Here is a 72,089-nt window from a genome sequence, read left to right on the forward strand (position 1 = left end):
TAGAATAGATAAAGAAGTAGGAAAATAATGTATTGTCTTTTTAACTTGTTCTTTATGGTGATTATTTTTTATTTTTTTAGGAAATAGTTTTAAACAGTCATATATTGCAATATTTCACTTTAAGAACATTCGTTGGCAGACTCCGTATAGCTAAACCAAACTCCAGAGATAGAGAAATGTACCTTCTGGCGCAGACGACGTCGACCAAAGGGAAATTCCGTATAATGCCAGTCACCAACACAAAATAATATTAAGTACCAGTAACTAACACAAAATAATATGAAATGATATATAAAGGCCGTTTCACATTACAGAAATATATTGAATCCAATATATTGGAAATTATTGATAACTATTGAAAAATATTGCCTCAATTAATTGACACAATGTGAAACCAACTTTTGAGACACGTTCGAAAAAACATTACGCAATCGTTTTCAATACTTGTCAAGACTTTTTAATTCAAACACGGTTTGAATTAAAAAATATTGCAAGGGAAATTCTTTTGTTGTGAGAAGACTCAATTGTTCTCCGAACAATAGAAAAATCGAATCAGCAAAGTATTCGAAATTTGTCTGTCTGAAATAAACAGTAAATGAAACATACGATCGAAGATAAAAGATGGAGCAAAATAACATTTATTATTTTGAAAGTCAGCCACACGATTTTGCTACGAATGATCAAATACTATTTCCTCAAGCTACGACGCAACAGCAACATGACGCACATGTCTTCACTCAGAGCTCACCAAAACCAACCTCGTCAATCTTGAGCCAAAACACACAAATATTCGGTCAGAGCGTGCCACAGCAACTTCAACCTTCACTCAGCCCCGTATTTCAAAATCCAGAAGATGAAACTTCTGCGAAACCTCAGAAGCGAGGAAGAAAAGGCTTGAAACATGAGAAAGTTTGGAGTAGTGGTAAAACTGAACATTTGATAAATTTGTGGTCACAACACGAAGTTCTATACAAAGTTAGTTGCCCAGGATATATGGACAAAAACAAAAAACAACTGGCACTTGTAGCGATTGCAGCCGAGCTAAATTGTAGCGAGAGTGAAGTACAAAAGAAGATGCACAGCATGAAGACTTATTATGGGACATTACGTCAGAATTATGAGGAATCGAAGAGGAAAAGTGGAAGCGGGAGAGCTGATTTGAAGAAGCCTAATTGGCCTTGGTATGCACTTATGGAATTTTTGAACGATAACTTGACTTCCAAGCGCACATATAGTTGTAGCAATAATAATCGCAGCAACCGCTTTTCTCTGTTCCTCAGATATTTTGAATTACAACAAAATTTAAATGGACATTTAAAGAGACATTTAAAGAGACAATTTGCAATAATTCGAAATATTTTCCAATAAAATGAATTCAATAATTTTCAATTGATATCATTATTCATAAATATATTGCTGTCAATATTTTTCTATATATTGCTGTAATGTGAAACGGCCTTAATAGCATATACTCATATATACAGAATATGAGTAAAGGGAAATTCCCTTACTCAAAAAATATGACCGCGCCAGAAAAATTGTTGATTGAGATTAAAAAATATATATAATAAAGAATATGAATTTGAATTCAAATGTTGTAAAACAATTACATGTAATTGCGAAAACCCGTGGGATTAAGGGTTATTCAAAATTACGCAAAGCAGACCTTATTGCTTTATTAGATACACAGCCTACCCCATTTTCACCACAAGCCATGGACATATTTGAAAAACAAGAGATGGCTAGATCACGTCCTATTAAGAAGAACATCGAGCCTTACGTTCCCACGTTCGAGGAAATGAGTGAGTTTGAACGCCAGGAGCTGAAGAGAACTCATCCAGTAGTTAATAGTAAACTGCAGGAGTGGTCAGAGTGGCTACTATCACATGTACCGGAGAGTATTAAAAGACCTGTGCAGGAAACATTTAAATCGATAAAAACACGAATACTTTCACTATGCTGGCGCCAAGAAGACACTGGTTGGTGAAGTTGAGGGAGAAGCAAAGGAGGATCATGCTTCAGAGCAACCGAGGCAAGTAACTAACATCATCATCATGTATTTTGGTTCCATTATTTACAAATGGTTCTTCTCCATAAAAAAAAAAAAAAAGAGAAAAGGTTAAAAGTTATTTACAAATAAGTTATGATAAATTTATACATATAATACAATTAATAAAATACTATAAAATCCTACACTTAAGATAAGTCAAGACACATGGTAATGGTAATTCTCAGCAAGTCGTTAAAGATGAAAATAAAATAGTTATACGTAAGAAAAAGTATCACAATGACAGAAGCCTCGCTAGACCTTTGTCTTTGAAATACTCTTTCGCATCTGTTTTAAACCTGTAAAAAATTTTCACAAACTCTTATTTTACGTGGTAGGTCATTATATATGTTAGCTTGTTCAGAAAACGTTTTTGCTTCACCATGTTGTAATGTCATTTCATTACCCAAACGTGGATTAAATGTGTTCATATGTAATGGAAGATAGTCTGGCCATGTATCAGTGTGTAAAGCTTTATGTACCAGTTTAACAGTCGCGAAATCAATGTTTTCTCTAACTGGCAACCACCCAAGATCGATAACGTCTGTTGTTTTCACATATCTTCCAAGAACATAAGATGCTGCTGTGTTCTGCACTCTCTGAAGTCTATTTAATAGGTACTTTGGTAATTGGCCAAATACTACATTACTATAATTAAGTTTGGATAGAATGAGTGTTTCAGCGAGGTTCTTTCTCACATGATACGGAGTAAATCGTTTCCATTGTTTAAGTGCTCGAATTACTGCATAGGAAGATTGTGTAACTTTGGTAATATGATTTTTCCAATTCAGATTTTCGTCAAAATGTATTCCCAGTATTTTTGAGATTGAGTTACGTTCGATTGAGCAACCATTGTGAATAATGTTACAGTCGTTAGTTGTTTCAAGATGATGATAGGAACTCATTTTGTTTGTTGAGAATAACATTTGTTTCGTTTTGCCATCATTAAATAGAAGGTTCTGATTGGTTGACCAACCAGATAAACTATTCAGATCGTCCTCAAGTGTTTTTGCACATGTTTTCAAATTTTTCATTTTGCAGTGTTGGTATAATACAGTGTCATCAGCATACTGTGTTGTGTTAGATGACACATTCTGAGACAGATCCATGACATACAAGTTAAATAATACTGGGCCCAGAATGCTTCCTTGAGGTACCCCAAAATGGATAGGTTGCGTGTTTGATGTTTTATCATCCACTTGAACAAACTGCTTTCGTTCGGAAAGATAGTCATGGATTATCAATAAGCTTTCTTTTGTGAAATTCATTTGGTGTAATTTGAGAAGTAAAGTTTCATAATGTACAGTGTCAAATGCTTTTGAGTAGTCAATTAAAACAGCCAGGGTTACCTCGCTTTTATTCATAGCTTTTTGAATATCATCTCTTAGTTTCAATAATATCGTTGTTGTCGAGTGTCCCTTCCGGTAACCTGATTGTGTTTCATTCATTAAAGACTGTTTATCTATATAGTCACAAAGCTGTTGTAATATGACACGTTCGTATACCTTAGACAAAACTGGTAACACGGAAATTGGTCTATAATCTGCAATTTGAGTAGGGTTTTCGATTTTTGGAACAGGACAAATTCTCGCCACTTTCCACGCACCTGGAAAAACTGTTTTATCAATACTTGTGTTAATTATATGTACAAGTGGCGAAGTGACGAAATCAACAACTGGTTTCAGATATTTTACTGGAATACTATCAAAACCAGTAGAGCAATCATTCTTTAAACTCAGTAAAATATTTCTAACTTCGTTGTAATTAGTGTGTTGTATTTTGAAAGAGTTTTCACTGTTATTGATTGGTAGGTTTTCTATGAATTCGGCATTAACAGTGTTAGTGTTTTCTTTGTTGGTCAGTTCACTCGCCAAAGTACAAAAGTACTGGTTGATATCAGTTGGGCTGTGTCTAATTCGTTTGTGTTGTTGTTTAAGAATTTGATTAACTGTCCTCCACACTTCCTTTGGTTGCTTTAAAGAAAGTGCTTTTCTTAGAAACGTCTGTCTTGTTTCTTTGATGGTTCGTTTCAACTTTGACTTTGATTTATTGTAGCTTTTTCGATCGCTTACTAGTTGACTCAATTTGGATTTCATTCGTAATATCTCTGTGTGATTTTGTAACGAGCTTATTTTCGGGTCATTCATCCAAGGTGATGGAGGACGCGTCAATTTAATTTTTCTAAGCGGGGCATGATCATTGATACAGTCACACACTAGCTTATTCAAAACATGGGCGAGTGAATGTTACCATAGCCCCGGGTTAACCCAAGCCATGTGAGGGAAATTGGGGAGATGGCACACTGTGTGGGCCGTTGGATGTTGCCGGGAGTTGTCTAGTAGAGCGTGGGCCCTACTAATTGGGTCTGCGTAGCTCAAAAGGAGCATTAAATACTCTAGGACTCTCCATCTAAGCCATGGCCCCTCCTGGAAATAATAGACAGGGTATATCCCTCGATATTTGTGAGGCTAGCCATGTAAAATATGCACATCTATCTATCTATCTACCACTCAATTTTTACATTTTATAAGTTATTTGGAACAGAATGGTATGAAATAGACCAAAATACCTGATCTTAGTTGTTTTTAATTTACAGGCTGTGTCTGTGAAACTTTAAGGGGAACATTTGGTGGAAGACAATGGCATTACATTACTGATAGAACTGATTTTTGTTGTGTTAGATGTTATATCTGAACCTTTTTGACATTTTATGTTAATTTTGCGAGGAAGGACCATATATATATACACAGAAGAAGAATTCAATTTTACACCTTGCAAGCTTTGTTTTTCTATATTTTGTATAAATTCTTACTGGGGAGGACTCCTACAATATATCGAAATGACTGATCCTTCTCAATTTAAATTTGATGTGTTCTAAATCGTATATAGTTTTGGAAATTTTGTGTAAGATTTAATGGGTAAGGGCTAGATGCAATATGTCAAAAAAACCTTTTTTGTTGAATCAGAAGCACTCCCTACAACCATTATTTTTTTTACAGTTTGTGAAGCTTTTGTGAGGAAAGAGTGTATGTAATATTATCGAAATAACTGATTTTTGTTGCAAACTGTTTTTCTTTGGCATTTTGGATTAAAATATTGTTTTAGAGGGCATATGCAGTAGATATATGTACTGAAATAGTTAAATTTTGCAAACTTTGATTTTGTCGTTACCTCTCATTTTTTACATTTTGATTAAACTTTTGTGGGAGACCGTCGGTATGCGAAGGACCAAAATAAGAGATTTTAGTATTATTTAGAATTTGTATTTTGTGTTGCAAAATTGGTGCAAAAATTGACATAAAATGAACTTATATACAGATTGATTGCTGTTGTTTAACATGACTCATTATGACTTATATATATATATATTATGAAAATTTGTGACAGAATACTATGTGAGATTTGAAATTTTGTTTACTTTATTGATGGTAAAACAGCATGCAAATTGCTAAAAGGACTTTATTAATTTTAGATTTAAACACCGTTATTTTGTTGGCATTTTGTGTAAAGTTTGGTGAGGAAGGACTGTATGCAATATATCAAATAATGTTTTATTGCATTATAATTTGTCCTTGCAAATCCCTTTTTTTACACCTTAGATAAAAAATTCTGTCAGAGGCACAATTTATTGTTTATTTTTCACATTGTGTGTCAACCTTTGGCAGGGTTTGCAATAAACTAACTGATTTTAACATATATAACATAGAGATTTGTGTTTGACATTGATCAGCTTTTTTGTATATATGTGGCGTTTTGAGTGATTTAAATTTTATGGGTGAGATGTATGTTAAAATGCTTTTGGAAACTTCTTTCCGAATAATTTTCGCATTTGTCAGATGGTCAGAGCAAGTAATTTTAGTAGATTTAGATTTTAGATGTCACATAAATACTGCAGTTGTTGAAAACCTTTAATTTTTTTTCATTAATATACCCCGTCCAACCCATGCTAGCATGGAAAACGGACGTTAAGCCGAGAATGATGATGAATGATGATTTATATAATAATGCAGATGTAAGATGCGCACTGCTGTATTGTTTGTTTTTTGATGGACATATATCTGCTACATAAATTAAATGGAATACAGTGGATTCTTCCACGGGAAACAGCTATTTAATATTATTACGTATTAATATTTAGGGAATTTCTCTTTACTCGTATTCTGTATAATATGGGTATATACTATTATATATGATTTAATATGAGTTTGTGTTAGTTATTGGCATTTATATATCATTTCATATTATTTTGTGTTGGTGACTGGCATTATAGGGAATTTCCCTTTGGTCGACGTCGTCTGCGCCAGAACGTAAATTTCTCTATCTCTACTCCATATGGCAGCTATACGGAGTATTACTCCGTATAGAAACCACACTCCGTACGTCAAATATTTTCCCGCTTTTTCCGCCCTCTTATTTCCTTGGTCACGTGACAAAGCAAAGTGGACATTGACTGTATCTTACATACCCAGTTATAAGCCTTTAATAAATTCATTTATCCACAACATGCTGTCAATGCTCGACAGAAAAAGAAAATGTATGACAGAGACATTGCACTCTCATCAGGATTTTCTGGCTCTTCTATGGCAATTGGGAACTTGCACAAACTCATATTTCACAGACGAACGATCCTACTTGGTGCGGAAGTCGTATCCGTTCATGCACACGGTGTAGTATTTACAACTGGTTTTTCGCAGAACTTCAACAATTATTAACTACCTGCAATTATGGACAAAATTTAATGAAACAGAGCCATTGTTTCTATATTAGGGTGGCACATTTTGGACTTATAAAAGTTCACTAGTTTAATTGTTGCTGACGTGAACAAAGAACATTTTCCCTGAATTTCGTACTTGGTTTTTTTCTTGTACATTGACAGGCCTTTACTGCCGTCATCAAAATCCTTAAATCAGGCCAGGTGGTAAAAGTCCCATTGCCACTACCCGCCCACCGAAAGTGACAAAGAAGAGAACATCCTATTGGCAAAAATATTTGTTGGTATGTTAGAAGAGAATTGAAATGCAAATTGTGTATGACGTCATTACGTCCGAGATGACGTCATCTTATATTCCAAATCCTTGAAAATGGCTAAAACGGTTGCAAAAGTTGTAGATGTGCACAATTACTAGGATATTTGAAGAAGAAACATTTTTTTCTGATTACTTTTCTGACCACCTTGTTAACCGTTAGGGTTATACCAAAAATGGTTTGACTATTTTAAAGCTAAGCAAAACTGATGCAAGTCACCAAAGAAGGAGTCCTATAATTGTGTGCTGTAGAAGTTATGACCTGTCTACCCCCGTCCAAAATTTTATTAACTCTAATATATCCTTAACTGTTTAACACAACCACACAATCCTATATATATTTATCTGATTAGTATTTCAAACTATCCTTTATAGTGAGAATGGTTATGACATATTTCTAAAAAGTCTTTATATACAGAAGGAATATCTGTGATGGAAATGTTTTATCAGTGATTTCCCTACGAGCCATTTAACCATTGTTGGGTTGAGAGAACGCGGGACAACGGTACACAAGAAAATATCTTTCTTGATTTAATTTTCAATGTAGTACTTTCATATTCATTGCATTAATTATGCATGCGCTAGATCAAATTTGATTGATTAATTTTCACATAATTACGTAATTTTCTTTTGTATTAATTTATTAGGAGATTTTTGAATTAAAAAAATCGAAATTAAAATAATCTATATAATCTCACAATGAAAGTTCATACAACATTTCTATTTTTCAAATATTTTTAGCTAAGTAAATTAAAAATAACTTGTTAGAAAAGTGTACAACCTGCAGCGTTTCTTTATTTTTCATGTAGTTCTTGTTTCATGACTCCATAAGTCGCTGCATGTTGGTTGCTTTGCTGTTCGTTATACAGTTCATATAGTACTGTGCGTTGTTTTTTTGCTTTCATTCTAATTTTTTTTCTCTTCTCTCTTTTTCTTCTTTTTCAATTTCTTTTTTGCATCCACTCTCGCTTTTGCAGTCGCTCGTTTTTCCTGATTGGGAGGGGCATCATCTGAATTTGCATCGCCGTCGTTGCTTTCTTCTTCCTCTAGCTTTTCATCTGGAAGTGAACATTGATAGTTCGCGCGTTCCGGACCGGATGTTACGAAACTTCCTGAAAACTTTAGCTCAATTTCCTCCAGGCCAGATAAATCAAGGCCAGGATTTTCAACTTCAGAAACATTGAATGTAAAGATTGTGAAAACAGTTGGATTTTGATAGATGCCGGCAAAACTTTCGTGTACTTTCGTAGAATCAATGAATTCTATTTGCTCTCCTTCGATTAACTCTTTTATTTTGTCCAATTTTGATTCCACACGAGCTAAGTCAGATCTTTTTGAAACAATTGCATTTTTAGAGAAATAGGAAAACTTTCTGAGGAGTTTTTCACCAATAAATCTGAAGCATTTACCATGGTATCGGTCTTCTGAGGTCCCTGTCGATTCAACAAATGATTTCACGACACCGTTGTTGGTTTTTATGCCTTTAAATATTGCTTTAATGTTATCTACTCGCACACGCTCGTCACGAGAGAAGACACTATAATCTATTGAAACATTATAGGAAAATATCCCCGTGCTTTTAAACGCTTCAGTTTCATCTTCAGTGCACTTCTTGATTATTCTTCTCATTCCACTTTTAAATGTCGAATGATCTGCCCTGTCAATTTCAACTCCGTGATGTCTAAGACATGCGTCTGAAATGTGGTACGCGTCAAAAATAGCATCGCTTCGTTGCTGGCCTCGGAGATGTGAGTTAAATGTATGTAGATTATTTAGGCAACTGCAATACCTCAGTGCTTTGATAGTGATGGTACGGTCAGTAAATGTCTGCGGTGGTGGATTTATGTCTGCTAACTTCTGTTTTGATTGGTAGATTAACATGTTTTGGATTTTAATTACTTTATGTAAATCATCAGACGGATAGAGTTTCAGATTTTCAGGACACTTTTCCAGATGAAAATAAAAGTAGGCATTGCAGAATTCTTCGTTTAGTCGCACTAATTCCATTTTTATTGCGAACGCTTCCAGTTGAAATTCCAGCTCAGTTTTGTCTTTCTCCTTACGAATGCTACTGCGCAACACGTCAGCAGTTGCACTTCCACTCTCGCGTTTCTTCATTTCTTCTTCAATTTCAAAAATTTTAACCCCAGTACCAGTTGCTTCGGCAATGTATAATTCCCAAAAATCTTTTGATGCAGCAAACATTCCTTGTTTCGTGGCTCTGTCAACTTCGGCTTGGGTTCTTGTGTGACCTGTTCTGATCAATTTCAGCAATGCAGCTCGATAATTAGTTGCTTCAGGAACATCATCAGATAGTGTTGTATCAACTGCACCAACAACATGTTCTCTAGCTATATCCCATTTGTAAACATCAATAGGGTTCATTGAGTTACCTTCACTGACCATATCCTTCGAATGACCTGATTTGAATTGTTTTATAGCTTCTTCTTCCGATGCCAGCTCCAGTGAATTACCAGGATCAAAACCGGCTTTTACCGTTCTTCTAGCTTTAATGAAACTTACAGAGGTGTCAACAATATCTTTTGCTTCGCTTAAACTTTCCAATCCTTCTCCAATTTTATCTGTGTACTCTTTTGCTCTTTTAACTAAAGCTGGGTTATTAAGCTCTGTATCCAGAAATGTTATTAGCGACTGTTTTTGCCTTCTGAAGAAATCTGGTATCCTGGTCTTCATCGTTTTCCAACCTAGCTTTACCTTCTCAAACATGCTTTTCATTAGCTTGCCCTGACTTATTAATTTTCCAATAGATTTCATGATTTTCACAAGCTTTCTAAGCACATTTTCTAATCTCATTAATGTCTCACCTGTTTTGTGTGCTGCCCTCAACATATCAGCAGGATTAAAGCCTCCAGTAAATATGGACATTATGGCCCCTACAGCTTCTGCAGCTGCTTCTGCAATAGCCAATGTCATTGCAAGTTGTGCGCCTCTTTTAAATTAGTTAGTTATATCAGAATCAAAGTCCATGTAATAAGCGTGTGCTTCAACTTCTCGCAGTGAGCCATGCCTGTCAGCCATTGTTTTGATTTCAGATAACTTTAAGTGAAAACCTCGAACTACTAGCACAGTGTTATCCTTTTCCAATACTTCCCCATAAACGCTAAATATTTTATTTGCCAAAGGACAATGCTTAAACGCTGACGTGTCAAACTCTTTCTCTTCAAGGTATGCGTATGGAAATTCATAGCCAGAAGGAAAGTGAGGATAAACAAACTTTATACTCGATTGCACGCCATGCTTGTAATAGATTTTAAGCTTGTTTTCTAATGTTTGTGAACTTCGTACGCGTACTTCCAGCAAACCAACAAGGGGCCAGGTAAAGTGGTCAAGCAGTTCTCCCTCGCTATTTGAAAATTTTAACATGTCAATTTTAACATCCTGAAATAAAGGGTCAATACTTCTACTGTTATCCTCACTGTGCCCGCTTTTTCTTATTTTTAATGTCTCAATATGTCGAGGCATAATAAACGATCCATGAAAAAATACGCTGTTCAGTAGGTTACCTGCAAATACTATTTGTAAAATTTTTATTCCGCTCGGGTTCGTCAAACAGGTGCCATCCTTAGTCATGCAGTATAGACTTGTTTCTCTCGAAGTAATCAAAGCTAAGTCCAATATTTCTAGAGTGGGAATCTCAGACGCGTAAAAGTTCAGACGGTCTGTTTGAGGCGCAACCATCAGTTCTTTAATACTTGAAAAAATACTCAAGAACGAATTGTTGTATTTGCCAAACTCTTTTAGATCTCTACAGCAAATATAAGACAGCTGGAACTTTGTAGCATGAGCAAGTAAAGGGTGACTTCCCTTTTTAAAACATACTTCTGTGTCATCTGCGTCAGGACAATCTTCTGCTGCAAAAACTGTTTCGACATTACTGTAAATTCCACTTATCATTACGGTGGTTTTGTCGAAGTAAGGTGTTGGTTCCACATTTTCACTAGATCCAGACAATGTTGTATCAAGTAAATCCGTTTCTTGAATTCTTAAAGAAAGTTGTTTTAATTCCTTGAACCCAAAACAATCAACAATTAATCCATGTGTGAAAGTGCACTCACAGATATTATTGCAGTGGTTTCTTATAATTTCCTGCTGTTGAGAGGTTGCAGTGCATTGAATACTTTCTAGCAGAGACAATGATAGCAGTAAATATATAATTGCCATAACTGCAATTTCTACACACAGTCGATAACACAGTCGATATCTAGACAATACTGAAATATGATGCTGATGTTTCTGTTTTTCTTTTTCTGCTGAGAGCCCCTCAGAACCTAGTCCATTTAAAAATTAGAAGAATTAAAGCAACCCAGTCGACTGGAATCGAATGTGTTGTCTAAATACAAAAATGTATTCATTTTTGTTTATGCGTAATGCTTCACAGCTGCTTACATAGTCATTGGAGCGTTTACTCTTTTTAATCATGCGGAATAAATATATTTGCTGTGATATTGAATAAACTTAAACAAACAAATAAAAATAGAAGAAATGAAATAAAAACAAGTGACGCCTAAAAGGTATCTAACTGGCAAGGCTTAAATACACACTTTTTATAAGAATTCGTTTTATAAAAATCATAATTTCCGAAATTTTAAGAATGTGTTAAAAATAATCCTGAGGCTCGTTCATCTGGTAGCAGAATTGTGAGATTTAGATCATTTAAATAACAATCGTAAAAGATACATTAGTTCTTTTATTGGATATGCCGTTTCCCCATTTGTTCTTGCTATCGCATTTAATAATTGTTAACGAAAATAGTACACGTTTTTTTTATTAGAAACCACAAACTGACTAGTCGCCATCCAAAAAATTAAAAAATTTTCTTTACACATGCTTCCCGGTATAACAAGAAATTGGTCGAATATGGAGTAGATTCAGACAAATCGGAAGACTAATTAAAAAATTAACGATTCAAACGGAACAGACATCTTTTTTGAGAAAAAGGGCAAAAAGTCATTTCTCATCGTTTCTTGTGTATATGTTGATGAAAGTCTCTTTGTTTTTTTTGTTTGTTATCAATATCTTCTTCGAAAAATAAAGTACTGTACAATTAGTATATGTAATCGCACGTTTACGAGTGCAATTAGGAAATAATCGAACGAGTGTTTTTTTTGCTTTTAATTTTCTGAGTCCGTTAGGACGAGGATAAATTTAAAAATCAAAAAAAAAAATACGAGTTCGATTATGTTTAATTGCACGAGTAAACGTTCGATTACGAGCTAATCACACAATGAACTATTTTTGTAAAGCTAAGGCGCCACGAGGAACATTTTCATGCGCGTGCTATGCAACATTGCTGCATAGCACGCGCATAAAAAAAATTACTCGTGTCCCATGCCTATTTTTCACTGCAATGCAGCAAAAAAATGTTGCATGGAGCAAACATTTTGCTCCACAACTTCGGGGACAAAATAGATCTGAATCTATTTTGCTCCCGTGCTCCGGGGACAAAATGTGCTGAAAAATTTGTTGTGGAGCAAATGTTGCACGTGTCCCCACCTTCTGCAACAAATATTTTACAAAATTATTTGAGGCATTATTTTATTGACCAATCAAATCACAGAAAGATATAAACAAGTTTTTTTCTTGAGAAGTTGAACTGCAAGTGAAGAGTAGCTAGTGAGAAAATAGCGAAAATGGCGGATGAAAAGAAAAAACTATCAGACGAGGAGAAAGTTACTTTAATAAACTTTTATAAAGCGAACCCAACGTTATGGGACAGTGGGAATATATATTACAAAAATAAAGACAAAAAAGAAGCTGCGAAAATAGACCTTGTCACTGAATTTGAGGGGGCGTATAGCTGTGATTTTCTAGAAAAAGCATTCCATTCTCTTCGTTCATCGATGCTCCGTGAAGTTAAACGTAATGCTGGAAGCGAAGTTCCATCGAAAAAGTGGAAGTTTTATGAACAAATGGAGTTTATCGTAACTGATCTAACAAAAGAAAAGAAAAAAGCGCAACTTTCGTCCGACGAGTTGGAAGAATTGATTGATTTTTATCGTGAAAATCCCGCGCTTTGGAACCACACTCTACAAGATTATAGAGACAGAGTGTTGCGCGAAGCTCTGATGGTCAAACTGAGTGAGCGTTTTGATGGGAAGTATACCGTAAACGAGCTCAAAACGTCATGGCATAACGCATTGACAAAGTATAGAAGTGAGCGCAATAGGGAGATTGGATCAAGATCCTCTGGTGCAGGTGTAAACGAAGCATATTTTTCTACCTGGGACCATTATAATCAAATGGATTTCGTTGAGATTACTTGCGATATGGATGAGACCGTCGATACAATGAACGAGGATGAACCACGTACCCCTGCTCCTAAAAAACGACGGGAGAAGAAGATGACGGAGGAGCAGTGTGCCAAAGCCGAACTGTGGAAAGCGTTGACAACTTCCATCACACAAAGGGCTGATCACCATGAAATCCGGCCGCAACAAGCTTCTACATATGGATGCGAAGCGCAATCTGCTGTCGAAAAACGTGCCCAAATTTTTGGAAGTACAGTGGCCGACAGTTTGGTCCAGTGCGAACTAAAAGATTGGCCAAGGTTGAAGAAAAAAATCATGGATATTTTTTTCGAGTATGAAGAGCAGAAAGAACACCAATCTATGCCTACCAACCATCATGCTCGTATGTTCGCAGCTTCAACGTTTACTCCATACACCCCATCATATCCCATGGCAAATACATATACTGGTATGCTGCAATCGCCACCTCTACCTTCTCAAAATCAGCCGTATTCACCCGCAAATTCATCCTGTTCGAACGATACGTTTTGATACGTTACGTTATGGTTGGCAGACATTTTCTGGAGTAAAATAAATCAGAAAAATATATTAAACGTTCAGTAAATCTTATCATTTTTTATTTATCCTCGCAAAAAATAAAATTAAATGTCAACTCTAGCGCAATGCCACTGCCAGCGTACAGCACCTTCCATTACGAAATACTCCGTGAACTCGTCTCTTATTGCTTTGGCTTGATTACTAGATCGATTGCCGTAAATGTCATTGGACAGTGAAAACCATGTGCCAGTAGGAGTATCTTCTCTCCAAGCACCTTCGATAATTTCACCACGCTCATTCTCTCGGTCGACAAGACCAATTGGTAGCTCAATTTTGCCCACAGAACTTTTGCTCCTCTGCCAGTTATGCAATGCCATTGTTGCCATTGTGATGGTAGAAACCTTTTCTGGTTCTAAGTTTATAGGTCGACGAAAAATGCGCCACCGATTTGCCAATATCCCAAATCCGTTTTCAGAAATTCTTCTCTTTCGTGACAGTCGATAATTGAAGATGCGTTTGTTTACTGTCAGATTTTTTTGTGGATAAGGCTTCATCAGGTAATTCTTAAGAGGAAACGCATCATCTCCTGTTATCACATACGGCACTTTGTTGTTTCGACCTGGTAAATTGCAAACCTCTGGTAAATTTAGCGATCCACTGTCTAGCGCCTTCTTTAAATTACATTGGTCCCATATACCTCCATCAGAATTTCTACCGTTCGCTCCAACTTCCACATAAAGAAACTCATATTCTGGCCCGACAAGAGCCATGAGCACTACACTGTCTGTCCCTTTATAGTTTCGGTAATGAGACCCTGAATTTGGGGGCTGCTGAATGACGATATGCTTCCCATCGAGAGCACCTAATCCATTTGGGAAGTTCCAACGCTCATTGAACTTTCTGGAGATATCTAGCCATTCCCCCTGTGTTTTCGGAGTTGAAAGGAAGGTTGGACCCAACCTCTTTATGATAGCTTCAGATACCTCCATAACAGCTGCTGAAATTCTTTTTCTTGACACTCTGAATTGAAATTCTAAAGACCTGAAAGTCTCACCAGTCGCTAAGTAACGTAGGGCCACGCAAACGAGCTCAGCTGGTGTGATAGAATTCCTCATATTTGTATCTTGTTTCTGCAAATCCTCAGAAAGAAGACCGACTAGGTATTCGAATTGAGCGTTATTCATACGTATATACCCTCTACATTTCTTCTCATCGTTTTTTATTTCGTTGAAGATTGTATGAAAAGCGACAAGACACTCTCTATTCCCAAGCCACGGTTGCACCCAGCAATTTCTTGGTGGATCTTCACGATCTTCCTCTTCTTCTTCGTCCAACAAAAGTAAAGCTAAAATAACTTCTCTGTTTATTCCTGCCATATTTTAATCACACATGAACTCAATAAAAAACTTAAGGATACGGTATACCCTTTGAGCATGATTTTTTAACTTCGATTTTCGAAATAATCTTGCAGCAAATAAGATGTGGCGCCACGAGAAACATTTTCATGCGCATGCTATGGGACATGTTGCATAGCACGCGCATGAAAATGTTCCTCGTGGCGCCTTAGCTTAAGAGTAGCACAGGATGTCAATTTCAATGTTTTGATTTTCTTTATTACCCGATTTATAATTAGTTCGATTCATTGTAAAGATATCTTTTTTGGACTTATCATAAAACGCGAGAAAATAAATATTTATGGGTATGAATCCAAAAGCAACAGTAATTATTTTAAATGACAAGTAAACGCTTTAGAAAATATATATTTTCCTATATCGAATGCTTTTATTTCTCGTGTTCAGATTTAATGAGCCTTATTGTTTTATGACCTTTTTGTTACCTTATTGTTTTAGGGCTTTTTTTATTATAGTTCGAATTTATAACATCATATATATTTTTTAAATTATCGGCGCTCCTTAAAGAGTGCAGTTAAGATTCTAGAGTGCAATTAAGAATTACGATATAATTTGCACTGTAGAAGAAACGCCATACAAGAAAAAATAGGTCATCGTGTGATTAAATAGAATAAAATATAATATATTATAAATTAGAATGAAACAACTGGCATAAAGGACACACAGACAAAAAGGCTACGTTATATAGAGCAGATGTCTCTTTGTTGCGTCAAAATTATGTCCTTGTTAACTCTTACTTTTTGTCACTGATAGTGATTTAGTATTCCAAAAAATAAAAAAAATAAACAGAATTGATACGTGCTAAAACCTTCCAGACTGGGTTATTAAACACTCCCTTCACTTTAAAAGTTGTTTATTTACATAGAGGTACAAACAAAAATTAAATAAAACTTAATTAAAAAAAAAATCAGACAAACTGAATTTTGTCTGATGGTTTGTATTCAAAGATATTGTGTTGCGAAATTCATTTACCATAGTGTTTACGGCTTTCCCATAGAGTTATTTTAATAACACCAGTTTCATCGTTTGCAGAAAATTCTTTCTTATTCACGACGGCACCACTTGACTTTGAGTGCGGATAAAAGGACGACGTTAATGGATTAATATGCATGGACAGATATCTTTTTTGTTCTCTAAAATTTCTTTAATGGTAACAATCTTCATAGTTGTTGTACTTAAAAGTTACCTCAACAATTTGTGTTGAGTGATTTATTTCAATGTTTTCTTTTATATTATCAGAGAAATGATATTCTTCACGATACGAAACACTGCGGAAATGTTTCGTTGGAGACTGCAGCATCATATTAAAGTATTTGATTGTTAGGTCTTTTACTGTCTCTTTCACTTCAGCTTCCTCTTGCACAGTATCTATTTAAGAAAAAAGTGCATCTAATACAATATTATTAATGTTGTGAATTGACATAAGATTTTTAGGAATATTATCTATTTTAATTGATATATCATAGTAGAGGTGGTTGTGAATTTTAGGATATTGTAACATATCATTATGAAATTGAGGCCTTACAGATTTAAAAAATGACATGACCCTCATATTCTAATTTGCGTTTCAATTTAACAATACAATACCAATGCTATTGACTACGTGTGGCAAAGCCTTAAATGTATTAGTAGTATCAATTGGAACATTACAAATTGTTCCAGTCAATTTTTGAAGCTTGGCATTTTGACATAATTTCAATTTTCTTAAATAAGATTCTTTTAGCAATAGGAATTTTTTCCAAGCTACAAATATTTCTAAATCGAGGTGGTTGGGTTTTTTTTATAGACAGCTTGGCAGGAAATCTTAGTTTTAAGTATCTTACATTTACAGTTTGGCAAGTATAAAGTAAGCCGTCATAAGAAACAACAAGTGAAAAAACAGGACAAAAGCGTTGCACAGATACTTTGTACAAACATCAATTGCAAACAACACATATGAAAATGGTTCATCTTGAATTTATTCTTTAAACAAGCAGATTGTTATTGTATCCGTTGTAGCTGAGGAACGTCGTTGGAAAATATATGTTTGTAAAATTTAATTTGCAACTGCTTACGTAATAAGGGTTCAATGAATTGTAATCTAAATATTCTGATAAGACAAATGTAGCTTTTTAACATACCTCTCTACCTGGGACAGTTAGCGATACTTCATTAGAATTGACACATCATTTTGTGCAGGCAACCATCAGGGCCCCTGCTGTGTAGATCAAATACATAATTAATTGCTGTTGCCAAATTATTGATGAAGCCTGCTCTATAACTATGTAAATCTGAAAGTACAGATTGCAATTGTATTGAAAGTGTTCGGTTATTTTTCTGGTCTTTTTGAAACATGCAAGCTAACTGGCCTTCGTGTAAGTTGACTTTAATACCAATTGTAAAACAATGAAGACAAATTTCTAGTGGTATGTAGTCGTATGTCTAAATATCTATCGAAACCTACAAATTTACATAATTCATCACCCCTATCTAAAATATAATTCAGGTCTTGTTCCCCCCAAATGGAGACTTTTTATCTTTGACCAAATTATTGAAATCACAAAATTGCAAACACATGGACGACCTGCACTGTTTCACCATACTTTGAGTGGTCTTGCTTAAAACTACTAGAAATCAGTTACCGTAAAAAAGGTTTTAAATTTTATATGCTTGTTTTTTCTTGAGTGGAACTTCATTTATTTTGAAAAATATTTATTTGGAAGTTAATTCTTTGGAAGCTCAGTAGTCTGAATTATTTAAATTTTACCTCTGTTGTTGCTGTTTTTGCTGTCTTCTTCTTTCACTTTTAACTTGAACACTGACGTGCACCTATTACCAATGTTAACCTCTGCAACACTTAATGGATTAATAACTACGCTCAGGAGCTGATCTAGGTTTTTCTTAGTAATGTTTGAACTAAGGCTTGCGCTTAACAGCTGGTTGTATTTCACTATTTTGACCTTTCCGAGTACAAAAATCGCCGGAAATTGTCTTCCAATTCACCTAATTAGCATAAAAACTGACAAAAAAAACCTTTTAGTTATAAGAAAATTTCCCAAGAACCGAAATCTTCTTAAATGACACAAACTCAGTTCAACAAGTTTATATTACAAAAAATAGCTGTTTATTTTTTTAAAATAGTGTTTATTTTTTTAAAATAGTGTTTATTTTTTTAAAATAGTGTTTATTTTTTTAAAATAGTGTTTATTTTAAGTAGTCTGTTGTGGAAAAGCTCTCCCTTAACTAGCTTTTCGTAGCTAATATACTAAAAACATTAAATTAAAACATTAACAAAATTAACCCTATTCGGTCCGGGGTTTTTCGAACATACTATGACCGGGGGGGGGGCGGATTCCGCCCCCCCCTCAATAACTTTTCATAGGGTTGTTCAAATTGAATCAAACTTGGCACACTTATAGTACGTCATAAAAGAAACAAAATGGCGCAAAAAAAAATTTGCTTGCGTTAGCACATTTTCTGTGACGTCATCAAAAGCTTGAAAATTGTTAAAAATGCCACTATCTGCTTAAAATATAATTACTTTTGTTCTAGAGCGAATTTTTACATTCTGTTTGAAGTTTCTGAAAGCTAAATAAAAGTTATTTAACATATCTTCCGGTTTTTACATGGATCGGATAAAAAATTGCCCGAAAATCCGTTTTTTTCCGATTTTCGGGTAAAATCCGACAAAATCGGGAAATCGGATTAGTCACGTGTTCAAATTATTCAAAATGATTCTTCTTGATGAAACAAAGTTGTGTTGCAAGTTTCGAGTTCTAAGGATAATCCTAACAGGAGTTATTATATTTTCCACATTATAAGGATTTCATAGAGATTTTTAGGGGTAGTTTCGAGTAATGGCCAATATCAAAGCCTCTGAAAGGTATGGGACCTAAAAAATTAGCATGCAGGTGTCAAATAGATAAATGTTGAAACTCAGTAAGTATCATAGCCATATAACAAAGCAATCAGGAGTTATTAAAAAAAAAACCGTCAGGGGGGAGGCGGAATCCCCCCACCGGACCGAATAGGGTTAATGTGTGTTGAAGAGTAAATAGAAAACAAGCTTCTCACCTTAAAGCAACCATTCTTTCATCTTTCACACCTCGCCTTAACGAAAACCCTTCGTTTTATTCCAAGCATCCTTGCTTTCAATTGAATTTTAAAAACCAAAAAGAAAATATTTTTATATCTAGGGGGCTGTTCATATTCGGTTAGGCGAGTTGAAACTAGTCACGAAAGTTTATTTATAAATTTTATAATGCATTTTAAAGGAAATGTAAATTACAGGGATTCTTTAAAAAATGTAGTCTATTAAAAAGCTACAAATAATGCTTAATTTGTCAAAACAAAGATAAATACACAACAATAAAATTTGATGATAATGTTATTCTTCTAACGCGTTTTCATATATTTATTGTTCCCATGCATATAATATAAATATTATTTTCACCAATAGTTGACAAAAAAGGTAACCTTCAATATTTTTAGTCATTTCTGTACAGAAATGCCAAAAAATTGCTTCCTATAAATAAAATAATTTTGATCATGCTCAAAAATAAAGTGAGTCAACTCAGTTAGCCGGGCTGGTCATATGCAAAAAAATTCCATCCCGTCTTACCGAGATCTCGGTAGAAACAACCGAGGTCTTGGCAAGGCTGGCTGGCTTGCTTCTCATATGAACACATGTATTTTTTATAAGGTTTTCTAAAGCATGACGAGATCTCGTTTAAATGAGGCAGCTTGGTCAACCAGGCCAGCTCACCTCCATATGAACAGCTCTTGAGAAAACTTTATTCAGATTTCTCCTGTCCTATATTGTTTGCAACATGACTCATTTTCCTGAGGAGGCAGTTAAAGGAGAAGCATTCAACAACTGTATCCCCAAGACATGGTTGCCTTCAGAGCCAAGCCAAAAGGCGTGACTGATCTTGAAGGATGGGAGTTAAACTACAGTCTAACAGGTTATGAGTAGCCACGCAGTAATGGAACCTTAACTTCCCACGCCGGCCACAGGCCACATTTTGTTGGACTAAGCATAAATGTAAAAATTGTGTCACGATTTTGATGTCACATGCCCCTAAAGGGAGATGAATTGCGGGCCATAGCTATTTGCTTTTTGACTAACTAAGTGACTAATTAGTCAAAATGCATTTTCTAAATATGTAAGCTATTATTTGCAACCCTCTCAGTCTTTATTGGAACATCAACATCATTCGCTTGACATACATTTTTTTTGTCAAATTTACACTGTGTATCCGCGCCTGAGGCTCCCTATGCAAAATAAAATTCTCTTACTAATAATGCCATATATTTTAGAAAAATAGGGGCTAAAACAGAAATTTTTTTTCAAAATTGTGGACTAAAAACTTTATGCTATTTTGCATTGAAATCGATTCATAGACACGATGTGAACCTTATGTTCTATGATAAAGATTAACATTTCTAATTTGGAATGCTGGAAAGAAATATTATTACTAAAGCTACATTCATGTACGTATTTTTTCAAATAAGAGCGTACACCAAAATGAATTTCATTAGACCTGACATGATGCAAATCAAATTTTAATTTCGCACTCGAAATCAAACTTTATGAAAATGCTGCCGTTGTTCCTGTGAACATCATTGGGAAACTCGCTACTTGCGAAATTTGCGAAAATTAATTTTCTCCAAATTTGGATTGGTTTTTTCTGTTTGAAAAACGATTTGCAATATGTTATTCTTCTAATTTACCGGGAACTGCGTGCAATATATTTGAATTTTAACCTCAGTAGTCTTATTTTATCTCTTCTAAATAGCAGCCGTTAAAAAATAGTCTAAATTAAGAAAGAAAATGTTACCGAATTCTATTTGCGCGAAATTCTTATTTAACGAGGTCGCTGTTGTATCTTTACGACGGCGCCGATGTCTTCGTAAAATAATTACTGTTGCAGCCAAAACACAAAGCTTAGTCAGCTTAGTTGAAAAATGATTTGAACTATATGTTACCTACGTAACATGTGTAAATGAAACTCTACGTGGACATAAACAAACCTGTACGAAACAAAATGGCGTATTGAAGTTTTTTCCAACTACTTATGTTTTCAAATATAATTCGCAACACTTGCAGTGAAGCTGCCTAAAGTCAGTATGTGGAATTCTTAGGTAAATGTTATGATGTGTAGTTCCTTATAGTTTTTTACAATATGTATTAGTCTATTTTTATGTTGTCAAGTGTTCATTCAGGGAGTTCAGTTTTCTTTGCTGTGAGGTGTGTAGTTGTACTGAACAACTACTGCTGTTTGTAGTGTGCTGTGTGTAGGTGTGTGTTAGCATGTAAGCTATCTGTAGCTAATGTGGAAAGGAAATTGGTAAGTTTTTATTTTATATGTTGTTTTACTTAATGTTTTTGTTGCACTGGTTCCTTATAATAGTGTTTTTCTGCTTTTTAATAAATTATTGATTTTTTTAGCTTTGTGATTCTAATAACTGGAAATACATACTCACTATACGAGTTAGGTTAAGGTGTAAACCTACATATATTTCTTTTTTTATATATATTATTTCGAAAAAAATAATTAAAAGAGATCGAGAATTCTTAATTTTTTATGCCTTGTTTGTAAATTTTGTTCAGGAAGAAACATCAAGCATCCGCAACGAAACTACGGGTCAGGGTCAGGCTTCCCAAGGTAGTATAACACACGACTGCTTGGTTCTGTGATGATACGACCCAGTCTATACGTTTTCTTGCTGCAATATGCAATATGTTGCACGTATTTTCTGATTCCTATACTCCTCTCCAGCCTGCGGCAGGTAGAGGTGTAGCCTTTTCTTCAGGATAATCCTTACTCTTGGCAAGCGGTACTTCCTCCAGTTTGATGGTGTTACATCAATCATTTCAGTCTAGGTGTTGTTCAGGCTCCTCACTCATGTGCTACTAGTTTCCTCAGTGAGTAACTCCTGCGTATCTTGTGGCTTAAGGAGTCTCTACGCAAGATGGTACTTAATTGTAGCTCGGTTAACCTGAACCCTTGCCTCTTAAGATCTTTTGGAGTCTGGCTTAATCCGTTATCACATTGAAAGACCTTAGGATAGCACAGAGAGCCGGCTTTCTTTTTAGATATACTTGATCATCTCTGCAACACATGCAACATCTGCAGCTTTCTTCGCTCTCAGGGGTCTTGCTACTAATGTCATCAGGAATTAACAGCAGTACAAACTTTTGTCAGGAATTCGGAGCACAGAATCTTTTATAGATAACATCAGGGAATAACAAAAGAATATAACGGCATGTTTGGGAGCTTTCTGTTTGTTCGTGAGCATGGACATATACAGCACGTAACTTGCTGATACATGCATAATATTAATAATACGTACGTTAACTAGTCGTCGAGCTACTTCTTGATTGAAAACCACTCAGTCTGCTAAGCCAAAAAACTGAGAAAACCGTGGCGAAGATAATGAAAAAGTTCTTCGGGCAGCGGGTTTCAAGCTTCAGATAAGTAGGATACACAATGAATGTTCATAAAAAACAGCAAAGTGATGACGGCGTGTTTGGTGGACGATCTATTGTAATAGTGGCCATTTTTGAAGGTTTGTAGGTCGTTTCTTGACATTTTTGTTTTCTAAAAGCTTTGTATTGTGCTTTTTATATGTTGTGCATGTTAAGATAAAATTATTGTCACGTTTTTTAGCTATGTATAAATCTTAAACAAACCAATTTTAAGATTTTGGCTGCAAACGTAGATTTAAAGGGAGCATGCTATGCCCAGCTCTATCTACCTAGCTGGTCAAATTTATTGCTAATCTTTTGAAATTTTTATTCAGTTTGGTATAAGAGCTTTTATTCTCGCCAAATGTATTTACTTTTATATTTGGGTTTGTGGCTATCTAGCTAGCTGTTTATTTATATCTGGCTAAAAAGTGAAAGTGGCCAAATTCAGTCAAATTCAAATCAAAATACAATAAGGTTGCTATACCTTTTATTACTGACATTCAAACTTTTTCTACAAAATAACATTGCTGAGCTGTGTTTTTATTTAAACTGAAGTTAGGATAAAGATTTTTGGAGAAAGGTATAATGTCTGGACGGATGTGCGACACGGTATACCTGTACTAAGCGTTTAGCCCAGTGTTACGACGGGCTTTTTCTTGTGTTACTATTTAACCGAAGTTGGGATAAAGTTTTTTTTGAAAATGGTGTGCGACATTGTTTGGAGTAACATTTATTTTTGAATTTTCAACGGGAACATTTTCCGAATATAACAACCGGGTTGAAACTGTATTTTTATTTTACCTAAATATTCCGAAACACCATAATGTTGTGTGCGTTTCACTCGATTTCTGACATATTGCATACCTGTAATAGAACGCTCCACCTGAATGTATGACACAGTTTACGGTTTTGGTAAATTGGGCGTTTAATGCCGTGTAACACAGTTACTTAACCCGGCGATTCGACGTCGGGGCCCCGGGCTATTATATATATCACAGCATAAGAAGGAACTGGTAAAAAGGTCTAGATAAAAAAAACGTTTTTCCCGATTCCCTTTTAACTGTGAGACCATACCAAATATGTTTTGACTATTCCGAAGAGCTAGAGATAGAGAAATGTTCCTTCTGGCACAGATGACGTCGACCAAAGGGAAATTCCCTAAGTCACTCGTTAGTAACCAACACAAAATAATATGAATATGCCAATAACCAACACATAATAATATATACCAGAAATACATGACGTCATCTGCCAATTACTAACACAAAATAATATTAAATGATAGATATATTAAATAATAACACATAATCATATTAATACAAATAATAATATATATGACATCATGCGCAATAGCATATATATTATTATATAGAATATGAGTAAAGGGAAATTCCCTAATTATTCGAAATCATGACCATGCCAAAATTTTGTTGAAATCAAAAATTATATAATAATAAAGATGAATTCAAATACTGATGAACAATTACACGTAATTGCAAAAACACGTGGGCTTACGGGTTATTCCAAATTACGCAAAGCAGACCTAGTTGCTTTATTAGATACGCAACCATTTTCACCACAAGCCATGGACATTTTTGAAAAACATGAAATGGCTAGATCACGTCCTATTAAGAAGAACATCGAACCTTACGTTCCCACGTTCGAGGAAATGAACGACTTTGAACGCCAGTAGCTGAAGAGAACTCGTTCAGTAGTCAACAGTAAGCTGCGCCAATGGTCAGAGTGGCTACTATCACATGTACCTGAGATTATAAAGAAACCAGTGCAAAGTATATATACATCGATAAAATCACGAATACTTTCACTATATGATGGTGCCAAGAAGACCCTGGTTGGCGAGGTTAAGGAAGAAGCGAGGGAAGATCATACTTCAAAGCAACCGAACCAAGATTTTACGCCTCAAGAACACAAGCATGCATTACATAAGACATTCAAGAGTTATCGTATAGCCGGTGTTGATATAACAGATATTAATGGGTACTTGGACGTGGTTCGATCAAATGTAAAAATACTCATCGAAAACCAAGTGGAAGAAATGGGATCTGCAAAGGTACAGTGCTCTCTATGGATCCTATAGAGGAAACCCATTGATGGTACACACGAGTTCATAGAGGTTGATAAGGTATTTCATAGCAACATGACATCCGTATTCCAAGGTAGTATAATAGATGAAATTATGAATATGACGTTTGCTCAAATTAAAACGAATGTGGAGAATCCTGCATTACCCAAGAGTGACTTTAGTATCGGTAGAATCAATAACATGGATATAGATTTTTATAAATTGAAGCTAACTAGAGGCTCATCATATATCGAAACACCAAAGTGGATAGCCAATAAGCGGGAGACCATTAATCCTTAGAACAATGATGATGAGTGCTTTAAATGGTCAATTATCGCCGCCATTTTTCACGAAGAGATAAGTACAAACCACCAAAGAATAAGCAAGCTTCGACCATATGAGGAGCGGTATAATTGGGATGGTATAGAATTTCCAACATCCATCAAGGACATCAACAAATTTGAGCATAATAATCCCGATATTGCCGTGAACGTATTGTATGCGAAGGGTAAAAATTTTAATATCTTACAACGATCGATATTTAATGAAAGGGATACTCAGATTAATCTGCTAATACTTACCGATGAGAAGAGGAACCATCACGTATCCATCAAAAATGTATCAAGACTACTAGGACGTGAAATATCAAAAAACCATGGTAAAATGCACTTTTGTCTTAATTGCCAAACGATAGAATCCAGAAACAATCACTATACCTACTGCAAAGATAATAAAGCTGTAAAGATTACGATGCCAAGTGAAAAAGAAAAATGGATATATTACCAGGACGGACAATGCCAGTTCAAGGTCCCATTCGTTATATATGCAGATTTTGAAAGCCTACTGATACCGATGAAAGAAAATGCTCGGGATACAAAGATTAAGAGCATAAACAAACATGTACCATGCGGCTGGTGTACCTAAAGTACCTTTGCATATGGAGAAGTGCCGAACCCCCTAACAGTATATAGGGACGAGGACTGTGTAACCCGATTTGTCAACCATCTGGAGGATGAGGTAAAACGGCTCTACGCTATCTTCCCACAGAAGCCTATGATGGAACTAACTGAGATGCAGAAGAATTCATATGATTCTGCTGAAACATGTCATATATGTATGAAGCCGTTCAGCGATGAAAATCGCAAGATAAGGGATCATTGTCATTACACAGGATTATACAGGGGTCCAGCCCATAACACATGTAACCTCAAGTATAGAATACCTAATCACGTACCCGTAATATTCCACAATTTAAGTGGCTATGACGCGCACTTATTCATCCGTGAATTAGGTGAAAAATATGACACTCAGGATACAGGATGCATCGCTGAGAACACGGAAAAGTACATATCATTTAATGTAAGAATCAAAGTACCAATTGCAGGCATGGGGTATGGCGAAACGTATAAAAAGATTGAAATACGATTCATCGATAGTTGTCGATTTATGCCATCAAGCCTTGAGAAATTAGCTAAAAATCTCGATGATAAACAATGCAAAAATATACGTTGGTATTTCACTGAGGATGACACCTTTAAACTAATGCGAAGGAAGGGTGTATATCCGTATGAGTGTATGGATGGCTGGCAACGATTCGAGGATACTGAGATACCACCGAAGGAGGCATTCTATAGTAACCTTAATATGAATTCTATAAGCGATGAAGAATATGAACATGCTCAGAAAGTATGGGATGCTATCACCCCAAAAGGCCCGGAGACAACGATGGGTGATTACCACGGTGTGTATTTAGTGACGGACGTTCTGTTGCTTGCCGATATCTTTCAGAATTTTCGCGGCACTAGCCACGGGAACTACAAGCTCGACCCTGCTCACTTTTACAGCGCACCTGGTTTAGCATGGAAAGCCGCTTTAAAGTATACTGGTGTAAGGCTGGAGTTGTTATCAGATCCCGATATGCTTCTCATGTTTGAGCGCGGAATACGGGTTGGTATAACCCAAGCTGTACACCGCTACGCGAGGGCTAATAATAAGTACATGGAGGATCAGTATGATCATTCTCAGGAATCATCGTACCTTCAGTATCTGGACGCCAACAATTTATACGGCTGGGCGATGCAGCAGCCTCTACCCGCTCATGGTTTCAAGTGGGTATCAAATATTGAGGTAATCGATAAAAAGAAGATCGAGAAGCTGGTATCTGATAACAAACATGGATATCTATTGGAGGTTGACATCGATTACCAGAAGGAGCTTCATGACAAACATAATGAGCTGCCTTTCCTGCCGGAGCGTAGGATGATTCACAGGGTCGAGAAATTGATACCAAATCTTGAACACAAGAAGAATTATGTGGTGCACATCGGAGCTTTACATCAAGCTTTAAAGCATGGGCTCGAGCTTAGAGAGGTTCACCGCGCTATCCAATTTTAATATAGTGCCTGGCTCCGGGACTATATAGATCACAACACGAAACTGAGAACTGACGCCAAGAATGACTTAGAGAAGGATTTTTATAAGCTTATGAACCTCTCGGTCTTTGGAAAGACGATGGAAAACATCCGCAATCATCGGAATATAAATTAGTGACCAATGAAGCCGCATATACAAAGCTTACCATGCAACCAAACTTTAAAAGCGCACTTGTTTCGGTAAGAAACTCACGGGTATTGAGATGAGCAGAACGGGTATTAAGATGAATAAGCCCGTCTATATTGGTCAGGCTATTCTAGATTAGTCAAAAACCGTCATGTACGAGTTTCATTATGACTACATGCAGCCCAAATACGGTAGTAAATTAAAAATTTGTTACATGGACACAGACTCGTTCGTATACCACATTCGAACCCATGATTTTTATCGGGATATTGCCGATGATGTGGAGGCAAGCTTCGATACCAGTGCCTATACGAAGGATGACAACAGACCTCTCCCCATCGGGAAGAACAAGAAAGTCGTCGGCTTATTTAAAGATGAGCTAGGCGGTAAGATCATGACAAATTTTATCACCTTGAGACCTAAGGCTTATGCATACAAGAGTCTCACAAAAGAGGGGGGTGATCGTAAGGCCAAGGTTGTAAAACGTGCTGTTACCAAAAAATGTATAACTTTCGAAGATTACCAACGATGTTTGGAGGAACGTATTGATATTTCCAAGAGTTGGCGTTGTATTAATAACAAAGGTCGTAATGTATACACTCAGGAGGTGAATAAAATTGCCCTTAATGCCGCTGATGATAAGCGGATCGTTCGGACGGATCAAATAACAACGCTTGCCCGAGGCCACTATCGGTTGAAGGAGAAATAAAAACAATGGGGTTATTACTACTGATCTCGATATTGCTCTCATACCTCGTGATCATTATCGGTTATTTAAAATATCGATGTTTAATAAATATGGTTTACAACTTAGCAGAAATATTCGATGATGTTGTCGATACCATTAGAGGCTGTTGATCAAAAACCTATAGACTAACGCCAGGCTTTGAAGGATATCCGCAAAAACTAGCCAAATCTTTTAGGAAAAAAATGTACCGAGGCATTTTTGGACAAAGCATCACCCGAGGTTATTGAGAAAATACATGCTGAATTTGTTGAACGCGACCTCCATGAGAAAGGAGAGGAGACTACAAGGGCATTGTCAACTCACGCCCTTAGGCTATATAGCAAAGCTATCGGTAACCTTATACCGCTCGATAGTCCCGAGGCTCTTCATTATCACTTAGAAAACGATCCTATTATCAGGGAGAGCATGACTGATCTTGGTATATTGGTTTACACAGCCTTTGGTAAGTTCCTTTCCCCCTCACTCGTTGCGGCCCACACGATAAATCATACTAAGATGTCTAAACAAGGTTCCCCCGAATCGGGGGAACTGGTGAATGATACAAGCTCTCCATCATAAAGAAGATTTTCTAAGTCTCACGACTTATAAAGAAATGAGCATCGAACAACCGCAAGAAGAGAGAGTTATAACAAAACCAGTAAAGCACCCAGGTCGAGTGGCACAAGGGCACAAGGTTAGCCGCTCTAATGAAGAAGAGGAAGGAAGAACTAAGGCAACAAGAGGGTCCTGTACAACCTCCAGTCAAAACCTCTTCTGGAGGCACTTCTATACAGTCAAGTAGTGTATACATTGGTGGAAGCCTACTCGCGATAGCATGTATCGGAGGTGTCATATATTTTTTCCATAAGAGACCCGTGGGTACCAAGCAGCCTGCAATAAGTCCACATACACCAGCGGCTCAGCAAAATCTCAAGCCCAGCCAGATATTGACATTATTCACATGAAGTGAATATAATATAAATTGGTAGCAAAGAGTATCAAAAGGAAATTATCGATAGCTTGTGGGAGTCTGTCAGACTGGTATCATACACCATCATATTGGCACTAGGTGCCAAAAAGGAGTTAGGGGTTTCTAGACCAGGTGCCAAGATGGACCTGGAGGATGGTTTAAAGCTAGCTGGATATATGACAGGAGCGATATTATTTGATGACTACGCGATTGAACTGGTACAAGGCTGGTACAAGCGTTCCATGATGCCTCCAAAATAGAATAATAGTCCAACGAAAATTTTTGTGTATAATAAAGGATAACTGCTTTATCACAGAATAGGCTCCCACAGGTTCATATTTGTTAATAACAAACATGAATGTTGTTAAAGACCCCTGCACTACAATATTTACGGGACCCACTTCTTGTGGAAAGACCCAACGTGTACTCGACCTCCTTGAAAATGGATATAAGGGTCACTTTCATAATATCGTTATACTCTGTCCTACTCTCAGGTGGAACAAGACCTACTTGGATAGAGCAGCGCTGTGGTAAGATCCATACGTATTCCTAATTAACCCGAAGGACCAGTTATTTGAATGGATCGAGAAAGTGTCGTCTCTGCTGGCAGGTGAAGAAACATTATTCATCGTCGACGATATGATCGCTGATGAATCGCTGGATAAGCGTCGACAACCGCTATTGGAATTAGCGATAAGTGGTAGACATCGAAAGCACAGTCTCTGGCTTATTACTCAATCGTATACCGCGATTCCTAAAAATCTGAGGAGACAAAAGAAGCAGTTATTCCTCTGGTACCCGCATAAGAAAAGTGATCTTATTTTGCTGGATCAAGAGACCAACCTGATAGACGACTGGAATGCAATCAAGACCCAGTTGAAAAAATCAAAGCATGTGTGCTTGTATATCAGACTTGAGTACCCTAGAGCCTGGAAAATTATTATATAAATGTCATATATCAGAACATTGGAAAATAAGCTTGCTACTTGCCATAAAGAAATGGATACGATACCCTACCTTGAATCTCAATTAGAGGCCCTCCAGGAAGATCTAAAGGATGCATTAGAAAGGGAAAGGAATACTAAGTATTTTTTCATATCTGTCCTAATGATTATAACCCTGGTTGGAGTAATGTAAATAATAAAGATGTCACTCGCGTTATTTAACACATTGCCTACCATTGAGATATTATTAAATAATCAGGGTCAACCCATGTTTAAGCGTGCCGATCTGGGGAGATTTCTGGGCATTGCTGATATAAAGGCGACATATAGAGACGTAAAAACCACGCCTCGTCATGAGATAACAGGGGGTGCGTCTAACGCACCCCCCAAGGAAGTAAGCGGAGACGATGCTTTCATGACCCTGGATGATGCATTAGAGATTGTACATAGATCTGAAAAACCAAAGGCTATTGAGATTATGAAATGGCTTGCGGCGAAAGGTATGAAAAAATTACAAAATGAAATCAAAGAATATCGCCAAGCTCTGGCAATACTTAACGATGACCTCCAGGAGAGAGAAAACCAACTCGATCTCCGAACGTTGGAAATTGCAGAACTTCCTTATAAGAAACTTGTTGTTGTATCCTTGCACATTTCCGATCCTCAGATTCATATCTGAGGGGATTACGTAAACCCCGTATGCTACCGAGAAGTCTACCAATACGGGTTGCCGATCGATTTCTCAATTACCCACCGACTGTATGATCCCTCGTCGAAATAACTAGGTCCCGCACCAGAATAATCTTTACGCTTGGCCTGCCATGAACTGAAAATACTCCCATTTTTCCATTCTTGTTCATTTGGAGATACACCAAATTCACGTGCTAATTGCTGGAGCTTTTGATTATTGAATGGGTTATTAAAGATATTGAAGCGGGAAGAGCAAGGCAACGATACCTCAAGCTCCTCTAATATTTTTCGAATTTGTAAATAGACATGAAATCGATAAACAGCGCGAACAAGGGGCAAGGGGGAGTTTAGATGTTGTATGCTGATACCACATGCCGATGTAGCGCAAAATGCCGCAAAATTTAGCTGCGTTGACCAGAGGCTGAAGGGGTGGTTTTGCCAGGTATTGACCGGAGGATTACTGTGGAAAACATAGTCTACGAAGATATTGGGGAACCCTACCCTAAATGACGATTCGCGAGCATCAACAACGATGTCCTGCTGTGTAAGGTCCGAGCTCTTGAGTCTCTCGAGATAATGCCCATGTATAGGGGTATATTTTGCTCTTGAGTTGTACGAATATATATTCATATTTATTATAACAAACATGAAGCAGTTATACATTACGAACATAGATAAACCTATAGTCTTTGAGGACTACCTTGGGCAGGATACGAGGATAGCCCTTAAGTCGATCAGCATTCGACCTACGTGGCTAAATATTTATAGTAATAATGATGTTACAATACGGAAAGTGGGGCCTGACAAGAGGGAGATTAGAATTGAAATCATGAACGGCCTGTATAGGATAGAGGATTTGGCGGCCATTGTGAACAGTCAGGCACAGGATAGGATTAAGCTGTTTGTTCTAAAAAATGGACTATGCAGTCTCCGGGTTAATGACGGATACACGGTGGTAATTCATCGACAACTGCAAGAGCTATTGGGTCTACCCTACGATCCGACTAAAAAATACTACGTGAGGGGTGATTATAATTCATTCTACAAGACTGATGTATATCAAAGACTGAGGCTTGTTTGCCCTCAATTAGACGAGAATGATTGCCTACTCGACGGTAAAAGATCCAAGATTCTTGCCATCCTACCGACCAAAGAGGTAAGATGGAGGTAAGACATGTTGACATGGACTTTTGATATACCAATATACCTCCCTTTGAAAGGTTCGACGGATCGACTTGAGGTGATGTTGACGGACGAGCATCACCATGATAAGAACGTTTCGTCCGTTGGAATTACCATCCACTTGCTCATAGAATAAATGAATAATGATGAAGTCATGAAACTATATCCGAACCTACCGCCGAGTGCTCCAGATCAAGAAAATGAGGGGCAGGTCTACAGATTGAAGAAGATTGAAGAGATTGAACAGTACCTACGAAGTGAAATTAAACAGCGCGAAAAACTCGCTAAAAAATTTGGAATGCATGGGACCTGGGTACACTATATGGATCATGGATTGCTCGCAATAAGCGTGATCATGAGCGGTGTTGGGATTGGGAGCATGCTCAGTGGTATTGGAGTACCTCTAGCCGTCGCCATGGGCGGCATTACCATATCTATGGGCTTAGCACAGACAGCCCTAAAACAGGGTAGTAAGAAATTGAACTATAAGCGTAAGAAACACGACTCAATAAGACTCCTTGCAGAGACTAAGCTGAATAGTATTGTGGACCTTATATCAAGGGCGATTGAGAATGGAGTGATAACTGATTATGAATTTAGTCTGATCATGCAGGAGAAACAAAAATATATGCTATTGAAAGAACAAATACGACAACGTGCGAAGAAAATCGTGGAGACGATCAATGCACAAGAGAGGCAGGCACTTGTCGCCAAAGGTCGCGATGTGGCAAGAGTAGAAATCTTAAAAAACTTGCAGTCTGCTCAATATGTAAGCGGTACTTAGAGGCACCACCTAAATATTCATAATGTATTGTTAACAATACATTATACAATACCGATAACTTCACCGGTATCTTTATCGATCATAAAATCACCATCATACATAATGGTTCGCTTTTGTTTTGCCTCGAGACACTTTATGTACTCATCCAATATTTTCATGGCTGTGATTTCTAGACATGGCTTGCAATAAGGCCCAAGTGTTTGCGTTGCGGTATCCTTATATTTTACCTTATGAATCGCGGCTATAAGATCAGCCCTCTTGATAGTGGAGTATCCACGAATACCAAGCTCTTTCTCTTCCTTTTTCAGTGCCTTAACGTCGTTCATGTTTATTTTGTATACAACATTAATATACAAAAATTAGAACACAACGAACGGTTCCTCATCGTCGTCATCTGAATCGATAAGGTGTCGCGTCCTTAAGGTTACAGGTACTGGCTTGTATTTGCACTCTTCGAGTAGGACCTGCAGATAGTTCTTGGATCCCTGTCGATAAATGCTGGATAGCTTGATGATAGCCGTACATTCACAAGGTTGATTTTCAGGTACTCGGGTGTCGTAAAAATCAGTGGTTATTTTGCTATCCCATTCCTTGACTTTTGCATTCATATATCGATCATTCTTTACTGGCGAGGCTGTGAATTCACTACCATATATTTTCTCAATCCTGGCTAGGATGATCTGATATTTCTCCAACCATTCTGGCTGTTGATGTAAATTGAATGTCATTGTGAGTGACCCATCAATATAGCGCGAGGCACCCCTGCTATATAAGCCCTTTGGTGTTCGAATCAATAGCGACGATATCCTACTGTCATTTTTATAACCAATGACAAAGCGCTCATCCTTGCCTTTGTTGGTTTTAATCGGATCGCTGAGTATGATATTCTCAAGTTGAACATTATCAATATCAATTAATGTTGGTTCTCTATAAAAATCTCTGGTTTCAATATTATTTCCATAAAATTTGAACATCCTTTATTTATGGAAATTGAACCCCCAACTAGGAATTTTTACAAGGACAGCACCCACCATTATACGTGATAAACATCATATAGTGTTGCCAGCACAACAGCTTAACTTTTATGAATAATCTCCTTCCACACTCGCATCTGTCATATTTATCGAGAGTAGTTCCACATTCATCACAATATTCATTCATTTATTTGAGAGGGCTTTGAAACGATCTGGAACATATTCGAGGAGCGTTGGCTTGTCACGTACTGCCTCATCACATAGTTCCTGTGTTTTTAAATGATCGGGTACTAACATTAGTGTCCAGGGATGTTCACGAACTACGGCAGTACACATTTCCTGCGTTTTGAAATGATCGGGTACGAACATTAGTGTCCATGAATTAGCACGGACTATTCGATCAGGCATTATGAGATGATCATTAATAGACATCTTTATTATATATATCTTTTTTTGATTCCAACCAACAACATTTTTGCACGGTCATGATTTTGAATAATTAGGGAATTTCCCTTTACTCATATTCTGTATAATAATATATATGCTATTGCGCATGCGTTGATGACGTCATGTATTTCTGGTATATATTATTATGAGTTGGTTATTGGCATATTCATATTATTTTGTGTTGGTTACTAACGGGTGACTTAGGGAATTTCCCTTTACTCATAATCTGTGTAATAATATATATGCTATTGCGCATGATGTCATATATATTATTATTTGTATTAATATGATTATGTGTTATTATTTAATATATCTATCATTTAATATTATTTTGTGTTGGTGATTGGCAGATGACGTCATGTATTTCTGGCATATATTATTATGTGTTGGTTATTGGCATATTCATATTATTTTGTGTTGGTTACTAACGGGTGGGAATCTCAGACGCGTAAAAGTTCAGACGGTCTGTTTGAGGCGCAACCATCAGTTCTTTAATACTTGTAAAAATACTCAAGAACGAATTGTTGTATTTGCCAAACTCTTTTAGATCTCTACAGCAACCATAAGACAGCTGGAACTTTGTAGCATGAGCAAGTAAAGGGTGACCTCCCTTTTTAAAACATACTTCTGTGTCATCTGCGTCAGGGCAATCTTCTGCTGCAAAAACTGTTTTAACATTACTGTCAGCTCCAGAAATTACTACATTGGTTTTTTTAAAGTACAGTGTTGGTTTCACATTTCCACTAGATCCAGATGATGTTGTATCAAGTAAATCCATTTCTTGAAATTTTAAAGAAAGTTGTTTCAATTCCTTGAACCCAACACAATCAACAATTAATCCATGTGTGAAAGTGCACTCACATATATTATTGCAGTGGTTTCTTATAATTTGCTGCTGTTGAGAGGTTGCAGTGCATTGAATACTTTCTAGCAGAGACAATGATAGCAGTAAATATATAATTGCCATAACTGAAATTTCTACACACAGTCGATAACACAGTCGATATCTAGACAATACTGAAATATGATGCTGATGTTTCTGTTTTTCTTTTTCTGCTGAGAGCCCCTCAGAACCTAGTCCATTTAAAAATTAGAAGAATTAAAGCAACCCAGTCGACTGGAATCGAATGTTGTTGTCTAAATATAAAAATGACTTCATTTTTGTTTATGCGTAATCCTTCACAAATGCTTACATAGTCGATGGAGCGTTTACTCTTTTGAATCATGCGAAAGCCCTTTTCATCCCGAATATTTGAAAGAGTGCTTTCACTCACCCTAACAAACATTATTTAACCATAAAGAGTTTACCAGAGTAAGATGTGGCCAGGTTTGGCTAACAACTCACAGATAAATTAAAATGGCCTCCGAAGCGATTAGTCACATCGGTCAATTTAAACTTGGGGTTTCCGCTGAGTCATTCGTTTGCGTCTAAGCTTTCGCTTGAGAGAAACTCATTTTATTAACCTCGAAGAAAAAAACTTAGTTAACTAGGCTAGTTCAAAGCCCCAATTTAAGGAAATAAATGTTGTGTTGGTGCATACCGTAATGATCCGATTAGGTATCCAGCATTTTTAAGCGCCCCCGTCGAACAAGCGCTAATCTGATAAAAGGGAGCGCTTAATCGAAAAACTGCCTTGAGAAACTGGGCGCTTATTTGAAAATTTTGCTTTCTTATATTGAGAACTCTAGAAAGACTAAGGTTTATTTTGTTACATCTTTTGTTCAGTTTTATTTTTCAGAAAAAAAATTTGAAAATTACCGCTGTCTTAAACTCAGCATTTTTTAAGCCCTAGATTAAGCGCCCATGCAAAAAATCCAAAAATCTAATAAGCGCCCAGGGTGCTTGTTCGGATCATTACAGTATCTGTCTTAACAAAAATTATGCGAGAAGCATGCTTATAGTTTATTTAATTTATTTACATTATTACTTGGTCAACATGTGTTACAATATGGTTTAGCAACTGCGTGCAAAAGAAAAATAAAGGTTTTTTTAACAATGGAAATTTAAGTGTCATTAAGCCCTATAAAATGTTCCCAAGTTTTTAGAGTATTTTTTCTTATAATATATGTATGTGTTTTTTCCATGTCAATGATTCATTCAAAATTACGTTAAGTGATTTAATTGTTTCTTCTTTCTTTATGCTTGCATTTTTTAGGTTAAACAAAGGTAGTAGACCAAAAAACGTTAAGGTGATAGCATATCTTGTTGTACATTTTCGTAAGAAAATTATGCAGCAAAATGAATGTTTCATATTTTTTGAGACGCATTGTGCCAAACTAAATTGTTCATAGCCACTTTATGCGCTAAAATATTCTGTGTATAGAAAAACAAAAAACTTTATAAACCGCTGTATTATTTAAGAATAACGAGGAATCATAAAACCATTCATAAAAAACAAAAAGTTGTTATTAGTAAATAAAAATTAGTGAAAAAAAATTCTGTATCAGACCATATTATTATTAAAAGGTAATCAGGGGCGTAGCCAGCGTCAGTCAGACTCTGCAATCGACTGACCTACTTTTTTCATTTCAACACGTCGTTTCTTCTACCGTCACCGCCAACACATGGATGGCACCAATTGTGCATCCGGCACAAATCCTTTCCCGGGCGGCGGACACAAGCCTCGCGCTTCGCACGTCGTTTTCACAGGATATAACAGTATCCACTTTGTTTTGTAGGCTGAAGTGTTGAATCTCTACTTTGTTTCGCAGATAGTCTTTTTTGCAGGATTACCTGCGAAAATTATGCCTATGTACTGTCTTGTGTCTTCCATTTATGGTCATTTTGGACGCATCCTATTGGCTAGTAAATTTCGCAGAGAGGTTAAATATTCGCTCCATATATGGCTATAAAACATACGCAAGAAAGTCATAAAAAAACAAAAAAAAACAAGGCTAGCGATGCGTGATGTTGCTGTCAAACGTGGATCCGTTTTAAGCTTTATAACTTGCATAGAGCTTCATGAAAATCTTCTACACTCGAACCATCCAATTTTTGTATCTGTATGTAAATCTTCAGATTTGTTTTCCTGTGTAGAAAACACTTTCAAGTTTTCAGTTAGCTAGCTATTCATCCCCTTCTGTAACTCTGTGTAGACAGCAGATCTTGTAGCTATACAGAATAAAGCTATTCTTATAAGCCTTTGTAACAGTTTATTTAAGAGGAATATTTTAACTTTTTATCCTGATTGTGGTCAGCTATGATTCAAGACGATTTTAAACCAGAAGATTTTTCCTCATCTGCCTTCAAATAAAAATTTACAACCAGTATCTATTTTATTTTGCGATAATGACAAACATTCTGGGCAATTTAAACCTAATCCCTTCAGTTTCTTTAAGTTTTAGTAAAGCTACGTTAAAGCGTTCTGCTCAATATTTTAAGCTAGGTTGTCATACGTTATGATAACAAAGCAAAAGAAAAGAAAAAGGAAACGTGTGTATCATCTTGAAGTTGTTCCTTTTGCATTAACCCAAACGTTAGTTAATCAACGTGGTACTTCTAGCACTAATGACGAGACTGTATCTGTTAAAATTAATAGTTGTCATGCTAACATTTTATTGATGTAAGTAAGCAACATTCAACAAAATTCAACCACACACTTTATTTTATCATGACACTCACCGAAACATTTGGTTTGCAAAGAAAATTTAAACAACTCAACAAAAATGTTGATAAAATTGAAGACACTTTTTTTTGAAAAGCACAAATGGTTCAAATAAAAAAAAAAATTAGGTACGACAAAGTTGAACATACTACTATACTACTAAAATTACGTACATCACTGACGAATTGCCTAAAAATCACAAGGTCAACGATGAAGCTCAAAATATTGGGATGAGGGTTGTTGCCATGAAGGATTATAAGCATTATAAAGAGTTGCTCCTGATGCAGGACCTTGGTTTGATTCACAAGTTCTTGGTGTCAAAAGTACCAGTAACAAAAAAAATTATCAAACTGAGCAGTATAACGATCATTGTATAAAAGGAAGAACTATTTCGATACTACTGGGATAGAAGCACAACACATAATGAGTGCCAGTGGACACAGCAGACTAAAAGGAAAATTTCTAATATTCTTTCATTATCCTCTCCGTCATTGTTGTTCCTGCAAAGAGAATATTTTAATCAGAGTTGACTAGGATGAAACGCGGATACAACCTCCATTTCCTGTCAAAGTACAAGCGCCGATTGTTTGAGTGGGAAGGGAATATATCATTCACGAACTGCTCTATTAAAATTTTAACCACGTTTTGATGTTGAAACTTTTTTATCATGGTTAAGCCTCATTGTTAAGTTTTGTTTCACAACCAGTATTTTTTTTTTCTTTTTCTGTTTTGGGAGGACGATAAAACATACATTGAATTCGGTAAAACCGGATCATTCAGCCTTGCTTTGAAGATTATCACAAGCTCCACTAAATAATTTTTGATATTCGATTCCGCCTCTCAAGCACCTGCTTAGTATTATACCTGCTTTAAAAAAGAAGAAAGAAACGTTATCGGGCTTTTTCTTGAGTTTTAAAAAATAATAAAGAAACGGATTGTTGCAGTCGTGTTCAGAAAGATGAGTTTTGTGGGCGTACAAAGTCATAAATTGATTTAACGTCTGAAAGAACAGTTGCCCTCACCTCAGTCAAAAGAAAATTAGTAATTTACTACATAATTGTGTTATTATAAGCATTTGTCAGCATTTATTTGAGTATTTTAATTGTGTTATGTCCGCTGCAAAAAAATGAAAGAAAAAATTCCGACACATCAATGAAATCGAACACGAAAATAGTCTATTGGTGCCTAAGCATCACGACTATTTTTAACATTTTTACGAAATGCTCTTTTCTATAAGTGTTATCTAAACTTTCAATTTTCACTTTTAAAATAGCAGCTAGATGTAGCTAGCTAGCCAACAGTGAGCTTTCAACCCTATTCAGGCTGGGTTTATTTAGGGCTCGGACAAGCTGGGAGCGAAGGGTGCTACAGAATGCATAGGAAGTCAACAATATTACCTTTTACCATGATATTTTAAGATAAAAATTTTAAGACTGACTTTTCCCTAATTACCTGTTCGTCCACACTAATCAATATGTTTTAACGCGCAATAATAATGCTGTTGCTGATGCCAGAAAGTCGCAAAAACGTAAAAATCAATTATATTTTAAAACAAGATTGACGATACCCTGAAATCTTATATAGAATAATATCAAAAAAAGCAAAATTACTCTAAACGAAGGTGACACCGGGAGCCTGTAGTGGGTTAACAAAATTAAGATTAAGGAAGGAGTCTCCAAAATGTTGAAGGAGTAAGTCTAGGTGAAAAAAAGCCATTTGTGCCAATATTTAAACACAGGAATCTACAAAAAAATTAGAAGCCATGCAAAATCACCTTATATGCATTAAATTCCCCTTTTTCCTCATTTCAAAGTTGATTAAGAACAGAGGGGGTGGCGCGGTGTCCTAAACGTTATAAAACTTGCGAAATAATGAAGAATTAAAGCCATCTCATTACATTACATCCCTGATTCTAAGTTTAACCAGTTTTTAACCCCTGTTCTTCCATATCCCTCATTTTCATAACAAAAACTTGTGCGGGTCAACAAAATAGTCTAGTTTGCTACAAAAAATTATATTTATAGGAGGATCCTCTCAAAAATATGTCATGACGTAAAATAAAAGTATTAAAAATGTACAAATAATTTTAAGAAGAAAAATACTTAAAGCTTAGCTACCTTCTGTAACAAAAAAGTTGTCTGGATTTGAAAGAGCTTAAAAAATGAGTCTATGAAATTTTTTTATTATTTGGAATAATCTTTTTTGTTTTTTTTGAGATGTAAATCTTAAAGTTTAGCTCATTATGTTGAATGATGAATAATAAAGAATAGATCTCCATCCGTCGATGTAATAGAATAGATCTCGATCGTTTCTTAAGATTTTCGAATTGGAAGTTTCGATAATTAGGCTGATTAACGCTGGACATCAAGTATTAGGAAAAATGAGGTGCTGTTTTAAGAGTTGAAGGTATGTGATAATGTAAATATGTTTGCACCTATAGTTTGATAGTTTCTTTTGAACATATTACCATGAATACTTAGTTACCCTGATTATCATTCATACCAGCAACTTTTAAAGGTAAGATTTAAAAAATGACAAGATCCTTTCTCTAAATAAGCAGACAGCTTCAATCTATTTTCAATTTTGTGTAAAGAAAATTAATGTGTTCTTTTCTTCAGTGGATCTGTGCAAACCAGCGCTTCGCTGAAATCTTGCTCTCATGAATGTTGCGTTGTTTAATTAGCAGTTATGTGCAAAGTTAATTATACAAAACAGTTAATTTTGTAACTGTCATTTAAGGCACGTGCCATTTATGGTCGCCTTTATCTTTGTGAAGCTGTTTGCGACCTTGCTTTTCCTGTTTTTTCTTGTTTATTGAAAGTGATTTTGTTCGTTTATTTGTCAGTTGTGCATTTTTTCTTTGAATCATCACCTTCTTGCTTTCCTTAACTTTCTTGGCAGCAGTTGATAGCCGATTCGATGATTTATTCATTTTGGTACCCTTAAGTTGTTGGGCTGTGTTCGACTTTCGGACGTTTGTACCAGCACGTTTTTTATGGTCAATTTTATTATGTTGCAGTGGTATTTGCGAGTTCTGTTTTGCTTTCTCTTGTAGCACTGTTCTTGTTTTCAGCTCCGACATCTGGTTAAATGGCATTCGTCCACGAGCAACAGATGCGGTGCTCGTCGTCCCCCTTTCTCTTTTCTTTAGCATTCTTTTATGAGCATTGGGTTCAACAATGTTGTACGTAAGATGAGTTACATGTTTCTTCTGCATTCCTCCGTCTTCCAGTATGTTATACTCGACTTTTGTCTCGTGTTTTTTTTGCAGCCCATGTGCCTTGTTGAATTCTTCAGAATTATCACTTAACTCCTGCTGGATTTTAACAACGTCCCTACCAACCGCTGGAGCACCGGTACTGGATTTACCAAATGTATGCTTCTTTGAATTTCTTGATTTCTTGTATTGACGATGTGCATTTGCGTGAAAATTCTTGATTTCCATAACGTCTCCGTCTTCATTGACGTAAGGTCCCAACACTACTGAGTGCTTTGCTGTGTTGTTGCTAGACGTTGTATTATCATTTGTAGAGTTGTAGCTTGCAGATTCAATTTTATCTGTATTATTTTTGCCATTAGTTGGCGCATTATTGTTGAAAAATGATTCTTTATCGTGATCTAGGTTGGTTGATATTTGGCTAAAATTTTTAAAATTAGCTGCAGCAATTTCCATAGCATGATCAGTTGGTTGCATAGATGAAATGTTGGCCATTTTGTTATCTCCTGGACTGATTACAGTAGAGTTTTTATTGCTATCTATTTCTTCTAATGTGCTGGTTACACCAACTGCATCATGTGCAGTAAAGTTAGTTGAATTCGAATTCAAATTGGGACTTGAGGTCAAATAAATAATTGAGGAATTGTCCTTAGCTGCTTCAGTTGTCTTATTTACTCCTGTTGTATTCTTTCCGGTGTCAGCATTTTGGGAATTTCCTCCAGGGTTGTCGATTTCGCCATGCGATGTGGATACAAGGAACAGTACAAATAACTGAACAATTATCTAAGAAAAAATGCATCGTATAACGTCTAAAACGAATAGCTTCTCTTAAGGATTTTTCTGTTCAACAGCATAAATACATTTAAAATTAAAGTGCCCGGTTTTGATTTGGTTTTAAGTGACAAAGCTGGGCACAAAGAAGCATCATTGTGTTGTGACTTAATTAGTGACAAAATATTTAGGTTGACATGCCATCACAGGAAGTGAGGACGTCAAAATGTGACAATGAAAATGTCTTTGTTGGAAATTTTCGATTTTTTATCTTTTTTAAAACTATTTACAGTACTAGTCATTTAAAAACTAATATAAGAATGTGAGATATTATTAGGAACATTTACAAGTGTTATGAAGACAAAGGATTTTTCTAAATCGATCAGAATTTTTTTTTGAAAAATCGATATTTGAGAACCTTGGTGTTAGCAGCTGTCATGGAATATATCTTGGTTTATCTATGCGCATTTATGTCAGTAACTACTCAATCAACGCAAATTGGATTCACATGTGACAACATGACCTATGACGTCATCATATGACTATAGATATAAAAAATAGGATAATACAAATTTTCCGGTCTGTAAATTGCCAATATTCCGGTCTACAAATTACACAGTGTGTATGTCAACATTGTATGATCACTTTATGTCACTATCACATGCATAATCACATTTTCATACAACTGGATAGTTTATAAAACATTTATTTTTAACACTACAGCAAAATTTGATATGACAACCTGTCAATAAAGGACAAAGTGACTTCGAGAGGAGATTTTTTGTCAAAAGAATTTTTCATTTTCCTAAAGTCCTATAAAACTTAGAAAAAGTCCTAAAATTTCAAGGAATTTCATCAAGTAATAAAAAAGTTATGGGACTTTGAAAATGCCGCGGGCACTTTGTGCCCTCCCATACCAAATAGGGTTAATAACGAGTACTTGAGCGTTGTTTTCCATCTTAGACAAAATTACAATTTCCTACTAAACTCATGCTTAATCATGCTAATTCCTTGACTCGTCTCTCAAAACAGATCTGCTCCCTTATTGAATACACGAGATTGATAAAAGACAAATGAAACTCACTTTCCAATACATGACTAGCTCCACTTCCTTGTTGCACGCTGAGAAGTTAATATTTAACAGAGACGACTGGCGAATAACTGTGAAGGCGCTATATTGTTTGAAGAACGCTGCGAAATGAAACTGTTTACAATGTTAGCAGCGGCGCGTTTCTTATTCATGGGAATCATTGAAGCGTGCATTTAGCTGCAGAAGCGAAAATATTTACAAATGCATGTTAATACTGTTGATATTTTATGTGTATGAACGTGACTGACGAGAAAATGTATTTTTGCGAAATGCTATCATGAAAATGTCAATTTAAAATCCTGCAAAATATTACTTGTTTCCACTTCTTTTAAATCAAGATAAGTTTAAAAATACGATAGCTACCTTTTTTTCCTTCATGATCAAAAATGAAAATTTAATTTTAAAAGCTCAATGATTGATAATCGCACTTATTTTTATATAGCTTTATCAACCACGAAAGTTGTAAAAGTACATTAAGTAAGTTACTCCTGATTTCTGCTGACTGCGCTATATTTTTATCTGTCAATACGTGAACAGAAAAAGAAGCAGACACACTATTTTCACTATAATCACACTATTATTTATTTTCACAACATCACGTCTTTTTGTGGCCACCATTGCTGCCTTTCTCATTTCAAATTTAACACATTTTAATTTCTACCTGTATATGTCAATAGATAATAATTGCGTGAAAATTCTACGTAAAATGGAATCAGCTTATTTGTGCCAAATTACCTACACTCCCTTTTGTTTTCAAAAACATCGCAGTTACGATTTGCTGTGCGAAAATTAGCAAAGAAATAAATCTATATAATAATACAGAAACTGTGTGTGTCTGTCAGTAACCCTATAAAAATATTCTGTATTTTATAAACGTTTCGTTTAAGATTTTTATTGGCTAGAACAAATCATGTGTTAAAATAAAGTAATTTCAATAGTTGGAAAAAATTAAATTTACCGTGGCGAGTGCTTTGTTAAATGAAAATTGATAATACTAGGCGTTAGCCCGTGGAAAATCCACGGGTTCGCCAGTCCTTTTTATACCGCATTGCGTGCTTCTCGCTATTGCGCAGCTAAGCTACCATTTTGCGTGACAGAGAGACAGACAGGCGTATACGAGTATTATAATATAGATATCATTTTGTAATAAGAAACAAACAGAACATTTTAAATGCTTTTGAGTGGATTTCTCAACGAGATTTAGTTTAAAACGTTTTTTTTCAGGGTTCTTATTGAAATTATCCACAAAGCTTATTGTAATAAGTAGCACACTAATTTCAGTAGATTTATCCACGGGTATAATAACTAGTCTCTATAATAATAGCCGTATTCCGTCCGTCTGTCTGTGTGTCCGCGAAAGCTGTGTCCCGTTGCGGAAACACGAAATTTTTAAAATGCGCACGAATATCAAATGCAATATATTTCCGTCCACTTTATTGCCACGGTTAAATTTAAAGGACGGGCGACCCCGTGGATTTTTCCACGGGCTAATCTCTATAATAATAGCCGTCGTCTGTCTGTCTGTGTGTCCGCGAAAGCTGTGTCCCGTAACGGAAACACAAAATTTTTAAAATGCGCATCAATACCAAATGTGATGTATTTCTGTCCACTTTGTTGCGACGGGTTAATTTAAAGGACGGGCGACCCCGTGGATTTTTCCACGGGCTAACGACTAGTATTTTAATAATAGCTGTATTTTGTCTGTCTGTCCGCGAGAATGGCGTCGTGCGACAGACACACGAAATAGCGTGTAAATCAAAGACGGTCAACCCCGTGGAAAAATCCACGGGTTAACGACTATCTTTTCTAATAATAGCCGTCGTCTGTCTGTGTGTCCGCGTCAACATTTTTAAAATGCGCACGAATATCAAATGCGACATATTTTCATCCACTTTGCTACAACGGGTAAATTTAAAGGACGAGCGAACGCGACGGGCGACACCGTGGATTTTTCCACGGGTTAACGACTAGTTTATTTATATTTGCGGAAGAATCGCGTTCAAGATTTTTAGGCACGAAAATAACATGCATGAATGGAGCTGTATATAGCTACCATTTTGTTAGCAGCTTTTGAGTATGCTTTAAAAGCTTCGAAACTTCGACTTATTTTATGTAATGTATGATGCTTCCGAGAAAACGTTTGATTTTTAATTGATCTCAAGTAGCTGTGATCTCAAGTAGCTGTGGGGAAGAAAATGAAGAAGAAGTTTTTCACATAATCCAACTATTTTAGCCAATAATTTTATTTTAAGTGGTTATTTCATTTGAAAAATAGGAGACGAGAATTCACCGAACCTTTCTATATTGCTTGTAAGGACATAAAAAATATAAGTAAGCTACTTTGATAAAGAAAACAACATCGGACATAACATTCAAATCTAATATTACAGTAATATTTTGTTTCTAAGCTTTTTTTATCTCTTATTATGAGTCACGTCTTATATTGTTTTTCACTGTTTATTAATTTTTCTTTAGATAAAATATGCATAGCTTATCCATTTTCTGTATTTTCATCCTTCTAATTTGCTACGTCACTGGAGCAGATAATGACAAGATTGACAGTCCGGAAAAACTTGAAGAAAAAGTAAAACCTTACCCTGATAGGACAAGTCCAAATTCTGACAACGGGAAGAATCAACCCAAAAAATTTCCAAATAGTAACAAACACGATAGCAAGGATAGAAATAATCCTCTTGATGAAGAGGATGAAAATGGTGATGACAAAAACGAAGATGATGCTGATGAAGAGTAGAAACAGAAATTAATAATAGATTTAGTTAATTAATAAAAGAAATAATAAGTTAACATTTAAAGAAATTATGCATTGTCGTGAAACAAATTCACACTGGAACAAAGTAAACAAATGAGAACAGAATGCACGTAAAACACTTGAACCAATTCGTACAGTTCCTTCTATGATTTGTAGTACGAAAATGGACCACCAGTTGTTAATATTATAAAATTCTTTGAGTTATTCAGGACCTCCAATACAGTCGATTCTTGAATAAGCGGACATCTTTAATGTAATGACTTTCTGTCCATCAATTAGAAATGCTTACTATATGGAGACTTTATATATTTTGTATGTTTATATATTTTATCTTCTTCGTAAACTGCGTTCCAGAACCCTTAGCCCACATTTAAGGAAAACTTTTGTTAGCCATGTGATTGAACGCTAAAACTTTTCCTAACTTTCATTAAGGCTTGTAATAAAAATAGAGTAATTTATTTTGTATTGTAGAAATGACTTTTATATACACGCCATATTGAAAAAAATATCGATCCAACGAAATAACGCCAATTCTAATCCCAGTGATGTCATAATATTATTGTCCTTCTGTCGATTATCTTTAAATCCAATATTTTACGGAATTTGCAAGTTTAATAACTTCTGGATGAACGAGTCTTTATATCTTAAACCTTTTATAATCAATTTTTTTGAAATGTTTAACAAGCATGTTGAATAAAGTGCTCCTTAAAAAGTGACCTATTTATTCTAACCCAATCGACTATAAATATGACATCTCCTAACTCCATGTCGGGTAGTTTTGGTTTTATCATTTGCCAAATTCTTACGGTGTGATCAGTTCCGTCACTTGTAGAAAAAGAGATCATAATGACGACGTCACGCCAAATTTAAATAAGAGATTTCTACGGCCTAGTCGGTTTTTTATGCTATTTTGAAAATAGTTACAGCCAAGTTTTTTTTCGGGTCTCCTTTTTCGAATTTAGCAAATCAATCTTCTGAAAATGGCAGCTAGAGAATGACATCAACAAATTGTAGTTTTGCCGAACTTTGATAGTTTGGTAAACTGTTTCATTTAAATCGGCAAGCACTTAACCCTATTCGGTCCGGGGGGGGGGGGGGGGGGGGGGGGCGGATTCCGCCCCCCCTGACGGTTTTTTTTAATAACTCCTGATTGCTTTCTTATATGGCTATGATACTTACTGAGTTTCAACATTTATCTATTAGACACCTGCATGCTAAATTTTTAGGTCCCATACCTTTCAGAGGCTTTGATATTGGCCATTACTCGAATCTACCCCTAAAATCTCTATGAAATCCTTATAATGGGGAAAATATAATAACTCCTGTTAGGAATATCCTTAGAACTTGAAACTTGCAACACAACTTTGTTTCATCAAGAAAAATCATTTTGAATAATTTTGACACGTGATTAATCCGATTTCTTGATTTTTTCGGATTTTACCCGAAAATCGGAAAAAACGGATTTTTGGGCAATTTTTTGCATCTTTTATCCGATCCATGTAAAAACCGGAAGATATGTTAAAAAAATTTATTTAGCTTTCAGAAACTTCAAACAGAATGTAAAAATTCGCTCTAGAACAAAAGTAATTATATTTTAAGCAGATAGTGGCATTTTTAACAATTTTCAAGCTTCTAATGACGTCACAGAAAATGTGCTGACGCAAGCAAAAATTTATTGCCGCTATTTTGTTCCTTTTTTGACGTACTATAAGTGTGCCAAGTTTGATTCAATTCGAACAATCCTATGAAAAGTTATTGAGGGGGGGGGGCGGAATCCGCCCCCCCCCCCGGTCATAGTATGTTCGAAAAACCCCGGACCGAATAGGGTTAATGGTGACAATGATGAATATGAGATTACACTATGCCAGTACGTGGATCATGGTTGGAACAACCAGCTGCTGTCTTCCATCAGATTTGTATGTGTTGCCACAGGTCCCTCGTGATTAGGAAGTGATTTATAAGTCTCGAGACTTAAAAAGAAATGAGCACTGAACAATCGAAAGAAGAGAGGGTAATAACAAAACCAGTGAAGCATCCTGGTAGAGTAGCCCGAGGCCACAAGTTGGCCGCACTGATGAAGAAGAGGAAAGAAGATCTTAGACAACAAGAGGGTGTTGTACAATCTCCAGTCAAAACCAGTTCTGGGGTGGGTTCTATACAGTCAAGCAGTGTATATGTATATGGTGCGGGAGGTCTCATTGCTATACTCACATGTATCGGGGGTGTAATATATTTTACTCATAAAAAATCCGCGAGTACCCAGCAGATTGCACCAGTGGTTCAACAAAAACCTCCAATTAACCACAAGATTGATATTTTTCGTATGAGATAGGCCTATAATAAATGTCAAACGTAAGTCCTCAGCAAAAGGAGATTATAGACATGATATATAAGACCGTGGTCGACCTCGGTTTTACTTTCGCTTACGCAATGGTTGGAAAAAAATTTCCAGGAGTCTCGAGTCCTAGTACTAAGTTGGATACCAGCGACGTGATGAAAATGGTAGCGTATTTCACCGCAGGACGAGGAAGCCGTGAGATGGCAGTGAGCAAGGGATGGTTGCCCGCGAGTATAGTTCCGAAGAAGTAAACTGTCCAGCGAAAAAATTGTGTATATCAGGTGGTTTACACAAAAAAAATGGAAGAGGTCAAATGGACGCAATGTAATCGCTTTTTACTACTAGGCAATTTTAGGATCAAACGTAACGGACAGCGGACAAACATGTGCATCAAATGCTTTGATATCCAGAAAGCCTCACGGGAACGTACCAAATGCAGTGAACATGGTAGGACAAGATCTACGTGTAAAGACTGTGGAGGAAGTGATATCTGCAGCGAACATGATAGGCGAAGATCCTACTGCAGAGACTGCGGAGGCAACCAAATATGCATCGAACATGGTAGGATAAGATCTAGGTGTAAAGACTGTAGGCGTGGAAGTATCTGCAGCGAACATGGTAGGTGAAGATCCACTTGCAAGGACTGTTCCCCTACTGGACATTTCGCCCATGTTGTGTGCGTTCGAACGCGTTATGCTCTAAAAGGTAACAAAGGGCTGAGCTCTAAAGAATACCTCGGGTGTAATATAGCTACACTGCTGGGTTATATTGAAGTCCAGTTCACCGAAGGGATGACATGGGAAAATTATGGAGAGTGGCATATAGACCATAAAATTCCTCTACTTTATAAAGCAAATGGGATTACCCTGTCTCTTATGGAGGTAGCGAAAAGATTACACTACACCAATACGCAGCCTATGCGGGCAAGTGAAAATATAGCCAAGGGTAATCGGTTCGTATCGGAATAAGCATCCCACAAGGTTCTATCTGCTTCGGGCAGATAGAATAAATATGACTCTCGATGTAGTGCTTCAACCCCATACCGCGATTTTCACGGGGCCTACGTCGTGCGGTAAAACTCAAAGAGTTCTGGACCTGCTTGAGCATGAGTACAGGCACCATTTCCAAAACATCATAATTTTGTGCCCAACGATTCGCTGGAATAAGACCTACCTCGATAGACCATCGCTTTGGAAGGATGATTATGTGTTCTTTATTGATCCAGGTGATAATTTATTCGATTGGATAAACAAATTTTCAAACCTTTTGGCAGGCGAAGAAACACTCTTCATAGTTGATGACATGATTGCGAATGAATCCATGGATAAAAGGCGCCAGACCCTGTTCGAATTAGCCATTAGCGGTAGGCACAGGAAGCATTCGTTAGGGCTGTTGACTCAGAGTTATACCGCGATTCCCAAAAATCTGAGGAGGCAAAAGAAGCAGCTGTTTATATGGTGCCCTAGTGAGCGCTCCGATATGAAACTAATTGATGAAGAGGCCGATGATTGGGAAGCTATTAAGGCTCAACTCAAAAAATCTAAGCACGCGTGTTTGTATATTAGATTCAAGCACCCAAGGATTTGGTTATATTAAAATAAATGTCATATATCAGAACATTAGAAAGGCAATTGGAAAACTGTCACGAAGAAATGGATAGGATATAATATCTGGAGCGTAGTCTAGAAGCTCTTGACGAAGATCTAAGGGATGCATTGGGGAGGATAAGGTATCAGAGGAACACCGTATATTTTTTCGGATTCATGTCTGTCCTAATGATCACTCTGGTTGGGCTATGTCATATTAAATAAAGAATGTCTTGTCTTGTTGAATTTAACACATTACCTGCTGGAGCTATTGAAATTCTATTCGATGATCAAGGTAAACCCATGTTCAAGCGTTCTGATTTGGGAAAGTTCTTGGGTATTGCTAATATTGCAGAGTCACATCGAGATATTCCAATCATTTCACGTAATGAAATAGGGTTGGTTTCAAACTAACCCCTTGGAAAAACTAAAAATCTTCATGATGCCTTCATGACATTGAATGCTGCTCTTGAGATTTCAAGAGCAGCATTCAATGTCGCGTTCAAGAAAACCAAAGGCTGGTAGGTTGCGAACCATGTGGTTTACTGATTATACCACACCACACAAAGGTAGTAAAAAGATGGCGCAGGGACTCTTGAATAATATTGATACCATCGAGGACAACCCCGGAGACATCGAGATGTTGCCATTACTCGAGAACGTGCTTGATGAAACGAAGAGCCTCATGGAGGATACTTCCTTTACCGAAACCTTCGATGAACGCGAAAGAAGAAAGCTTCATTTCTATGTTAGAAAGCTCCAGGACGACTTGAATAACGTGAAAAGTAAGATGATATACTATGATAGTGAGCTTGAGGCGAAGAAAGCTGGGTCCGACGTATCAGAGGAGCAGCTAGCTATCTGGGATGAGGACCTTGATAAGGCCAAGGAAGATCGTGAAAAGCTAAAGGATGATCGAAAGGCAGTAATAAAAGAACATGGTCTCTCTGGAATCAATACCCAGCTCAAGGCGATAAAAGATACACTCATGAAGATAGCTGAGGACGATAAAACCTTGGTCGAAAAACTCAGGATCCTGTTTAAAGAACAGGGAATCACGATTGCTAGTATCGTATCAGCCGTGGGCTTACTGATATCAACCATCAAGCAACTGGAAAGGCTCGAAAAAATTTTAAAGTATCTAGAAGGCAGAGCGGGAGCTGCTCTGCCAGGGATAATTGGTACGATCGTATCATTTTTCTTCCGTGTAGCAGCCAAAGTAGTGGAGTGTGTAGCAAGACACCTAGCCATCGCGGGTGCCGTGGGTATCGTCGTTGCCTATGTAGGTAACAGAAGGAGTGGAAATAGATCGTAGATTATTCTGGTAAGCCACCTAGCTTACCAGATCCTAATGTTTCATCCATATATAGGTGATAATTATCAATATGCCCACAGTGATAATTGTGGCCTTAGTTTTCTCGTGAGATATTGCTGACGATGGAGCTGGTGGATGCTGCATGTGGGCTTCCTTGGTATGAGACGTGATTTTCTTGATATGTTGCCTCGGTGGTGTAGTGAAGGATGCCTCATGTTTGACAGCTTTGGTATTCAGGTCTAGCTCCACCCCCACATCTATGTGTGGGGGCGCGATCAGAACGTTATTGTTATACCCCACAATCTTTCCAATGCGGAGTTCCATATTGGATGGTAGCATATACACACTGGGCATTACGACGAAATTTACTGAAATTCTGGCATACTGGAGCACCTTTTGAAACTCGGTGATGTCTTGACCTATATTCTCCTCACGTTGAACCATGGCTTCGAATTTCTGCAATAAGATTTGCGTCGCTGTATAGTTATCAGCATTAGAGCTGAGGCCTTGGCACTCGCTTGGGATCCTAGTAGCAAGATTACGTAAACGCGAATACTTTCACTAAGCTTGGCTAGACCTTCCGATATCAGACCCTTGGATGCAGGCATGATAAACTTTGCATAGTCTCCATTGACCTGCGGCCACCATCTACAACTCGTCAACGATGACGTTAGGGTTTTGAACTTGTACAAGGCATTGAGATCGGCACCGTACTCGCGGCATACCTGTGCGTATCCAGAGGTAGAGTAGGGGTTATTGTAAAGCCTCCTTCATATGGCATGGGTACCTTCACTCTCGCTAAAATACGACGCATGTGGTAGTATACATGGAATTTAAAAATTGAATTGACAATAGGTTCTGAGCCACTGATGTGCTTGGCAGAGATGCCTAATGCCGTCGTTGCGCAATGGGTGGCAAAATTAACCTGGATATTCCAATAATTCAAAGCTTGGCCCTCCCAATTTACACTTACGGGATCATTCAACAGGTTAGTGGGAACTTTAATGGGGTACTTGGTGAACTGTGGGAATGCCACGGAAATGTGTTCAGTCGTACTTACGTATAGGTCCTGATGTTCTAAGTTAGTTATACCAAGAGGCTACTCGCCTCTATTGGATTTATACTTTGCTGTAGGATTATACGAATATATAATCATTGTTTCTTTAAAGAAAAGAAACAATGAAGCAACTCTATATTACGGATATTGAAAAACCTACGATATTTGAGGATTATATAGAGCAGGACACGAGGATTGCTCTGAAATCCATAAGTATCCGCGGTACGTGGTTGAATCTTTTCGAAAAAAATAATGACATTAAGATTTACAAAGCGACGCCCGGATCGACCAATGATGCAGATTTTAGCGTAGGGGCTTTTGAAATCCTTATCGGGATCTAAAAAGACCTATAGAGAATAGAAGATCTAGCTGCTATAGTAAACGGACATGCAGGAGGATTAAACTTTCTGTACTCAGAAATGGAGTATGTAAAGTCAGAGTTAGCAAAGGATATGTTGCGATAATTGATAAAACACTGACGGATCTTATGGGATATAATTTTGATACCAAATCAATGTTTACTACCGATTCAGTCTCTACACGACGTGTACACGACGTGGCTTAGGCTCACTTGTCACCAACTCGATGAAAATTATTGCCTATTTAACGGAAAAAGATCAAATATATTATCAATACTTTCACTCAAAGAGCTTACTGCTTGGGGAAATGAGGTGAGATGGAGTTTCGACAACTCTGTTTACCTTCCTTTAAAGGGCTCGACCGATCGCCTTGAGTTTATGTTGACGGACGAATATCACAATAAGAACGTTTCGTTCATTGGTATAACGATGCATTTACTTATATAATAAATATGACTGACAATACAAAGCTTTACCCGAGCTTACCACCAAGTGCTCCAGATCATGAGAATAATGAGGGGCATGTATACAGGCTTAAAAAGATAGAAGAAGTGGAACAATATCTACGTAATGAGATTAAAGAGCGGGAGAAACTCGCTAAAAAGTTCAAAATGCACGGTACGTGGGTTAGATACACCGATCGTGGTCTGCTGGCCGTAAGTGTCATTACTTCGGGTGTTCGCATTGGTAGCATGCTTAGTGGGATTGGTGTACCATTGGCCGTGGCTATGGCTGGCATCACCATAACTATGGGATTGGACCTAGCAGGTCTGAAAAATGCTGGTAAGAGGTTAGATGTCAAAAGCAAGAAGCACGAGGGTATAAGGTTGCTGGCGGAGACCAAACTCAACTCCGTTATCGACCTTATCAGTAGAGCTGTGGAGAATGGGGTTATTAGTGATTATGAATTTAGTTTAATTATGCAGGAAAAGCAACGCTACATGCTGCTCAAGGAGCAAATACGTCAGAGAACCAGAAATATCGTAGAGTCGTTTAATGAACGAGAGAGACAACAGCTAGTTGCGAAAGGGCGTGAGGAGGGCAAACAGGAGTTTATGAAAAAACTTCAATCTGTTCAACATGTAAACGGTATCTAGATGAGCCGCCGACTTATTCATAATTTAGTGATTTGTACAAAACACTAAATGACAGCAAGCAATTTACCGGTATCTTTATCGATCATAAAATCACCATGAAACACTATTTGACGCTTTTGTTTCGCTTCCAGGCCTCTGATATATTCATCAAGTATTTTCATGGCCGCAATATCTGAGCATGGCTTGCAGTATGGACCATCGGTTTGCGTTGCAATATCTTTATATTTTATCTTGGTAATTACGGGTATAATTTCACCTTTTTTCATAGTGGAATATCCACGTCTACCCAATTCTCTCGCTTGTTTTTTAAGCTCTTGCATGTTTATTATACTACGACGAATATGTCATCATCATCTGAATCAAGGTATCGTGTCCTGGATATTTGCACTGGTTTATACTTACACTCTTCCAGCATAACCTGCAGATAGTTCTTATTCCCAGATGCAGATGCAGTCGCGGGGCTGCTTAAGTGGTACTGGTTGATCATGAAAATCAGTATTAATCTCCCTATTCTATTCCTTTACTTTGGTACTAACATACTCTTTTTTAACTGGTGGGGTAGTAAATTCACTACCATATATTTTCTCAATCCATGTCAATATACTTTGGTATGTGTGAAGCCATTCAGGATGATTGTGTAAGTTAAATGACATCGTAAGTGGGGAACTCTCATCATATCGAGATGCTCCGTTGCTATATAGACCCCCTTGTGTTCTGCTTAGTAGGGCGGTAATTCTATTATCATTTTTGTAACCTATCACAAATCTACCATCCTTGCCTTTATTGGCTTGTATTGGATCACTAAGTACAATATTTTCAATCTTTATATCGAGGATGTTAAATGCAGTTAGGTTGCCGTTGTTTCAATATCATTTCCATAAAATTTGAACATCATTTATTTATGGAAATATTTAAGGACACCACCCACCATTGTACGTGATAAACATCATATAGTGTTGCCAGCACAATATCCTTCCTTTTATTATTAGTCTCCTTTCACACTTACATCTATCATATTTATCGAGAGCAATCTCGCACTCGTCGCAATATATCTTGGTCATATTTATTTGATATAACTTTGGTAACTGGCAATTGGGAATTTCCCTTTACTCATATTTTGTATACTAGCAAATATACTATTGCGCATGACGTCATATGATTTCATTAATATGATTATGTGTTAGTATTTAATGTTTACTATTATTTTGTGTTGGTGATTGGTAGATGACGTCATGTATTTCTGGTATATATTATTATGTGTTGGTGATTGGCAGATCACATCATGTATCTTACATTTAATATTATTTTGTGTTGGTTACTAATGGATGACTTAGGGAATTTCCCTTTGGTCGACGTCGTCTGTGCCAGAAGGAACATTTCTCTATCTCTTCCTCCAAGGGTAAAAGCGAGTCAATATGAAAAGCAAGAGATGCTCGAGATGTAAACAATATCGTTCTTTGGACAATTTTAGGATCAAGGCCAACGGTCAACTAACAAAAATGTGCATAGGTTGCCTGGATGGTAACAAGGCGTCACGGAAACGTGCAAAATGCCCCCATCAAAGGCGGAGGGCTGAATGTAAAGAGTGTAAGGGAAGTCAGATATGCAGCAAGCATGGTAGGATAAGATCTCATTGTAAGGACTGTGGGGGAAGCCAGATTTGCCACCATGAAAGGCGGAGATGTCGGTGTAAAGACTGTGGGGTGGAAGCATCTGCGACCATCAAAAGCGAAAAAGGGAATGCCCTATTTGCGACCCTGCTGGACACCTCGTCCATAATGTACGCAGCCAAACCTACCACGCCCTGAAGGGAAACAAGGAGCTCAGCTCCCAGGAGTACCTGGGTTGCGATATCGCTACCCTGCAGGCCCATATTGAATCCCAGCTTTCCGAGGGTATGACCTGGGATAATTATGGTAAGGGGTGGCACATTGATCACAAAATGCCACTCCAGTATCGAGAAAATGGGGATGCTCCATTGCTTGCCGAGGCAGCGAAAAGATTAAACTGCACCAATACTCAACCTGTGTGGGCGATAGAGAACATTGCAAAAAGCAATCGTTTCGTCTCAAAATAAAGAGATGGCGACAATAGCTGTTATCGTCGCCGGTGCGGAAATCAATGCATTGGCCTTTAGTGGGACAAATGTTCTATTTAGTAAACTTGCAGGACACGGCGAGGCCGAACGGAAAAGGCACGATAGGGCGATGGAAAACTACAAGCAGCTCAGGCCCGATGGGTACAAGATCGACAAGCCAAGCTGGACTGGTTTGCGCAGCAAGAAAGCCAGCGAAGTCGCGGATATGATCAAGGACATTTACAGGGCAGGAACTTTACGATACCCCAATATTTTTCAGTGTGACAATGGTTCTGAATTCAAGTCAAACGTAACCAAGCTGCTGGAGGATAAGGGTGTTGAAATTAAGAGGGCCACCACCAAATATCACCATACACCATCGTTAAAAATCTCAATAATACCAAGACTGCAATGATTGAGATGAAACCTAACAAGGCGATTAACTCGATAAGGTACCGCTTGCAAGAAGTCGGCAATATCCCGAGGAGAGACCCCTATCTGGGGATGGTTTGTACTTGTATTTGCTACAGGCGGGAGAGGAGCACGCTGGCTCTAAAAGACGCGCCACTGGCGCCTTTTACAGCAAACATACTTACCGTTGGACCGTATAGTAGCAGGTAGTCGTGTTTTCTGCTGTTTGAAGGACAGCCCCGATTGTAACTTCGTATTGGAAGAGTTGATGCTTATTCCTGAAGATGTTCAGGTACCGCCCGAGCATATCAAGGAATGGTAATAGTTCTTCATTCGTTCCTCTAGGGCATCCAAAACTATTTCATCCAAATCATCATCTCCGTCATCATCTTCATTCGGATCTTGCAGATAATCCAAAGGATGTAGGGTATAGAACGGGTATCCATAGACGATACCTTTGATGACATTAGGTTCATTCTCGAAATCAATATCGACTAGACGTCTATCTTCTATGTGAAAGTTGAATATATCGCCTATTGTTGATATATTGACCAAATCCGATAGCTTCAAGTCCTTACCCTTGACGATCTAGTAACAGAGTGCACCATAGTTGTTCTCTTTAGCCGCAATAATATGGAGCCCTAGACGTTCAATATCATCCTCTAAATCCTCGTCGATCTCGCTTCTTACAAATCTACCCCATGCTTTCTGCCTGACGCCACCCTGTCTAAAAGGTCTTCATCGGTTTTAAATTCAAAACCCTCGTAGTATACTCTATCTCGATATTTAAAGTTTTCCAGGCAGGTAGGGCAATAACCGGTAACTGACCCTACCTTGATACAGCAATGTAGCACGGGTACCTGGATATCGTAGTTGATTGTAAATTGATTTTGTTTTATGTAAGCTTTCATCTTTTTGATAATTAACTGGCTTTTAACATACACCCAAAAGGGTCAAAAATGATAATTTTAATACCCTTGTGAGTATTAAAATTGTTGCCCGTTTAAGTCATTTCGCGAGCTCTAAGAGACGTTCGTGCGTGTAGTGTTCACTGAGCCTAAAATGTCTGACCCTCTCCGGGTTTACCGCTATACATCCACGTTCTCGAAGCCAGTTATAATGGACAATAGCATTTTGTGTCTCTGCTAGTACGACAATCTCACCTTGGGGGTAGTCAACAAGCTTATTTCGAATCTTTTGCGATACATACCCCTGTTGACCACAAATGGTCATGTATGGCCAGGGATCATCGTTGTTCTTCTGGATAATGAGCATACTGTTATCTTTTCAAGGATCTTCGAGGTGCGGCACGGCACGTTGCTGTAGCTCTTCAATTTCATCCCCCACATCATGAGCTGACTATCTCTATCCTCAATTTCATCACAGAGGAAGATCAGGGCATTATCCCTATCCTCGATGGTCTCCTGTAATTTTTCCACTCCCTTCCCGGCCAACCATTTTGTCAAAGCTACGGCCTTTCGCTTTCTTGACTTGGCGGTAATCTCGATGGCCCCTCCTAGCGTAACGAAGACGTCATGCGGATTTTTCCTTCTTCCAAAGGGGGCGGTGCCACCGCTCCCCTCCTTCAATCCCACAATTTCTTGTCTTGTGTTGGTTTCTTTGGTCAAATATTGAAAATTAAACTTGATATTAGCAATACTCAGAAAACAAGATCTGCCCTATTAAACAAAGGTTGATCTTGTTTGTCAAACAGAGTTTCATTGGCACCTGCTGGTATTGCGTTGAATAAGGCCAGTTGCGACGACATTTCACCATGGTCATTCGAGAATCTTCCAAGCCCTGGGATGTTCCAACCTCACGTACAAGCACGCGTGCTTGGAGTGCTTCAGATGTGACTTGATATCATCCCAATCAGGAATCAAATTCGTCTCTTCGTCTACTATTTTCATGTCACTTTTTCCATGTTGATACCACAAAAACAAGGCCTTCTTCTGCCTCTTCAGATTCTTGGGCAGGGCAGTATAGCTCTGCGTGAGTATCCACAAGCTATGCTTCCTATGCCTACCTGAAATTGCCAATTCAAGTAGGGACTGTCGACGCTCGTCAACTATAAAGAGACTTTCCTCACCTGCCAGCAATGAGGAATTCTGAATCCATTCAAACAGCTCATTTCCGGTGTCTATAAGGAACACATAAGGGTCCTTCCGTAGTGATGCTCTTTCTAGATAGGTCGCATTCCACCGTAGTGTAGGGCATAAAATGATAATATTGTGGTAGTGCTTCCTATACTCATTCTCAAGTAGATTCAGTACACCTTTTTTCTTGCCACAGCTTGTCGGGCCAGTAAAATGACCGTGCATCTCTTACGACATTCAACATTTTATTCAATAATTCGACCATTTTCTATTGTGGATTTTAGGGTGTATCGCGGCACATGCAGAACAAATCAATACGCCACCATGATTATTCACCAAAGATCCCCGGAAGGCAGGGAAGAGCTTGGTATTTTGAGTCTTATATTCGGGGGGCAGCGGGTTATATCTTAATTTTTCTTGTAGACACTGCAACACCTTGCAATATCTCTTGACGAGCATTGCCTTTTCCGGTTCCCTCGCTGCGGTGGAACCGATGAGTTCAGCGTACTGGGGTATAATGTTGTATGTGAATAAGGTATACAAAAGTAGGTAATCTTCATCTTGTGGACCCCCTCTGATCTTCATATCAATCATGAGAGAGTCTACTTCGTAGTCAATGTCCTTGATGTCCTTGCATTTGGTACGCCGCCTCGCCTTGGCTTTAGCCAGGCAAGCTATGCAGCTCATCGTTCTAGTATTCCTCCTAATCTTTATCTTATCGGGGGTTAAAACATGCTTGCAGCCTCTACAGCGTTTGTTCTCCATTTACTATTGAGGTATACGCCCTATGTAATGCCTTGGCAACCTCAGCAAGCGTTGGAGACCTGCCAGTCTCCTGATACTTGAATGTTATCTTATAGTGTATGTGAATAAATTCATAGAGCTCCCAGGTATTACCCTCAGAAATCTGGGCTTCAATATGAGCTCTACAGATAGATATGACCTCGTGTAGAGGATACGTGCCGGAGCGGCGCTTGCGCTCCTTTGACAACGTCTCTTTATCAAGGCAGGAGATACATGTACTTGTCGGTTGGCCGTCACACTTCATCTTGAACGGGTTCAAGGGGTGAGATCTTGAGCATTTTGAACATGTCTTGCTCTCTTTCATATTTTTATTTGCCCTTGGGGACAAATAGAAGTTTTACTAAACGCTCATTTAGGCTATGGCACGATACTCGCGGGGAGCCATCCCTTATTCACAGCCATCTTGCGGCTCGCCCTGCCTGCCACAGAATTGGCAACCATCTTGAGGACGTCATTAGTGTCCATTTTTGTAGATGGGCGTGAAATACCTAAGAATTTTTTACCTGCCACTGCATAGGGAAAGGTGAAACTAAGGTCCACAACGGTTTGATATAGCATGTCCAGAATCTCCTTCTCTTTCGGGGTTACGTTGCTTGTTGCCATTTATTATTGTTAGATTCATTTTCACCTCTACCAAATCTGTACCAAACGCCCACTACTATGGCAAGCACGGCCAGCGTGCCCACACTATACATGTATACATCCATTGACTTGTGGGGATCTGCGACAGGTTCTTGATTATCCGGCGAAGAACCTTTTCCGACGTTCTTCTGTGAGTTGGCCTTGTTCCTCCGGTTCCATTTGACGAGTCTCTTGTTTGCTGCAACACGACCCTCGTTCTCCTTGGTTATGAGTCTCTCCTCTTGTTTCCCTTCCTGTTCACTCATTTGAAATATCCCATAAAGACGACTTATAACAAATTACTTCTTTTTTACATCAAGATGGATAGTAAGGCCTTGATCTTCAAAGATCTCCATGGTCTCTTTTATCCCCTTGAGTATAGCTTCGGGGTGTTTAAATCTCTCTCGAAGTATCTCAAGAACTCCCTAAACGTCTTTGGTTCTTTCTTTGGTGGATCTATTCCAAGCTTCCTCCCCCTCATCAGCGCCGCTAGCCTGTGCCCCTGAGCAACTCTTACCGGGTGCTTTTTGTGTACTTCAACAATTTTTTCTGCAGGTTGCTGCTGATTGATGATGACACTACACGCACTGCTCATCTTTATTCTCCATATTTTCTGAGCCATCCTGTTTTTTGCTCACGTGTCTAGCCGTGTGGACCGCTACAGGGGTGGAGCAAGGCATCTACCGATGGTGCAGTATACAAGGATCCCGAGATCTGTCATGCTATCCCGGATAATAGGATCTTCTTCGATATCTCAACATATCTCTGGGGCAATACAATTCCATAGCTTTTGCGCATATATTTAGTCATTGTCGCTAATCCCCTTCATGTTCAGCTTGCTGTAGAACGCCTCCTTGGGAGGTAGCTCCAACTCTTCGAATCTCTGCCATCCATCCATATACTCATAGGGGTACACGCCTTTTTGAACAATCAGACAGAAGGTATCATCTTTGTCGATGAACTTTACCATGGGTGGTACGTTTGCCTTTACCTGGTCCCCGTCTAATTGCTTCGTGGTAGTTTCAATTTCTACACCAAAACCTTGCCATGTTTTCGGCGTCTATACCCTGAAATTCAAGACAGGCATCTGCACATTGGTGACAATTCCTACATGCGGCGTTTGCCCCAATGAGGTTGCTTGCCAACTTATCTAACGAGGATGGCATGAATCTACAGCAATCGATGAACCGAATCTCGATCTTCTTGTACATTTCACCATCGCCATACCCCAAACCTGCAAGCGGTACCTTGAGTTTAACGTTGAAGCTGATGTACTTTTCGGTATTCTCAGCGATGTATCCAATGTCCTGGGTGTCGTACTTTTTGTCTAATTCCTTAATGAACAGGTGTGCGTCGTACCCTGAAAGGAATATCACGGCTATGTGACCTGGTATCTTGTATTTGAGGTTACAGCTGTTATGGGCCGCGCTTCTATACAGCGCTGTATAGTGACAATGGTCCCGATGCCTCGTCATGTCCTCTTTTCGGAACCTCTGTTAGAGGCATAAGGAGTTGCTGCGAGTAGGTAATGTAGAGTCTTTTCAATTCATCCTCTAGATGGTTCACGAAGTGGATTACACAGTCCTCACCCCTGTATACTGTTAGGGGATCCGGTACACTTCCATAGGCGAAGGTACTATAGGTAAACCATCTAGATGGAACATGCTTACTCAGCTTTTTGGTTTTCGTACCCCTCGCATCTTCTACCGGGATAAGTAGACTCTCGAAGTTTACATAGATAGCAAAGGGTACTTTGAATTGCATCTGGCCATCCCTATAATATAACCATTTTTGTCCTTGTTTGGCATTGGGATTTTAACAGCCTCGTGGTCCTTGCAGTAGCCATAGTGCTTTTCCCTCGATTCAACCGAAAAATGCATTGCATTCCTTTTTTTTGAGGTCTCCTTGCCTAAGAGCCTCGATAGACTTTTGACGGCTGTATAGTAGGTCTTTTTGTCATCCGTAATTAGCAGTAGGGTCACCACCTTTTTACGTCCATTGTGCACCGATCGACATAAAATGTTGATCTTCTTCTTTCCCGTTACATACAGAACATTCACCGCAATCTCCTTGTTATTGTCCTCAAACTTGTACAAGCTTTTGATGCTTGTAGGGAACTCTATACCCTCCCAATTGTAGAGGTCAACGTAGGGTCCCAGCTTACTAATTCTCTGTGGTTCTCTTTCAGTCTCCGTATGATGTAGGCTGGCGATAATGGACCTTCTTAAACATTCTTCATCCTCGTTTTTGGGGTTAATAATTGCCTTTTTCGAAGCTATCCATTTATCCATTTTGGTAGTTCCATATACGATGAACTCCTTTTTAGCCTCAGTTTGCGAAAGCCTACATTGGGGTGTAGAATTCGGCTGATGGTGAATCCGCTTTGGGATCGTGCCGGATGTTGTACGTGTGTTTTGTTTTGGGCAAACATCCTATCCAGAACGTCGTCTACGTCGCTACCCTGAAATGCTGAGGCCATATTACTATTGAAGACCTTATTCACTTTCATATACTCATCGTTGGCCTCCTCCGAGTTCGTCCTCTTCTTCCACATGATCCAGAGGGACAGCTGTATCCTTGCCGAGCCCATATCTTCTACCTGGTCCCCAACCAAAGTTTTCACGTTAGGCCTTATCATTCCTATGCACTCGTCGACGTCAGCACCTCCTATACCAGGAATTCGGAAACTTCGAAACGTCCTGTTGAGGGCATGCTTATGTTCTTGGTTCTTCTTGTTCAGCCTTACGTAGCTTGTAATACCCCGTAATTCCACGGCTTTTTGCAATATCGCGTAATGGTTTCACAGTGTATGTATTCATTTCTTTATTGTATAGAGTTCTTTGTTTTATCAGAGGATTTCATTCTGCTCGACTAACGCGTCTTTTACTGCGCATGCGTTGATTATCACTAGGGATTTCCCCCTGCAGTATGCGCTAGAAATTTTACTCATTTTTGTATGATTTTGATGTGCGTAGAATTTTAGGGAATTGCGCTAGAAAATTACCTATTTGCAGTATGATTTTTTTGATGACGTCACTGCAATGAATGATAGGGACTAGGTATGGTTAAGCACCGATTATTAGGGACTAAGCATGGCTATGTACTTATTATTAAGGAATAACCTTTGATAGGCACTGCATGGTACCGCATGGTACCGCATGGTACTGGATGATTGGGGATTTATTGTGACTTGACTGTGGCGTGCGCGTATGCGTTACTGCGCCAGAAGGAACATTTTACTATCTCTTAAGTCGGGGGTCTGGTTGCGGGGGTTCGAGGACATTCTGTAATAGACCGCGGGTTTATATTCCTAAGGTAGGAAAACAATATGGCGCCACAGGGAAGGTGAATAGTCAAACCAAAGCAGGCTGGAGTTAGCTAACAGATATTTTAATAACTGATTTTACATTTAATCTCTTTTGAGCTTCGCTATAAAAATTGCATCTATACTTGTACTTTATGCTTTAATCTTTTTGTTATTTATCTAACTATACCTATTGGCTTCTTATTTGTTAGAAAATGCTTGGTTTTTTGTGATTGGTTGATGAGAAGCGCGGATTTAAAAAAAGTAGATTTTTAATTCTCCTAATAAAGCTATTAACATGCCGTCCTGCTGTCAGGGGGTGTTAATTTTAATTAAAATGCTAGCTATAGCTATTGGTAGGCAGTTGTATAATTTAATTATTCTACAATTGGATATTTATCTTTCCTAATTGGTCTATCAACATGGTTTTTGCCGCCTATCGCTGTTTCGTTGCATGGTCGCATTGATTTTTTTTAAAAAAACCTACCTTTTGATGGCCCAAAATATATATTTCTTTAGCTATATTATGTTAGTGTCTCCAAAAAGATATAGTGTTTAGAGTTTGTTTTGATTTAAGAACACATCCACTGTGTTACAAATTCTTTGTTTTATGGTCAAAGCTGCTTCTGGAAAAGGGCTAAATTTCCAACAGGACATCTCAACATGGCTGCACATAGCGTAAATCTCTATAATAATAGCCATATTCCGTATGTCTGTCTCTGCGCGGACACCCGCTGAGTTAGAAAGTCATGTTACGGAAACACAAATATCAAATGCGATATATTTTTATCCACTTTGTTGCGACGGGTTAATATAAAGGACGTGTGACCCTGTGGATTTTTCCACGGATTAACGACTAGTATATATATACTACCTGTATTCTCATGGAAGAATCCACTGAATCTCTCATTGCGTCCTTTTGAGGGGTGCCAAATAAAAACATAGCACATAGGAATTTGAGTTTTTAAACATCACAATTTGCATTATTCTATATCTATAACCGCTGAAACAAAACGTACAAAAAAATAAACATGTGCAGCAATAAAAAAAAGCCCTGGGATTGAGGTTGCTCACAATTTCCATTATATTTATACCTGCTGAAACAAAACGTTTAAAAAAATAAGCAGGCCCAACAAAAAAAATAAAAATAAAATAAAAATGCAAAAGGTCTAACACAATCGAAGGTGTCTAATAACGGTTATGTAAAAAGTTAAATCTGCTAAAACTATATACTTGCTTTGCCATGTCAGAAGTGCACCAGGGAAAATGGTATACCAGACATTAGAAAATATCGTTAAGTCACACAAAAAAGGTTATTGCAAAATTTCCACAACCTACAGTCTGTAATGCATCATACCAAATTAGCTATTTAGTCTATTGAATACAGCAAAACCCTCCCAATGCGCAAACGTGCAGTGCATGATAACAATGCAGTGTTTTCGAATTGAAGAATTGAATATTATTTTAAATGGTAACGTAACAGATGTAAACATTGATTTAACTTTATTTACATTAAGTTTTATTATAACGACATCAACTACTTTGTAGCGTTAAAAACAGTAACAACGAAAAAATACTTTCTACATTTTATATAAACTCTTCTCTATTATATACACGCTGCATTTTATAAGAATAGTGTTTTTTTTCGTTTCAGCCTTCATTTTCTTAACTTTCCCTGGTGTACTTGCCCATTGCTTTGGAGAGAAAAAGGTTCAGTCATACAAATTTTTGTATTAAAACAAACAACTAAGCTTAGACATATTCTTAGGATATTCTGACCCATTGTTTAGAGTATATTCTTACAAAAAAATGTTAAGTATGTTCAGGCTGAAGACAAAACATATTTAACTTCATATTTAAGGGTAAGTTTAGCTGGAAGCGTGTAAACAACTTAAAAACGATATTCACCTGAATTTATTTCCCTACCAGATAAACAACACACCTGGCTTTCTCAGTAGTTGCTAACGTTCTGTGGATAAAAGTCCAATCAGTTTTTTACTTCGATTACTAAACTTCGCTTCATCCCAAAGAAAACAAATTGAAAATTTATAGCTAGCTACAATTGTCTGATACATTTCCAATGAGTCGCTCTGCAACAACATATTTGTTTTGTACATTTGAGATTTGAATTACATTCATATTCGAATGCGATACAACCTCGGTCCCAGAACACAAAAATGGAGAATATAGAAGAAACAAATAAGCTTTAATCTAACCTCATGATGAGTAAACATTGCTTGAAAAGTGTGTAAAATGAAAACAACAACTTCGTTTGGAACTCAAAGTTTCATGCGTTCGTTGGACACAATCTTCAGCCAACTGACTAAAAAATTTACAAAGTTAACGTTTAATATTCAATATCATGTTCTCACGTATATGCAATGACTTCATTTGACGTCAGTCATTAGTGTCAAAACTGGCCAACAAGTATTTGTTTTGGTGTCTACATTTTGATATAAGTTCATTTTTCTGGTTCAAAAGGTTGTTTCCTTTGAAGGTTAAAATTTCATACTTTTCGTTAAGGCAGGGGTTACAGTTTTTTGAATTGGGTTTATACGGGGAACATTTTTTGATAATTTTCCATCGAATTTTTGGTGTTTCTTTGTTCTTCTTCAATCGCCATACTTCTTTTGATAAGGCTGTATCATTCATGTATCGTTCTGTGTTGAATGATTTCTTATGGTTTGCGTAACGTTTTTTAAATGCCACTTCGCTAATGCTAATATATATATATATATATATCAGAAATTAAACAGTAAGTATTGAATCGGACATTACCAGTGCAAAAAAAAAATATATATAAAATTTTACTTTGCCTAATTGTACTGCAGTTATCATGTGATAGCTGCTTCGAAAACAAGGATTTGTATATATATGTTGTATTTTAAATGTGTTTTCTTATATTAGAATATATAGATATGAATATCTGGAAAAGTTAATTGGTCAAAAAATTAATGAGTTACGACGTTTATATAAATATGTACAATGGCTTCAGCAAAATTAAAAAAGAAAACGATAAATGAGACATTTTTAAGTCCTGAGCAGACACGGACAATAAAGCCTGCAGATTTCAAAAATCATCAAAAGGTACTTTATAGAACAGAAATTTTTTTGTATATAATATAAATAATTTTTCCTAACACTTATTCTAAAAAACGAAAACAATTTTTTTTTTAAAATTTTGATGCAGAAGTAAAGTTTCAAGGAATGCACATTATGTATATTGAAGTTCTTATTCGAACACATGATTTTTAAGCTTTAGGAAATAGTTTAGTAACTTAGTTCCATCGTTAATTTTTACTATCGTAATTTTGTTGATTGTCTTTTCTAAACTTTTGTCTAACTGTCCTTGGAAAAATTTGACTTAAAACTTGTTGGGTGCAAATATTGCAACTAAAATCCTAGAATTTTATATTCTGTGTATGCAAAGTACCAGTTCATAGTCCTAAAAATATATTTGTAAAGATGATCAAATATCCACTTGTTTGTTTAGCTAGTGTGTCAATTGAAGTCAAACCTTATTTCTAATCCTATTTTTCGTATGAAATGTATAATACGTCACCTTTAGAGCAAGATATGCCTCAGGAACTACAAATTTTACCTTTTTATTAAGACATATTTTTTTTTTCTTACCACTCCAGACTGGGTGTGGCTTTTAAACTTTGAAGAGCAATAAAATATATGTATATACTATATATGTGACCTTTTCTAAAAATTTTTACAGTATGCTTTCTGTTTTTAGTTGAAAGATCTCAGTCAAGATGACCTTATTGAGCTGTTGTGTCTCATGGAAGCTGAGCTACAAGCCAAAGATGTTCTGTTAAAAGCAATTTTGGTAAGTGTTAGGTCCAATTTAAAGGAGAGAGTTATTTTATTTGAAAAATAAAATTTCCAGCATCCTTGAACGGGGACCAAATTTATGTTAAATGCCCTCTGGGTTTTAGACTGTTTCGAATATGCAGAATGTTATATTAGTTTCTACTCAATAATTTTTTTTCTGGTTTATGCACGGCACTTGTTCTTTCATATCTTTGTGATATATATTTTCCTTCATGTTCACAAAGTTTCTCTTTGTCATTATGTGCACGAAATTCCTATTTCTCAAAAATTGGCAGACAAATAGCAACCATATTGTCTGTATATATTGATTTTTACTAGGCAAAAGTCTGCAATTTTTTTTTGGTTAAAAGTATGTTGGGCAATAGTTAGTAATAGTGTGACTTTTAAGCTAAACTTTGTGTCCACTCCCTGTTATCACAATGTTAAGAGTATCAGCAATATATTTGATATATCAGGATATCATCATTGATTTCAGGCTGTAATAGTCAGTCAGAACTATATTTTAATTCTTTATAATAATTTGAAGGGTTCAATTGTTTTATCAAGATGGTTGTATCAAATTTAACAAAATTGGCCAACGAAATTACTCTTATTTTTCTTTCTTTTTCGTTCTTCTTTGTATTAAAACATTTGTATTTATATGTTATTAGCTAGGTAGATAGATCTGCATATTTTACATGGGTAGCCTCACAAATATCGAGGGATATACCCTGTCTATTATTTCCAGGAGGGGGCATGGCTTAGATAGAGAGTCCTAAAGTATTTAATGCTCTTTTTGAGCTATGCAGACCCAATTAGGGCACGCGCTTTACTAGACAACTCCCGGCAACATCCAACGGCCCACATAATGTGCCATCTCCCTAATTTCCCTGACATGGCTTGGGTTAACACGAGGCTATGGTAACATTCAATCGCCCATGTTGAATCGCTGTCAAGAGGAATCGAACCCCGGTCTCCCGCACAGAGTACGAGAGCTATAACCACTAATCTATGGCGCCATGTCTGTTATGGGGTAAAAGAAAATGAAGATCTTTTTGTATAAGAACATGCATTAATTAAATAATTTGTCGTCAGCGCTATTAATGTGCTGGCTAATGATGAAAAAATTTATTTTCAGATCAATACTTTAAAAATTTATATGAAAAACCTTATAATATATTTTTATCATCAAAAAGTTTATCACACAAAATGTGATAAGGACCTATTAGAATATCCTGTTTTTTCGGAGGAATACTAATAGGCTCTTTTATAGAGGAATAATAAGTCAGTATTTAACAAATAGTGGCTTTAAACGTAAACATGGCTGCTGATCTAGTTATATTTAAAAGTCTGAAATTATTTCCTTACTAAGGTTATGTGAACTTTTAAAAACAACTATAATGATCTATAACGATTAGCAAAAGAGACATCAAGTGTTTTGTCAGATACATGCTCGTTGTCAAATTGTTATATTGCAAATGCTTTTCCTTCTGCAACCACAAAGTCGGTTTCATTTGAACAGAGGGAGGAATAAGATATGAATGAAATGTGCGCATATTAAAGCAGGTTATATAAATGGAAGACACAGATATGCTTGTTGCTTGTAGTTGCAATGAAAAATTCATAGTGTGGTTTAACCTTCTTGAAATATTGATTTGCTACTAGAGAAGTCGTTGCTAATAAAACGTATGTAATGTATATTCATCAAAACATCAAAAAAATTGTGTCGAACTGAAAATCAGTTGTTTTTAGTCGAGAAAGAGAGAAAAAAAGAGTGAGAAGAGAGAGAGAGGTTTGGAGAGGAGAGGAGAGAGGTTATCATGGCTAGCTGGAAGGAGATATTGGAAAGAAATATCAACATGCAGAAGGCTATTTTAAGCTCCTTCGATGCGATCTCAGATGTCTTAAAAAAGAATATGATAGTAGGATGTGTTTGTCGTTTCATCACTTCTTAAATAGAAATTGATGCCACTTTGCAAATTTTAATTCCAGATGTGATTCTTGACTAGTCACCAGTCATAGATGATTTTTTTTTCGATTCGTGTGATTACTGGTTCGACGCAAAACGAATTGGCGATTTAAATGGAGTCTAAGTCCTACTTCTTTTTTGTTTAAGCATTTCATACTGTTGTTTTAGCATTTCATATTTCATAATATTCGTTTTTTCTAGTGTGGCAAAGCTGGCGTCGCCCTTCCATTATCACAATTGCTGAATGATGTTGAAACAGCAGCATTGGAAGAAAACGAAGCGCAAACTAATTTGCTAGAAGAGGAAGACGAAATCTGGCTTGGCGAACCTTCAGCTCATTTGAACCACGTGTCGGCTTATCATCAGGTGGTGCGTGAACAGATGCAGTCGATTGTGGAGACGTTACAGTCGCAACATAAAAAGGTAGGAACCTAAAAACTGTTCTTAGCATTATGTCGAATCAACCTTGCACAGAGTTGATATTCCCATACTATATTACATACTATATAGTATACTGTATACAATACTATAGTGCATACTATATATAGTATACTGTATACCATACTATAGTGCATACTATATAGTATACTGTATACCATACTATAGTGCATACTATATATAGTATACTGTATACCATATTATAGTGCATACTATATAGTATACTGTATACCAAACTATAGTGCATACTATATATAGTATACTGTATACCATACTATAGTGCATACTATATAGTATACTGTATACCATACTATAGTGCATACTATATATAGTATACTGTATACCATACTATAGTGCATGCTATATATAGTATACTGTATACCATATTATAGTGCATACTATAGTGCATTTTTTCTAGTTCGAAAAAAGAAGTCATTTTATTTATTTTTATATAATGACGAAATGAAGTTTTAAATAATGACTCTGAAAGAATTGTATTTTTGTAACGTGTCTAAATTAATCGATCCATTATTTGGCTATTTAGATTGTGCTTGGTTCCATCATATTGGATTTTAACATCATGTTTTTATCAATTATCTTTATATATCTTTACATATTTCTTATACTGTCCTTAACAAATTTGTTTCGATATTGGGTGAACGCGCCAGCACTACTCCAGGAATTTAGTATTTTGTCGACCATTATATCTTAGTCCTAAGATTAACAAAATATGTCGATAATTTTGTGAATTGACTTTTTTTTCAAATATATAAAGCTTGGGCACTAAAATATACCTTTAGGGACCTTTTGCGAACTTTTTTTGTTATAAAACAAAAGGGAGTATGAATCTGCGCGATAAAAATTTAACAATTATATTCTGTAATTAAAAATCGACTCGATTTCGTGCAAGATTTTGTGAAATCGTGCAGTAGCGTGCCCGGGTTATGTTTTTACAAATTTTTGTTTGCGATCAATGAATTAATGATGTATACAGCAACCTGCGTATTTAAAGTTGTTTACATTCTCCGCATAGGTTGTTGATCAACTCGACGAGGAAAGACATAAACATGCAGCCGACACGGCACAAGGTGATGACGTCACGTATATGTTGGAAAAGGAAAGGGAACGATTACAACTACAGGTAATGTAATATTTTTTTAATGAAGTTGAAACAAGGACGGAGTGATTCTGTGAAAACATGTGTATTCTACAAAGCCATCATTAGAAACTCGATGATGAAAGATGCTGATACGAAACCTGTCTAATGCGTCAGGGTTAGACGAGACAAATTGTTCGTTGCAAAATATCTTTCATTTTATTTGATGGGTTGTCATATTAGGAGAAACGCACCTTGCGTTAACCAATTCGCGATTTCAGGAAAGCTTTCGCTGGCAAAAAATTATCATTTTTGTCGTCACCCAAAGCTTATGATCTTAAAATTATAAGATTTTAACATTGTTTTCTTACTTTGTAGGTTGAAGCTGAACAGGTAAAATATGAAAAATTAGAAAAAGAGCGAGACGCATTGTTGAAGGTAATCGAGACCGAACGCCGCGAACAATACAACACGTTTAATAGTCTGATGAACGATTGTAAAGCGTTTGCGCTGCAGTTGGTCCAGCAGACGACGAAACTGGAGAAATACCAAAAAGACATTGACAAAGAGAAACAAAAAAACAAAGTGCTTAGCGAACTGATGGTCAACGAGACGCAAAAGTTTAAAGACAGATTGAAACTTTACGAGGACGAAGTGAACGATTTTCACGTGTTAGAACAAAAGAAAGCCGACCTAGAGGTTAAGCTGCAGCACACCGAGAAAGAATGCAAAGAAACTTACCGACATCTTAACGAAGAACGAATTAAAAACGGAAAGCTTAGGTATCAATTAAACCAGTTACGTAAGCAGCTACCAGACTCGGCGTACGACTTTGATGACGGTGGCGAGGACGTGTTGTTAGTACAGGATCAAATCGAAATTCCGTTTAGGCAAGCGCGAACTTCGGCAATACAGTTAAGCAACGAGTCCGACCGAGAATCTCCCGAACCTTCGTCGATGGTCCCACCGGGAGTGGCTGTGCAATCTGCAAAAGTTGCGACAGTGCAAAAGTCGTCGTCTGTAAAACAAAATAAAGTTCTTTCGCCGCACGGAAAGCAAGGACTTGTCGTCTCTGTAAATAGTCTGAATCAAAATCCCAATTTTAACTCGTACGCCGACAATCACAAAAGACATTCTTTCGAAGAGCGAACGTACTCCCGTGATTATGGAAGTGAGGATGGAGCGAAACGAAACTCTTACGAAGGTACTATTAATCATGTCAATTATGAAGGAGTCGAGACCGCTCAACTAAGGACTACTAATACTATGAGATATAAACATAACTCGTACGAGGAAGTGCGCAACGTAGGCTCTCCTTCGTTGACGTTAAAACGAAATTCCTACGAAGGCGATACTAAAAAGGTAGCTCCTGCGCCCCCTAGACGCGGGTCCAGTTTAAAGACTCCGGACAAACCACCGGTGGTGAAAATACCGCAGCAACTGCAACCTAGAAAAACGAATCAATCAAACAGTTTAACCTACGCTCAATCTAGAGCTGGATCTGCAGGTAAGAAATATCTTTTTGTCGTTATACTTTTGTTATTTTTATGTTTAAAACTTTTGGAGGAGCCTTAAGAATATGGTTGACCTTAAATTCCCATTTGCGAATATTCTACGAAAAAATGCATCTGATCATGCGCAGTCTCGTTTTTTCTTATTTTACTTTGAAACATGGAAAGAAAAAACAGTTTCTACTTAGATATAACCAATGTGAATGCAGTCGGCATATATATTTTTGCGGACAAATTTTATCAGAGGTAATTGTTAATGTGTTAAAAAAAGGTTTGTTTGCGTTGAACATTTTAAATGGATTAAAATTTGAATAAATGTTTTCTAGAGAATTAACCATTCGCAAGGATCCGCATGGCATTTAATTTTCTGTGGAAATTGCAAAAAAAATATACTGTTATATTCCGTGCTAAGTCAACAGCTGTTTTTGCATGTTTTTTTCTCAGTATTTCTGAAATGTAAAATATAAATAATATACCAAAAGTGTTTTATCATGATGATCTCGTAAAACATAAACAATAATTCTCGTAACTATTCTAGTTACGACATCGTCCCGTAATAAGATGTCGCGTAGAGATTCTTCTAATTTGACCATGATAGATTAGCTTATGTTGTGGGTCGATGTTATGGAAAGTCTT

At 37.1% G+C, this 72,089-nt stretch overlaps 4 protein-coding genes across 6 annotated transcripts in view; 2 read left to right on the forward strand and 2 right to left on the reverse strand.

The window, feature by feature from the left end:
* Positions 1-13,981: 13,981 nt before the first annotated feature.
* On the reverse strand, positions 13,982-15,253 carry LOC130625141 (uncharacterized). Its single transcript, XM_057440208.1, has one exon. The coding sequence runs from the start codon at positions 15,251-15,253 to the stop codon at positions 13,982-13,984; it is 1,272 nt and encodes a 423-aa protein (XP_057296191.1).
* A 10,628-nt stretch (positions 15,254-25,881) lies between these two features.
* Positions 25,882-27,523, forward strand: LOC130625142 (uncharacterized). The gene is made up of 2 exons (XM_057440209.1): positions 25,882-27,195; positions 27,425-27,523. The coding sequence occupies exons 1-2, from the start codon at positions 25,882-25,884 to the stop codon at positions 27,521-27,523; spliced, it is 1,413 nt and encodes a 470-aa protein (XP_057296192.1).
* Positions 27,524-39,813: 12,290 nt separating this feature from the next.
* LOC130625943 (uncharacterized) lies at positions 39,814-45,546 on the reverse strand. The gene is made up of 2 exons (XM_057441067.1): positions 45,382-45,546; positions 39,814-41,707 (listed from the first exon to the last, which is right to left on the reverse strand). Exon 2 carries the CDS (start codon positions 41,417-41,419, stop codon positions 40,442-40,444), a length of 978 nt encoding a protein of 325 aa, XP_057297050.1. The 5' UTR covers positions 41,420-41,707; positions 45,382-45,546; the 3' UTR covers positions 39,814-40,441.
* A 19,959-nt stretch (positions 45,547-65,505) lies between these two features.
* Positions 65,506-72,089, forward strand: part of LOC130624973 (uncharacterized) — a 22,702-nt gene continuing 16,118 nt past the window's right edge. For 2 of the 3 annotated variants that reach the window (XM_057440044.1, XM_057440045.1), the window contains exons 1-5: positions 65,506-65,707; positions 66,363-66,455; positions 68,610-68,831; positions 69,880-69,987; positions 70,321-71,449. In XM_057440044.1, the coding sequence (XP_057296027.1) occupies positions 65,606-65,707; positions 66,363-66,455; positions 68,610-68,831; positions 69,880-69,987; positions 70,321-71,449 (1,654 nt within the window). In that variant the 5' untranslated portion in view covers positions 65,506-65,605. Of the gene's footprint in view, positions 65,708-66,362; positions 66,456-68,032; positions 68,362-68,609; positions 68,832-69,879; positions 69,988-70,320; positions 71,450-72,089 lie in introns of those variants that run through there. The other variant, XM_057440046.1, reaches the window with a different exon arrangement.

Source organism: Hydractinia symbiolongicarpus, chromosome 14 (genome assembly GCF_029227915.1).
Source record: "Hydractinia symbiolongicarpus strain clone_291-10 chromosome 14, HSymV2.1, whole genome shotgun sequence".
NCBI lineage: Eukaryota > Metazoa > Cnidaria > Hydrozoa > Anthoathecata > Hydractiniidae > Hydractinia > Hydractinia symbiolongicarpus.

Coding starts and splice junctions, on each gene's coding strand:
- LOC130625141 (XM_057440208.1), bottom strand. CDS start 15,253: ATGGCAGGAATAAACAGAGAAGTTATTTTAGCTTTACTTTTGTTGGAC.
- LOC130625142 (XM_057440209.1), top strand. CDS start 25,882: ATGGAACTAACTGAGATGCAGAAGAATTCATATGATTCTGCTGAAACA. Junction 27,196..27,424: donor ATGGGCTCGAGCTTAGAGAG/GTTCACCGCGCT, acceptor AAACTTTAAAAG/CGCACTTGTTTCGGTAAGAA.
- LOC130625943 (XM_057441067.1), bottom strand. CDS start 41,419: ATGGCCAACATTTCATCTATGCAACCAACTGATCATGCTATGGAAATT.